The following is a 72,089-nucleotide window of genomic DNA, read 5'->3' on the forward strand; positions in this document are numbered from 1 at the left end:
AAAGCAAAAAAAAATGTAAGTAAATAAAATTTATTCACACACCACAAATGAACACAAAAGTTTTGTTATGTAAGTTTGGGAAATTCCACTAGTACAACCCTAATAGCTTTGAATTTTATAAGAAAGAGATTTTTGTACACAAGTTTTAAAAAACGGATATGCATGCTTGAAAAATGTTACAAATGCAAATGACCTATGGATCCAAACCTTTTAAAGAGAATAACATTAAATTCCCAAGTGAACGTCCGGTGGGATATTTACCCGAGTCAAACAAGCCATTATTTTGCCCATTTACAACAAGCTGACCTAACGATCATAGATGATTTTCAAGTTTTGATTTATCACCACTCAGTTAAAAATCCCCCACCTCCAACTTTTCCAAATGATTGCAGAACTGATATATAAAAATAAAAAGAGTTTACAATCCCTAAAAATTACAGACACTTTTTGGAATTATATCTCTCTACATTTGTGCATTGTGCATTTTCTTTTTACAAGTGTTGTGTTTTTTTAAATCAAAACTTGAGTTTTCCCTTTCCCTTCATCTCGTAAAAAAAAAAGAGATAAAAGGCAAATAGATCACAACAAAATGAAGATTTTAGATTTTATGTATGGATAGAATTTAAAGCAATAACAAATGTAAGTGAAGATAACTTATTCGCACACCACAAATGAACACAAAAATTTTGCTATCCAAGTTTGGGAAATTCCACTAGTTCAACCCTACTAGCTTGGAATTTTATAAGAAAGAGATTTTTATTCACATGTTTTAAAAGGTGGATATGCATGCTTGAAACATGTTAAAGATGCAAATGACCTATGGATCCAAACCTTTTAAAGAGAATAACATTAAATTCCCAAGTGAACATGCGGTGGGATATTTACCCAAGTCAAACAAGCCATTATTTTGCCCATTTAAAAAAAGCTGACCCAACGATCATAGATGAGTGTAAAGTGATTTATCATGCGTAAGGGCCTATATTTTTTTAAGGAATGACTTATTGACTGGGAGTCAACACAAAGTTAAAAACCCTCTGCCTTCCCATTTTCACGACGATTGAAGAACCTGATATATAAAAGCTCAAAAGAGTTTACAAACCCTAAAAATTACAGACACATTTTGGAATTATCTCTCTCTACATTTTTGCATTGTCCATTTCCATTTTAGATGTATACTTTTTTCTTAAATCAAAACTTGGGTTTTAACTTACCCTTCATCTCGTAAACAAAAAAAGAGATAAAAGGCTAATAGATCACAACAAAAAGAAAATTTTAGCGTTTACGTATGGAAAGAATTTAAAGCAATAAGAAATTTAAGTAAAGAATACTTATTCACACACCACAAATGAACACAAAAGTTTTGCTATCGAAGTTTGGGAAATTCCACTAGTTCAACCCTAATAGCTTGGAATTTTATAAGAAAGAAATTTTTCTACACATGTTTTAAAAAATGGATATGCATGCTTGAAACAAGTTAAAGATACAAATGACCTTTAGATCCAAACCATTTAAAGAGAATAGCGTTAAATTCCCAAGTGAACGTGTGGTGGGATATTTACCCGAGTCAAACAAGCCATTATTGTGCCCATTTAAAAAAAGCTGACCTAACGATCATAGATGAGTGTAAAGTGATTTATCATGCATAATAGGCTATATTTTTGAAAGGAATGACATATGGATTGGGAGTCAACACTTAGTTGAAAATCCCCAGCCTTCCTCTTTTCTCGACGATTGCAGAACCGGATATATAAAAACTAAAAAGTGTTTACAATCCCTAAATATTACAGACACTTTTTGGAATTATCTCTTTCTACATTGGTGCAGTGTACATTTCCGTTTTAGAAGTATACTTTCTTCTTTAATCAAAACTTGAGTTTTCACTTTCCCTTCATCTCGTAAACAAAAAAAGAGATAAAAGGCAAAAAGATCACAACAAAATGAATATTTTAGAGTTTATGTATGGAGATAATTTAAATCAATAACAAATGTATGTAAAGAAAATTTATTCACACACCACCAATGAACACAAAAGTTTAGTTATCCAAGTTTGGGAAATTCCGTTAGTTCAACCCTAATAGCTCGGAATTTAAAAAGAAAGAGACTTTTCTACACATATTTAAAAAATGGATATGCATGCTTGAAACATGTTAAAGATGCAAATGACCTAAGGATCCAAACCTTTTAAAAAGAAAAACGTTAAATTCCCAAGTGAACGTGCGGTGGGATATTTACCCCAGTCAAACAAGCCATTATTTTGCCCATTTACAAAAAGCTGACCTAACGATCATAGATGACTACAAAGTGATTTAATATGCGTAACCGACTATATTTTTGTAAGGAATGATTTATGGATTGGGAGTCAACATAGTAAAAAATCTCCCGCCGCTCCCTTTTCTCGACGAATGTAGAACATAATATAAAAAAACTAAAAAGAGTATACAATTCCTAAAAGTTACCGACACTTTTTGGAATTATCTCTCTCTGCATTTTTGCATTGTGCATTTCCATTTTCGATGTATACTTTTTTCTTAAATCAAACCTTGAGTTTTCAGTTTCCCTTCACCTCGTAAACAAAAAAAGAGATAAAAGGCAAATAGATCACAACAAAATCAAAATTTTAGAGTTTATGAGTGGAAAGAATTTAAAGAAAAATAAAAAATGTAAGTAAAGAAAATTTATTCATGCACCACAAATGAACAAAAAAAGGTTTGTTATCCAAGTCTGGGAAACTCCACTAGTTCAACCCTAATTGCTCGGAATTTTATCAATAAAAGATTTTTCTACTCTTGTTTTAAAAAATGGATATGCAAGCTTGAAACATGTTAAAGATGCAAATGACCTATGGATCCAAACCATTTAAAGAGAATAACATTAAATTCCCAAGTGAACGTGCGGTGGGATATTTACCTGAGTCAAACCAGCCATTATTTTGCCCATTTAAAAAAAGCTGACCTAATGATCATAGAGGAGTGTAAAGTGATTTATCATGCGTAATGGGCAATATTTTGGTCAGGAATGACTTATGGATAAGGAGTCAACCCTAAGTTAAAAATCCCCACCTCCGCCTTTTCCCGACGATTGCAGAACCTAATATATAAAAACTAAAAAGAGTTTACAATCCCTAAAAATTACATACACTTTTTGGAATTATCACTCTCTACATTTAGGCATTGTGCATTTCCTTTTTAGATGTATAGTTTTTTATTAAATCAAAACTTGAGTTTTCACTTGCCCTTCATCTAGTAAACAAAAAAAGAAATAAAAGGCAAATAGATCAAAACAAAATGAAAATTTTACAGTTTATGTATGGAAAGAATTTAAAACAATAACAAAAGTAAGTAAATAAAATTTATTCACACACCACAAATGAACACAAAAGTTTTGTTATCCAAGTTTGGTAAATTCCACTAGTTAAACACTAATAGCTCGGAATTCTAAAAGAAAGATATATTTATATACATGTTTTAAAAAATGGATATGCATGCTTGAAACATATTAAACATGCAAAAGACCAATGGATGCAAACCTTTTAAAGAGAATAACATTAAATTCCCTGGTGAACGTGCGGTGGGATATTTACCCGAGTAAAATAACCCATTATTTTGCCCATTTACAAAAAGCTGAGCTAACGTTCACAGATGATTGTAAAGTGATTTATCATGCGTAACGGACTATATTTTTTTAAGGAATGACATATGGATTTGGAGTCAACACTTAATTAAAAACTCCCCCCCCCCCCTCCCCCATTTCCCAACGATTGCTGAACCTGATATATAAAAACCAAAAAGAGTTAACAATCCCTAAAAATTACCGACCGTTTAGCGAATTATCTCTCTCTACATTTGTGCATTGTGCATTTCCATTTTAGATGTCTACTTTTTTCTTAAATCAAAACTTGAGTTTTCACTTTCCCTTCATCTCGTAAACAAAAAAAGAGATAAAAGGCAAATAGATCACAACAAAATGAAACTTTTATAGTTTATGTAAGGAAAGAATTTAAAGAAATAGTAAATTTAAGTAAAGAAAATTTATTCACACACCACAAATGAACACAAAAGTTTTGTTATCCAAGTATGGGAAATTTCTGTAGATCAATCCTAATAGCTTGAAATTTTATAAGAAACAGATTTTTCTACACATGTTTTAAAAAATGGAAACGCATGCTTGAAACATATTAAAGATGAAAATGACCTATAGATCTAAACATTTTAAGGAGATTAACATTAAATTCCCAAGGGAACGTGCTGTTGGATATTTACCCGAGTCAAACAAGCCATTATTTTGCCCATTCAAAAAAAGCTGACCTAACGAACATAGATGTTGTAAAGTGATTTATAATGTGTAAAAGGCTATATTTTTGGAAGGAATAACTTATGGATTGGGAGTCAATACTCAGTTAAAAATCCCCTGCCTCCCCCTTGTCCCGACGATTGCAGAACCTGATATATAAAAACTAAAAAGAGTTTACAATCCCTAAAAGTTACAAACACTTTTTGGAATTACTTCTCTATATAATTATGGATTGTGCATTTTCATTTTACATCTATACTTTTTTCTTAAATCAAAACTTGAGTTCTCACTTTCCCTTCATCTCGTAAACAAAAAATGAGATAAAAGGCAATAAGATCAAAACAACATTTTTTGATTTTATGTATGGAAAGAATTTAAAGAAATAACAAATGTAAGTAAAGAAAATTGATTCACACACCAGGAATAAACACAAAAGTTTTGCCATCCAAGTTTGGGAAATTCCACTAGTTCAATGCTAATAGCTCGGAATTAATAAGAAAGAGATTTTTCTTCACATGTTTAAAAAAATGGATATGCATGCTTGGAAAATTTTCAAGATGCAAATGTCCTATGGATCCAAACATTTTAAAGAGAATAACATTAAATTCCCAAGTGAACGTGCGGTGGGATATTTACCCGAGTAAAACAAGCCATTATTTTGCCCATTTACAAAAAGCTGATCTAACGATCATAGATGATTGTAAAGTGATTTATCATGCGTAAGGGCCTATCTTTTTTTAAGGAATGACATATGGATTTGGAGTCAACACTCAGTTAAAAATTCCCTGCCTCCCCCTTTTCCCGACAATTGTAGAACCTGATATATAAAAACCAAAAAGAGTTAACAATCCATAAAAATAACCGACCCCTTTTGGAATTATATCTCTCTACTTTTGTGCATTGTGCATATCCATTTTAGATGTGTACCTTTTTCTTAAATCAAAACTTGAGTTTTAAATTTTCCTTGATCTGGTAAAAAAAAAAAGATAAAAGACAAATAGATCACAACAAAATGAAAATTTTAGAGTTTATTTATGGAAAGAATTTAAAGCAATAAAAAATGTAATAAAATAAAATCTATTCACCCACCACAAAAGAACACAAAATTTTTGTCATCCAAATTTGGGAAATTACACTAGTTCAACCATGATAGCTCAGAATTTTATAAGAAAGAGATTTTTCTACACATGTTTTTAAAAATGGATATGCATGCTTGAAACAAGTTAAAGATGCAAATGACCAATGGATCCAAACCTTTTAAAGAGAATAACATTCAATTCCCAAGTGAACGTGCAGTGGGATATTTACCCGAGTCAAACAAGCCATTATTTTGTGCATTTACAAAAAGCTGACCTGACAACCATAGATGATTGAAAGTGATTTATCATGCATAATGGGCTATATTATTGTAAGGAATGGCTTATGGATTGGGAGTCGACACTCAGTTAAAAATCCCCCGCCTGCCCCCTTTCCCAATGATTGCAGAACTGATATATAAAAACTAAAAGTGTTTACAATCCTTAAAAATTACAGACACTTTTTGGAATTATCTCTCTCTACATTTGTGCATTCTGCATTTCCATTTTACAAGTATACTTTTTTCTTAAATCAAAACTTGAGTTTTCACTTTCCCTTCATCTCGTAAACAAACAAAGAGATAAAAGGCGAATACATCACAAAAAAAATGAAAATTTTAGACTTTATGTACGGAAATAAATTAAAGCAATAACAAATGTACGTAAATAAAATTTATTCACATACCACAAATAAACACAAAAGTTTTGTTATCCAAGTTTGGGAAATTTCACTAGTTCAACACTAATAGCTCGGAATTTTAGAAGAAAGAGATTTTTATATGCATGTTTTAAAAAATTGATATGCATGCTTGAAACATATTAAACATGCAAATGACCAATGGATCCAAACCATTTAAAGAGACTAACATTAAATTCCCAAGTGAACGTGCGGTGGGATATTTAACCAAGTAAAACAAGCCATTATTTTGCCCACTTACAAAAAGTTGACCTAACGATCATAGATGATTGTAAAGTGATTTAGCATGCGTAACGGGCTATATTTTTGTAAGGAATGACATATGGATTGGGAGTCGACACTCAGTTAAAAATTCCCTGCCACCCCCTTTTCCCGACAATAGCAGAACCTGATATATAAAAACAAAAAAGATTTTACAATCCCTAAAAATTACCGACCCTTTTCTGAATTATCTCTCTCTACATTTGTGCATTTTGCATTTCCATTTTTGATGTATAGTTTTTTCTTAAATCAAAACTTGAGTTTTCATTTTTCTCTTATCTCGTAAACAAAAAAAGAGATAAAAAGCAAATAGCTCACAACAAAATGAAAATTTTAGAGGTTATGTATAGAAAGAATTTAAAGCAATACCAATTGTAAGTAAATAAAATTTATGCGCACACCACAAATGAACACAAATGTTTTGTTATCCAACTACGGGAAATTCCACTAGTTCAACCCTAATAGCTCGGAATTCTATACAATAGAGGTTTTCTACACAAGTTTTAAAAATCGGATATGCTTGCTTGAAACATGTTAAAGTTACAAATGACCTATGGATCGAAGCCTTTTAAAGAGAATAACATTGAATTTCCAAGTGAACATGCTGTGAGATATTTACCCGAGTCAAACAAGCCATTATTTTGCCCATTTATAGAAAGCTGACCTAACGACCATAGATGATTGTAAAGTGATTTATCATGCATAACGGGTAATATTTCTGTAAGGAATGACTTATGGATTGGGTGTCAACACTCAGTTAAAAATTCCCCGCCTCCCCCTTTTTACCGATGATTGCAGAACCTAATATATTAAAACTGAAAAGAGTTTACAATCCCTAAAAATTCCAAACACTTTTTCAAATTATCTCTCTCTACATTTGTGCATTGTGCATTTCCATTTTAGATATATACTTTTTTCTTAAATCAAAACTTGAGTTTTCACTTTCCCTTCATCAAGTAAACAAAAAAAAGAGATAAAAGGCAAATAGATCACAACAAAATGAAAATTTTAGAGTTTATGTATGGAAAGAATTTAAAGCAATAACAAATATAAGTAAAGGAAATTTATTCACGCACTACAAATGCACACAATAGTTTTGTTATCAAAGTTTGGAAAATTCCACTAGTTTAAACCCTAATAGCTCGGAAAATTATAAGAAAGAGATTTTTCTACACATGTCTTAAAAAATTCATATGCACGCTTGAATCATGTTAAAGATTCAAATAACCTATGGATCCAAACCTTTTAAAGAGAATAACATAAATTCCCAAGTGAAAATGTGGTGGGATATTTACCCGATTCAAACAAGCCATTATTTTGCCCATTTACAAAAAGCTGACCTAACAATCATATATGATTGTAAAGTTATTTATCCTGTGTAATAGGCTATATTTTTATAAGGAATTACTTAAGGATTGGGAGTCAACATTCAGTTAAAAATCCCCCGCCTCCACATTTTCCCGACGATTGCAGAGCCTGATATATAAAAACTAAAAAGTGTTTACAATCCCTAAAAATTACTGACACCTTTTGGAATTATCTCTCTCTTTATTTGTGCATTGTGAATTTCCATTTCAGATATATACTTTTTACTTAAATCAAAACTTGAGTTTTCACTTTCCCTTCATCTCGTAAACAAAAAAAGAGATAAAAGGCAAATAGATCACAACAAAATGAAAATTTGAGACTTTATGTATGGAAAGAATTTAAAGCAATAACAATTGTAAGTAAAGAAAATTTATTCACACACCACAAATGAACACAAAAGTTTTTTTATCCAAGTTTGGGAAATTCCACTTGTTCAACCCTAATAGCTCAAAATTTTATAAGAAAGAGATTTTTGTACATATGTTTTAAAAAATGGATATGCATGCTTGAAACATGTTAAAGATGCAAATGACCTATGGGTCCAAACCTTTTGAAGAGAATAACATTAAATTCCCAAGTGAACGTGCAGTGGGATATTTACCAGAGTCAAACAAGCTATTAGTTTGCCCATTTTAAAAATCTGACCTAACATCATAGATGATTGTAAAGTGATTTATCATGTGTAACAGGCTATATTTTTGTAAGGAATGACATCTGGATTGGGAGTCAACACTCAGTTAAAAGTCCCCCACCTCCCCCTTTTTCCCGATGAGTGCAGAACCTGATATATGAAAACTTAAAAGAGTTTACAATCCCTAAAAATTCCAAATACTTTTTTGAATTATCTCTCTCTACATTTGTGCATTCTGCATTTCCATTTTAGATGTATATTTTTTTCTTAAATCAAATCTTGAGTGATATCTTTCCCTTCATCTCGTACACAAAAAAAGAGATAAAAGGCAATAAGACCAAAACAACATTAAAATTTTAGATTTTATGGATGGAAAGAATTTAAAGCAATAACAAATTTAAGTAAAGAAATTTTATTCACACACCACTAATGAACACAAAAGTTTTGTCATCCAAGTTTTGGAAATTCCACTAGTTCAACCCTAATAGCTCGGAATTTTTTAAGAAAGAGATTTTTCTACACATGTTTTAAAAAATGGATATGCATGCTTGAAACATGTTAAAGATGCGAATGAACATTGGATCCAAAAATTTTAAAGAGAATAACATTAAATTCCCAAGAGATGTGCGGTGGGATATTTACCCGAGTCAAACAAGCCATTATTTTGCCGATTTTAAAAAAGCTGACCAAAAAATCATAGATGATTGTAAAGTGATTTATCATGCGTAACGGGCTATATTTTTTTTAGGAATGACTTATGGATTGGGAGTCAACACACAGTTAAAAATCCCCTGACTCCCCCATTTACTGACGACTGCAGAACCTGATATAAAAAAAATAAAAACAATTTACAATCCCTAAAATTACAGACACTTTTTGGACTTATCTCTCTCTACATTTGTGCATTGTGCATTTCAATTTTAGATGGATACCTTTTTTTTAATCAAAACTTGAGTTTTTACTTTCCCTTTATCTCAAAAACAAAAAAAGAGATCGAAGGCAAATAGATCAGAAGAAAATGAAAATTTTAGAGTTTATGTATGGAAAGAATTAAAGTAAAAAAAAATGTAAGTAAAGAAAATTTATTCACACACCACAAATGAACACAAAAGTTTTGTTATCCAAGTTTGGGAAATTCCACTAGTTCAACCCTAATAGCTCGGAATTTTATAAGATAGTGATTTTTCTACAGAAGTTTTAAAAAATGGATATGCATGTTTAAAACATGTTAAATATGCAAATGACCTATGGATCCAAAATTTTTAAAGAGAATAATATTAAATTCTAAAGTGAATGTGCGGTGGGATATTTACCCGAGTCAAACAAGCCATTATTTTTCCCATTTAAAAAAAGCTGACCTAACAACCATAGATGATTGTAACGGCCTATATTTTTGTAAGGATTGACTTATGGATTGGGTGTCAACACTCAGTTTAAAATCCCTCGCCTCCCCCCTTCTCCGGACGATTGCAGAACCTAATATATAAAAACTAAAAAGAGTTTAATCCCTAAAAATTCCAAACACTTTTTCGAATTATCTCTCTCTACATTTTTGCATTGTGCATTTCCATTTTAGATGTATACTTTTTTCTTGAATCAAAACTTGAGTTTTCACTTGTCCTTCATTAAGTAAACAAAAAAAGAGATTAAAGGCAAATAGATCACAACAAAATGAAAATTTTAGAGTTTAAAGCAATTACAAATGTAAGTAAAGAAAATTTATTCACACACCACAAATGAACAGAAAAGTTTTGTCATCCTAGTCTGGGAAATTCCACTAGTTCAACCCTAATAGCTCGGAATTTTATAAAAACAGATTTCTCTACACATCTTTTTAAAAATGGATATGCATGCTTGAAACAAGTTAAAGATCTAAATGACCTATGGATCCAAACCTTTTAAGAAGAATAACATTAAATACCCAAGTGAACGTGCGGCGGGATATTTACCCACCCGAGTCAAACAAGCCATTATTTTGCCTATTTACAAAAAGCGGACTTAACGACCATAGATGATTGTAAAGTGATTTATCATGCGTAATTGGCTATATTTTTGTAAGGAATGACTTATAGATTGGGAGAAAACACTCAGTTAAAAATTCCCCGCGGCCCCCTTTCCCTAACGATTGCAGAACCATATATATAACAACTAAAAAGAATTTACAATCCCTAAAAATTATAGACACTTTTTGGAATTATCTCTCTCTACATTTGTCCATTGTGCATTTCCATTTTAGATGTATACTTTTTTCTTAAATAAAAACTTGATTTTTCACTTTCCCTTCATCTCATAAACAAAAAAAGAGATAAAAGGCAAATAAATCACAACAAAATGAAAATTTTAGAGTTTATGTATGGAAAGAATTTAAAGCAATAACAAATGTAAGTAAAGAAAATTTATTCACACACCAGAAATGAACACAAAAGTTTTGTTATCCAACTTTGCGAAATTCCAGTTGATCAACCCTAATAGATCGGAATTTTATAAGAAAGAGATTTTTTTACACATGCTTTCAAAAAATGGATATGCATGCTTGAAACATGTTAAAGATGCAAATGACCTATGGATCCAAACCTTTTTAAGGAGACTAACATTAAATTCCCAAGGGAACATTCGATGGGATCTTTACCCGGGTCAAACAAGCCATTATTTTGCCCATATAAAAAAGCTGACCTACCCATCACAGATGATTGTAAAATGATTTATAAAGCGTAATAGGGTATATTTTTGTAAGGAATGACTTATGGATTGGGAGTCAACACTTAGTTAAAAATCCCCCGACTCCCCCTTTTCCTGACGATTGCAGAACCTGATATATAAAAAACTAAAAAGAGTTTACAATCCCTAAAAATTACAGACACTTTTTGGATTTATCTCTCCTTACATTTGTGCATTGTGCATTTCCATTTTAGATTTATACTTTTTTCTTCAATTAAAACTTGAGTTTTCACTTTCCCTTCATCACGTAAACAAAAAAAAAAAAGATAAAAGGCAAATAGATTTCAACAAAATGAAAATTTTAGATTTTATGTATGGAAAGAATTAAAGCAGAAAAAAAATGTAAGTAAAGAAAATTTATTCACCCACCACAAATGAAAAATAAAGTTTTCTTATCCAAGTTTTGCAAATTCCACTAGTTCAACCCTAATAGCTCGAAATTTTATAAGATAGAGATTTTTCTACTCAACTTCTAAAAAACGGATATGCATGCTTGAAGCATGTTAAAGATGCAAATGACCTATGGATCGAAACCTTTTAAAGAGAAGAACATTAACTTCCCAAGTGAACGTGCGGTGGGATATTTACCCGAGTCAAACAAGCCATTATTTTGCCCATTAACAAAAAGATGACCTAACAACCATAGATGATTGTGAAGTGATTTATCATGCATAATGGGCTATATTTTTGTAAGGAATGACTTATGGATTGGGTGTCAAAACTCAATTAAAAATCCCCCGCCTCCCTCTTTTCCCGACAATTGCAAACCTGATGTATAAAAACTAAAAAGAGTTTACAATTCCTAAAAATGCAGACACTTTTGGAATTATGTCTCTCTATATTTTTGCATTGTGCATTTCCATTTAACATGTATAGTTTTTTTCTTAAATCAAAACTTGAGTTTTCACTTTCCCTTCATCTCGTAAACAAAAAAGAGATTAAAGGAAAACCAATTACAACAAAATAGAAATTTTAGAGTTTATGTATGGAAAGAATTTAAACCAATAACTAATGTAAGTAAATAAAATTTATTCACACACCACAAATTAACACAAAAGTTTTGCTATCCATGTTTGGGAAATTCCACTAGTTCAACCCTAATAGCTCGGAATTTTATAAGGAAGAGATTTTTCTTCACATGTTTTAAAAAATGGAATATGCATGCTTGAAACATGTTAAAGATGCAAATGACCTATGGATCCAAAATTTTTAAAGTGAATAACATTAAATTCCTTAGTGAACGTGCGGAGGGATATTTACCCGAGTCAAACTAGCCATTATTTGCACATTTTAAAAAAGCTGACCTAACGATCATAGATGAATGTAAAGCGATTTATCATGCATAACGGGTTATATTTTTGTAAGGAATGACTTATGGATTGGGTGTTAACACTGAATTAAAAATCCTCGCTTCACCCTTTTCCGGACGATTGCATAACTGATATATAAAAACTAAAAAGAGTTTACAAACCCTAAAAATTATTGACACTTTTTGGAAATATCTCTCTCTACATTTGTGCATAGTGCATTTCCATTTTACATGTATAGGTTTTTCTTAAATCAAAACTTGAGTTTTCAGTTTTTCCTTCAAATAGTAAATAAAAAAAGAGATAAATGGCAAATAGATCACAACAAAATGAAAATTTTAGCGTTTATGTGTGGAAAGAATTTAAAGCAATAACAAATATAAGTAAAGAAAATTTATTCACACACCACAAATGAACACAAAAGTTTTGCTGTCCAAGTTTGGGAAATTCCACTAGTTCAATCCTAATAGCTCGGAATTTTATAAGAAACAGATTTTTCTTCACATGTTTTAAAAAATGGATATCCATGCTTGAAACCCGGTAAAGATACAAATGTCCTATGGATCCAAACCTTTTAAAGTGAATAACATTAAATTCGCAAGTGAACGTGCGGAGGGATATTTACCGGTGTCAAACAAGCCATTATTTTTCCTATTTAAAAAAAGTTGACCTAATGATCATCGATGACTGTAAAGTGATTTATCATGCGTAACGGGCTATATTTTTTTAAGGAATGACTTATTTATTGGGAGTCAACACTCAATTAAAAATCTCCTCCCTCCCCCTTTTCCCGACGATTGCAGAACGTAATATATAAAAAAATAATAAATATTTTAAAATACCTAAAAATTACAGACACTTTTTGGAATTATCTCTCTCTACATTTGTGCATTGTGCATTTCCATTTTAGATGTATACTTTTTTCTCAAATCAAAACTACAGTTTTCACTGTCCCTTTATCTCGTAAACAAAAAAAGAGATAAAACGCAAATAGATCACGACAAAATGAAAATTTTAGAGTTTATGTATGGTAACAATTTAAATCAATAAAAAATGTGAGTAAAGAAAATTTATTCACCCGGCACAAATGAACACAAAATATTTTTTATCCATGTTTGGGAAATTCCACTAGTTCAACCCTAATTTCTCAAAATTTTAAAAGAAAGATATTTTTCTTCACATGTTTTAAAAAATGGATATGCATGCTTCAAACCTGTTAAAGATGTAAATGACCAATGGATCCAAACCTTTTAAAGAGAATAACATTAAATTCCCAAGTGAAAGTGAGGTGGGATATTTACCGGAGTCAAACAAGCCAATATTTGGCCCATTTGCAAAAAACTGACCTAACGATCATAGATGAGTGTAAAGTGATTTATCATCCGTAATGGGTGATATTTTTTTTAGGAATGTCTTATTTATTGGGAGTCAATACTCAGTTAAAAATCCTCTGCTTCCCCCTTTTATCGTCGATTGCTGAACCTGATCTATAAAAACAAAAAAGAGTTTACAATCCCTAAAAATTAAAGACACATTTTGGAATTATCTCTCTCTACATTTGTGCATTGTGCATTTCCATTTTAGATGTATACTTTTTTCTTAAATCAAAACTTGAGTTTTCACTTTCCCTTCATCTCGTAAACAAAAAAAGAGATAAAAGGCAAATAGATCACAACAAAATGACAATTTTACAGTTTATGTATGGAAAGAATTTAAAGCAATAACAAATGTAAGTAAAGAAAATTTATTTACACACCACAAATGAACACAAAAGTTTTGTTATCCAAATTTGGGAAATTCCACAAGTTCAACCCCAATAGCACAAAATTTTATAAGAAAGAGATTTTTCTACACATGTTTAAAAAAATGGATATGCATGCTTGAAACATGTTAAAGATGCAAATGACCTATGGATCGAAACATTTTAAGGGGAATAATATTAAAGTCCCATGTGAACGTGCGGTGGGATATTTACCCGAGTCAAACAGGCCATTATTTTGCCCATTTACAAAAAGCTGACCTAACGACCATAGATGATTGTAAAGTGATTTATCATGCGTAACGGGCTATATATTTTTAAGGAATGACTTATGGATTGGGAGTCAAAACTCAGTTAAAAATCCCCCGCCTCCTTTTCCCGACGAAAACCGAACCTGATATATAAAAACGAAAAAGAGTTTACAATCCCTAAAAGTTATAGACACTTTTTGGAATTATCTCTCTCTACAATTGTGCATTGTGCATTTCCATTTTAGATGTATACCTTTTTCTTAAATCAAAACTTGAGTTTTCACTTTCCCTTCATCTCGTAAACAAAAAAAGAGATAAGAGGCAATAAGATCAAAACAAAATGAAAATTTTAGATTTTAAGTATGGAAAGAATTTAAAGCAATAACATGTGTAAGCAAAGAATATTTATTCACTCACCACAAATGAACACAAAAGTTTCGTTATCCAAGTTTGGGAAATTCCTCTAGTTCAACCCTAATAGCTCGGAATTTTATAAGAAACAGATTTTTCTACATATATTTTGAAAAATAGATATGCATGTTTGAGACATGTTAAAGATGCAATTGACCTATGGATCTTAACATTTTAAAGAGAATAACAATAAATTCCCAAGTGATCATACGGTGGGATATTTACCCGAGTCAAACATGCCATCATATTGCCCATTTACAAAAAGCTGACCTAACGATCATAGATGATTGTAAAGTGATTTATCATGCGTAACGGTCTATATTTTTGTAAGGAATGACTTATTTATTGGGACTGAACACTTGATCAAAAATCCCCCGCCTCCCCCTTTTCCCGACGATTGTAGAACCGGATATATAAAAACAATAAACAGTTTACAAACCTTAAAAATTACAGACACTTTTTGGAATTATCTCTCTCTACATTTGTACATTTTGTACTTCCATTATAAATATATACTTTTTTCTTAAATCCAAACTTGAGTTTTCACTTTCCCTTCATCTCATAAACAAAAAAAGAGATAAAAGGCAAATACATCACAACAAAATGAAAATTTTAGAGTTTATGTATGGAAAGAATTTAAAGAAATAACAAATGTAAGTAAAGAAAATTTATTCACACACCACAAATGAACACAAAAGTTTTGTTATCCAAGTCAGGGAAATTCGACTAGTTCAACCCTAATAGCTCAGAATTTTATAAGAAAGAGATTTTTCTACACTTGTTTTAAAAAATGGATATGCAAGCTTGAAACATGTTAAAGATGCAAATAACCCATGGATCAAAAGCTTTTAAATAGAATAACAAACACTCATTAAAGTCTCATGTCAACGTGCAATGGGATATTTACCCGAGTGAAACAAGCCATTATTTTGCCCATTTACAACAAGCTGACCTAACCATCATAGATGAGTGTCAAGTGATTTATCATGCGTAAAGGGATACATTTTTGTAAGGAATGACTTATGGATTGGCAGTCAATACTCAATTAAAAATCCTCTACCTCCCCCTTTTCCCGACGATTGCAAAACCTTATATATAAAAACTAAAAAGAGTTTACAATCCCTAAAAATTACAGCCACATTTTGGAATTATCTCTTTCTACATTTGTGCATTTTGCATTTACATTTTAGATGTATACTTTTTTCTTAAATTAAAACATGAGTTTTCACTTTCCCATCATCTCGTAAACAAAAACAGAAACAAAAGGCAATAAGATCAAAACAACATGAAAATTTTAGATTTTATGTATGGAAAGAAATTAAAGCAATAACAAATGTAAGTAAAGAAAATTTATTTGCACACCAGGAATGAACACAAAATTTTAGTTATCCAAGTTTGGGAAATTCCACTAGTTCAACCATAATAGCTCGGAATTTATAAGAAAGAGATTTTTCTACTCATGTTTTAAAAAATGAATATTCATGTTTGAAACATGTTAGAGATGCAAATGACCTATGCATCCAAACCTTTTAAAGAGAATAACATTAAATTCCCAAGTGAACGTGCTGTGAGATATTTACCTGAGTCAAACAAGCCATTATTTTGCCCATTTACAAAAATGCTGACCTAAAGATCATAGATGATTGTAAAGTGATTTTTCATGCATAACAGGCTATATTTTTTTAAGGAATGACTTATGGATTGGGAGTCCACACTCAGTTAAAAATCCCCCGACTCCCCCTTTTCCCGACGATTGCAGAACCTGATATATGAAAATTAAAAAGAGTTTACAATCCCTAAAAATTATGGAAACTTTTTTGAATTATCTCTCTCCATATTTGTGTATTGTGCATTTCCATATTACAAGTATACTTTTTTCTTAAATTGAAACTTGAAATTTCACTTTCCCTTCTTCTCGTAAACAAAAAAAGAGATAAAAGGATAAGATCACAACAAAATGAAAATTTTAGAGTTTATGTATGGAAAGAATTTAAAGCAATAAGAAATGTAAGTAAATATAATTTATTCACACACCACAAATGAACACAAAAGTTTTATTATCCAAGTGTGGAAAATTCCACTAGTTCAACCCTTATAGCTCGGAATTTCATAAGAAAGAGATTTTTCTATACATGTTTTAAAAAATTGAAATGCATGCTTGAAACATATTAAACATGCAAATGACCTATGGATCCATTCCTTTTAAAGAGAATAACATTCAATTCCCAAGTGAACGTGCGTTGAGATATTTACCCAGGTCAAACAAGCCATTATTGTGCCCATTTACAAAAAGCTGACCTAACGATCATAGATGATTGAAAAGTGATTGATCATGCGTAACGGGCTATATTTTTGTAAGAAATGACATTTATTGCGAGTAAACACTCAGTTAAAAATCGCCCGCCTCCCCCTTTTCCCAACGACTGCAGAACCTAATATATAATAACCAAAAACGAGTTTACAATCCCTAAAAATTACAGACCCTTTGTAGAATTATCTCTCTCCACATATGTTCTTTGTGCATTTCCATTTTAGACGTATACTTTTTTCTTAAATCAAAACTTGACTTTTCACTTTTCCTTCATCTCGTAAATAAAAAAAGAGATAAAAAGCAAACAGATCACAACAAAATGAAAATTTTAGGTTATGTATGGAAAGAATTTAAAGCAATAACAAATGTGAATAAATAAAATTTATTCACACACCACAAGTGAACACAAAAGTTTTGTTATCCAAGTATGGGAAATTCCACTAGTTCAACCCTAATAGCTCGGCATTTTATAAGAAAGAGAATTTTCTACACTTGTTTAAAAAATGGATATACATGCTTGAAACATGTTAAAGAAGCAAATGACCAATGGATCCAAACCTTTTAAAGATAATAACATTAAATTCCTAAGTGTGCGTGTGGTGGGATATTTACCCGAGTCAAACAAGCCATTATTTTGCCTATTTACGAAAAGTTGAGTTAACGATCATAGATGATTGTAAAGTGATTGATCATGTGTAACGGGCTATGTTTTTGTAAGGAATGCCTTATGGATTGGGGGTCAACACTCAGTTAAAAATCCCTCGCCCCCCCCCCCCCCCCCCCCCCCCCTTTTCCTGGTGATTGAAGAACCTGATGTATAAAAATTAAAATGAGTTTACAATCCCTTAAAATTACAGACACTTTTTGGATTTGTCTCTCTCTAAATTTGTGCATTGTGCATTTCATTTTTAGGTGTATAATTTTTTGTTAAATCAAAACTTGAGTTTTCACATTCCCTTCATCTCGTAAACAAAAAAAGGGATAAAAGGCAAAAAGATGACAACAAAATGAAAATTTTAGATTTTAAGTATGGAAAGAATTTAAATCAATAACAAATGTAAGTAAAGAAAATTTATTCATAGGCCACAAATGAACACAAACGTTTTATTATCCAAGTTTGGGAAATTCCACAAGTTCAACCCTAATAGCTCGAAATTTAAGAAGAAGAGATTATTCTACAGATGATTTAAAAAATGGATACGCATACTTGAAACATGTTAAAGATGCAAATGACCTATGGATCCAAACCTTTTAAAGAGAATAACATTAAATTCCCAAGTGAACGTGCAAGTGGATATTTACCCCAGTCAAAGAAGTCATTATTTTGCCCATTTACAAAAAGTTGACCTAACGATCATAGATGACTATAAAGTGATTTTTCTTGTGTAATGGGCTATATTTTTTTAAGTAATGATTTATGGATTGGGAGTCAACACTTAGTTAAAAATCCATCGCCTCCCCCTTTTCCTGATGATTGAGAACCTGATCTATAAAAACTTTAAAGTGTTTACATTTTAGATGGATTCTTTTTGCTTAAATCAAAACTTGAGTTTTCACTTTCCCTTCATCTCATAATTTTAAAAAATAAGAATAAAAGGTAAATACATAATAACAAAATGAAAATTTTAGAGTTTATGTATGGAGAGAATTTAAACCAATAACAAATGTGAGTAAAGAAACTTTATTCATACACCACAAATGAACACAAAATTTTTGTTATCCAAGTTTCGGAAATTCCACTAGTTCAACCCATATAGCTAAGAATTTTATAAGAAATTGATTTTTTTACACATGTTTTAAAAAATGGATATGCATGCTTGAAACATGTTAAAGATGCAAATGACCTATGGATCCAAACCTTTTAAAAAGAATAACATTAAATTCCCAAGTGAACGTGCGGTGGGATATTTAATCGAGTCAAGCAACCCATTATTTTGCCCATTTACAAAAAGCTCACCTACCGATCATTAATGACTGTAAAGTGATTTATCATGCGTAATGGGCTAAATTTTCGTTAGGAATGACTTAAGGATTGGGAGTCAACACTCAGTAAAAAATCCCCCGCCTCCCCCTTTCTCGACGAATGCAGAACTTGATATATATAAAATAAAAAGAGTTTACAATCCCTAAAAATTACAGGCACTTTTTGGAATTATCTCTCTACATTTGTGCATTGTGCATTTCCATTTTAGATGCATACTTTTTTTATAAATAAAAACTTTGAGTTTTCACTTTCCCTTCATCTCGTAAAAAAAAAAAGAGAAAAAAGGCAAATCGATCACAACAAAATGAAAATTTGAGTGTATTTGTGGAAAGAATTTACAACAAAACAAATGCATGTAAAGAAAATTTATTCACGCGCCACCAATGAACACAAAAGTTTTATTATCGAAGTCTGGGATATTCCACTAGTTCAACCCTAATAGCTCGGAATTTTATAATTAAGAGATTTTTCTACATATGTTTTAAAAAATGGATATGCATGCTTCAAACATGTTAAAGATGCAAATGACTTATTGGATCCAAACCTTTTAAAGAGAATAACATCAAATTCCCTAGTGAACATGCGGTGGGATATTTACTCGAGTCAAACAAGCCATTATTTTACCCATTTACAAACAGTTGACCTAATGATCATAGATGATTGTAAAGTCATTTATCATGCGTAACGGGATATATTTTTGTAAGGAATGACTTATGGATTGGGAGTCACCACTAAGTTAAAAATCCCCCACCTCCCCCTTTTCCCGACGATTGCAGAACCTGATTTATAAAAACTAAAAAGTGTTTACAATCCCTAAAAATTACAGACACTTTTTGGAATTATCTCTCTCTAAATTTGTCCATTATGCATTTAAATTTGAGATCTATAATTTTTTCTTAAATAAAAACTTGAGTTTTCACTTTCTTTTCATCTCGTAAGCAAAAAAAGAGATAAAAGGCAAATGGATCACAACCAAATGAAAATTTTAGACTTTATGTATGAAAAGAATTTAAAGTAATAACAAATGTAAGAAAAGAAAATTTATTCACACACCACAAATGAACACAAAAGTTATGTTATCCAAGTTTCGGAAATTCCACAAGTTCAACCCTAATTACTTGGCATTTTATTAGAAAGAGATTTTTCTACGCATGTTTAAAAAAATGGATATGCATGCTTGAAACATTTTACAGATGCAAATGACCTTTTGATTCAATCCTTTTAAAAAGAATAACATTAAATTCCCAAGTGAACGTGCGGTGGGATATTTACTCGAGTCAAACAAGCCATTATTTTGCACATTTACAAAAAGCTGACCTAACGATCATAGATAATTGTAAAGTGATTTATCATGTGTAACGGGATATATTTTTGTAAGGAATGACTTATGGATTGGGAGTCAACACTCAGTTAAAAATCCCCCGCCTCCTTTTCTCGACGATTAGAGAACTCATATATTAAAACTAAAAAGTGTTTACATTCCCTAAAAATTACAGACACTTTTTGGAATTATCTCTCTCTACATTTGTTTATTGTGCATTTCCATTTTAAATGTATATTTTTTTCTTAAATCAAAACTTGAGTTTTCACTTTCCCTTCAAGTTGTAAGCAAAAAAAGAGATAAAAGGCAAAAAGATATAAACAAAATAAAAATTTATTTTTTATGTATGGACAGAATTTAAAGCAATAAAATAATGTAAGTAAAGAAAATTTATTCACACACCATAAATGAACACAATGTTTTGTTATCGAAGTTTGGGAAATTCCACTAGTTCAACCCTAATAGCTCGGAATTTTATAAGAAAAAGAATTTTCTTCACATGTTTTAAAAAATGGATTTGGACGCTTGAAACATGCTAAAGATGCAAATGACCTATGGATCCAAACCTTTTAAAGTGAATAACAGTAAATTCTCAAATGAACGTTTGGTGGGATATTTACCCGAGTCAAACAAGCCACTATTTTTCCCATATACAAAAAGCTGCCCTAACTATCGTAGATGATTGTAAAGTATTTATCATGCGTAATAGGCTATATTTTTTTAATGAATGACTTATGGATTGGGAGTCAACACTCAGTTAAAAATCACCCGCCTCCCCCTTTTCCCGACGATATCAATAGCTTATATATAAAAACATAAAAGAGTTTACAATACCTAAAACTTATAGACACTTTTTGGAGTTATCTCTCTCTCCATTTGTGCATTGTGCATTTCCATTTTAGATGTCTTCTTTTTTCTTAAATCAAAACTTGAGTTTTCACAAAAAAAGAGATAAAAGGCAAATAGATCACAACAAAATGAAAATTTTAGAGTTTACATATGGAAAGAATTTAAAGCAATAAAAAATGTAAGTAAAGAAAATTTATTCTCACACCACAGATGAACACAAAAGTTTTGTTATCCTAGTCAGAGAAATTCCACTAATTCAACCCTAATAGCTTAGAATTTTATAAGAATTTTTTTTCAACACATGTTTTAAAAATTGGATATACATGCTTGAAATATGTTAAAGATGCAAATGACCTATGGTTCCAAGCCTTTTAAAGAGAATAACATTAAATTCCCAAGTGAACGTGCGGTGGGATATTTACCCGAGTCAAACAAGCCATAACTTTGCCCATTTACAAAAAGCTGACCTAACGATCAATAATGACTATAAAGTGATTTATCATGCGTAACGGGCTATATTTTTGTAAGGAATGATTTAAGGATTGGGAGTCAACACTTAGTTAAAAATCCACCGCCTCCCCCTTTTCTCGACGATTGCCGAACCTGATATATAAAAACTAAAAAGAGTTTACAATCCCTAAAAAATTATAGACACTTTTTGGAATTATCTCTCTCTACATTTGTGCATTGTGCATTTCCATTTCTATGTATACTTTTTTCTTAAATCAAAACTTGAGCTTTCACGTTCCCTTCATCTCGTAAACAAAAAGAGAGACAAAAGGCAATTAGATCACAACAAAATGAAAATTTTAGAGTTTATGTGTGGAAAAAATTTAAAGCAATAAAAAATGTAAGTAATGAAAATTTATTCACACACCACAAATGAACACAAAAGTTTTGTTATCCTAGTTTGGGAAATTCCACCAGTTCAACCCTAATAGCTCAGAATTTTATAAGAAAGAGATTTTTCAACTCATGTTTTAAAAAATGGATATGTATGGTTGAAACATGTTAAATATCCAAATGACCTATGGATCTAAACCTTTTAAGGAAAATAAAATTAAATTCCCAAGTGAACGTGCAGAGGGAGATATGCCCGACTCAAACAAGCCATATTTTTGCCCATTTACAAAAAGCTGACCTAACGATCATAGATGAGTGTAAAGTGATTTACGATGCATAACGGGCTATATTTTTGTAAAGAATGACTTTGGGATTGGGATTCAACACTTAGTTAAAAATCCCCCGCCTCCCGCTTTTCCCGACGATTGCCAAACCTGACATTTAAAAACTAAAAAGAGTTTACAATCTAAAATAATTACAGTCACTTTTAGGAATTATCTCTCTCTACATTTGTGCATTGTGCATTTCCATTTTAGATGTACAATTTTTTCTTAAATCAAAACTTGAGTTTTCACTTTCCCTTCATCTCGTAAACAAAAAAAGAGATAAAAGGCAAATAGATCACAACAAAATGAAAATTTTAGAGTTTATGTATGGAAAGGATTTAAAGCAATAACAAAATTAAGTAAAGAAAATTTATTCACACACCACAAATCAACTGAAAAGTTTTGTTTTCGAAGTTTGGGAAATCCCACTAGTTCAACACTAATAGCTCAGAATTTTATAAGGAAGAGATTTCTCTACACATGTTTTAAAAAATTCATAAGCATGCTTGAAACATGTTAGAGTTACAAATGACTAATGGATCCAAACCTTTTAAAGAGAATAACATTAAATTCCCAAGTGAACATACGGTGGGATATTTATCTGAGTCAAACCAGCCATTATTTTGCCCATTTACAAAACTCTGAACTAACGATCATAGATGATTGTAAAATGATTGATCTTGCATGAAGGGCTATATTGTTGTAAGGAATGACTTATGGATTGGGAGTCAACACTTAGTTAGAAATCCATCGCCTCCCCCTTTTTCCCGACGATTACAGATCCTGATATATAAAAACTTAAAAGAGTTTACAATCCCTAAAAATTACAGACACGTTTTGGAATTATCTCTCTCTATATTTGTGGATTGTGCATTTCCATTTTAGATGTTTAATTTTTTCTTAAATCAAAATTTGAGTTTTCACTTTCCCTTCATCTCATAAAAAAAAAGAGATAAAAGCCAAATAGATCACAACAAAATGAAAAGTTAGACTTTATGTATGAAAAGAATTTAAAGCAATAAAAAATATAAGTAAAGAAAATTTATTCAAATCCTACAAATGAACACAAAACTTTTGTTATCTAAGTTTGTAAAATTTCACTAGTTCAACCCTAGTAGCTCAAAATTTTATAAGAAAGAGATTTTTTTACACAGGTTTTAAAAAATGGATATGCATGCTTGAAACCTGTTAAAGTTGCAAATGACCTTTGGATCCAAACCTTTTAAAGAGAATAACATTAAGTTCCCAAGTGAACGTGCAGGGGGATATTTTCCAGAGTCAAACAAGCCATTATTTTGCCCATTTACAAAAAAGCCGACCTAACGATATTAAATGACTGTAAAGGGATTTATCATGCATAATGGGATATATTTTTGTAAGGTATGACGTATAGATTGGGAGTCCACCGTCCCCCTTTACTCGACGATTGTAGAACCTGATATATAAAAACTAAAAAGAATTTACAATCCCTAAAAATTACAGACACTTTTTGGAATTATCTCTCTACATTTGTGCATTGTGCATTTCCATTTTAGATGTACACTTTTTTCGTAAATCAAAACTGTAGTTTTCACTTTCCCTTGATCTCGTAAACAAAAAAAGAGATAAAACCCTAATAGATCACAACCAAATAAAACTTGTAGAGTTTACGTATGGAAAGAATTTAAAGGTATAACAAATGTAAGTAAAGAAAATTTATTCATTCACCACAAATGAACTCAAAAGTTTTGTTATCCAGGTTTGGGAAATTCCACTAGTTCAACCCTAATAGCTCGGAATTTTATAAGAAAGAGATTTTTCTACACATGTTTTAAAAAATTGATATTCATGCTTGAAACATGTTAAAGATGCAAATGACCTATGAATCCAAATATTTTAAAGATAATAACATTATATTCCCAAGTGAACGTGCAATGGGATATTTACCCGAGTCAAACAAGCCAATATTTTGCCCATTTACAAAAAGCTGACCCGACGATCATAGATGATTGTAAAGTCATTTATCATGCATAACAGGCTATATTTGTTTTAGGAATGACTTATGGATTGGGAGTCAAGACTCAGTTAAAAATCCCCCGCCTCCCCCTTTTCCCGACGATTGCAGAACCTGATATATAAAAACTAAAAAGAGTTTACAATGCTTAAAAATTATTGACACTTTTTGGAATTATCTCTCTCTACATTTTTGCATTGTGAATTTCCATTTTAGATGGACACTTTTTTCTTAAATCAAAACTTGAGTTTTCACATTCCCTTCATCTTGTAAACAAAAGAAGAGATAAAAGACTAATAGATCACAACAAAATGAAAATTTTAGTGTTTATGTACGGAAAGAATTTAGAGCAATACAAATTTAAGTCAAGAAAATTTATTCACACACCACAAATGAACACAAAAGTTTCGTTATCCAAGTTTGGGAAAATCCAATAGTTCAACCCTAATAGCTCGGAATTTTATAAGAAAGAAATTTTTTTACACATGTTTTAAAAAATGGATATTCATGCTTAAAACATGTTAAAGATGCAAATGACCTATGGATCCAAACCTTTTAAATAGAATAACATTAAATTCCAATGTGGCGCGGTGGGATATTTACCCGAGTCAAATAAGCCATTATTTTGCCCATTTACAAAAAGCTGACCTAACGATCATAGGTGATTGTAAAGTAATTTATCATGCGTAACGGGCTATATTATTTTAAGGAATGACATATGGATTTGGAGTCAACACTCAGTTAAAAATTCCCCACCTCTCTTTTTGCCGACGATTGCAGAACTAGATATATAAAAACTTAAAAGAGATTAAAATCCCTAAAAGTTACAGACACTTTTTTGAATTATCTCTCTCTACATTTGTGCATTGTGCATTTATATTTTAGGTGAATACTTTTTTCTTAAATCAAAACTTGAGTTTCCACTTTTCCTTCATCTTGTAAATAGAAAAAGAGATAAAAGGCAAATCGATCACAACAAAATCAAAATTTTAGAGTTTATGTAAAGAAAGAATTTAAAGCAATAACAAATGTAAGTAAAGAAAATTTATTCACACACCACAAATGAACAAAAAAAAATTTTATCCAAGTTTGGGAAATTCCACTTGTTCAACCATTAGAGCACGGAATTTTATAAGAAAGAGATTTTTCTACACATGTTTTTAAAAATGGGTATGCATAATAGAAACAAGTTAAAGATGCAAATGACCTATGGATGAAAACAATTTAAAGAGAGTAACAATAAATTCTCAAGTGAACATGAGGTGGGATATTTAGCTGAGTCAAACAAGCCATTATTTTGCCCATTTACAAAAAGCTGACTTAATGATCATAGACGACTGTAAAGTGATTTATCATGCATAACGGGCTATATTTTTGTAAAGAATGACTTATGGATTGAGAGTCACAACAAAATGAAAATTTTATAGTTTATGTATGGAAAGAATTTAAAGCAATAAAAAAAGTAAATAAAGACAATTTATCCACACGCCACAAATGAACACAATTTTTGTTATCCAAGTTTGGGAAATTCCACTAGTTCAACACAAATAGCTCGGAATTTTATAAGAAAGAGATTTTTCTACATATGTTTTAAAAAATGGATATGCATGCTTGAAACAAGTTAAAGATGCAAATGACCTCTGGATCCAAACCTTTTAAAGAGAATAATATTAAATTCTCTAGTGAACGTGCAGTGGGATATTTACCCGAGTCAAACATTTGTGCATTGTGGATTTCCACTTTAGGTGTATACTTTTTTCCTAAATCAAAACTTGAAGTTTTGCTTTCTTTCATCTCACTAACTAAAAAAATAGATAGAAGGCAAATCTATAACAACAAAATGAAAATTTTAAAGTTTATTTATGGAAAGAATTTAAAGCAATAAACAAATGTAAGTATAGAAAATTTATACTCACACCACTATTAAACACAAAAGTTTTGTTATCCAAGTTTGGGTAATTCCACTAGTTCATCCCCAATAGCACGGAATTTTATAAGGAAGAGATTTTTCTACTTATGTTTTAAAAAATGGATATGCATGCTCGAAACATGTTAAAGATGCAAATGACCTATGGATCCAAACCTTTTAAAAAGAATAACAATAAATTCTCTAGTGAACGTGCGGTGGGATATTTACTCGAGTCAAACAAGGCAATATTTTTCCCATTTACAAATAGCTGACCTAATGATCATAGATGATTGTAGAGCGATTTTTCATGCGTAACCGGCTATATTTTAGAAATGAATGATTTTTGTATTTGGAGTCAACACTCAGTTAAAAATCCCCCACCTCCCCCTTTTCCCTACGATTGCATAATCTAATATATAATAACTAAAAAGAGTTTTCAATCCTTAAAAATTACAGAAATTTTTTGGAGTTATCTCTCTCTACATTTATGCATTGTGCATTTCCATTTTAGATGTATACTTTTTTCTTAAATCAAAACTTGTGTTTTCACTTTCCCTTCATCTTGCAAAAAAAAAAAGAGATAAATGGAAAATAGATCAAAAATAATTAAAAAAATTAGAGTTTATGTATGGAAAGAATTTACAGCAGTAAACAAATGTAAGTAAAGAAAATTTATTCACAAACCACAAATGAACACCAAAGTTTTTTTATCCAAGTTTGGGTGATTTCACTAGTTCAACCCTAATAGTGCGAAATTTTATAAGAAAGAGATTTTTCTACATATGTTTCAAAAAATGGATATGCATGCTTGAAACATGTTAAAGATGAAAATTACCTATGGATCCAAACCTTTTAAAGTGAATAACATTAAATTCTCAAGTGAACGTGCGGTGGGATATATACTCGAGTCAAACATGTCATTATTTTTCCTATTTACAAAAAGTTGACCTAATGATCATAGATGATTGTAAAGTGATTTATAAAAAATAACCGGGTATTGTTTTGAAAGGAATGACTTATGGATTGGGCGTCAACACTTAGTTAAAAATCCCCCGCCTCCCCCTTTTCCTGACGATTGCAGAACCTGATATATAACAACTAAAAAGAGTTTTCAATCCCTAAAAATTACAGAAACTTTTTGGAATTATCTCTCTCTACATTTGTGCATTATGCATTTCCATTTTAGATGTATACTTTTTTCTTAAATCAAAACTTGAGTTTGTACTTACCCTTCATCTCGCAAACAAAAAAAAGAGATAAAAGGCAAATACATCACAACAAAATGAAAATTTTAGAGTTTTTGTATGGAAATAATTTTACACAATAAACAAATTTAAGCAAAGAAAATTTATTCACACACCACAAATGAAGACAAAAGTTTTTTTATCCAAGTTTGGGTAATTCCACTAGTTCAACCCTAATAACTTGCAATTTAATAAGAAAGAGATTTTTCTACACATGTTTTTCAAAAAGGATATGCTTCCTTGAAACATGTTAAAGATGCAAATGACCTATGGATCCAAACCTTTTAAAGAGAATAACATTTAATTGTCAAGTGAACGTGCGGTGGGATATTTACCCAAGTGAAACAAGCCAATATTTTGCCCATTTCCTAAAAGCTAACCTAACGATCATAGATGATTGTAAAGTGATTTATCTTGCATAACGGGATATATTTTTGTAAGGAATGACTTATGGATTGCGAGTCAACACTCACTCAAAAATCCCCCGCCTCCCCCTTTTCCTGACGATTGTTGAACTTGATTTATAAAAACTAAAAAGAGTTTACATACCCTAAAAATTACAAACACTTTTTAAAATTATCTCTCTCTACATTTTTGCACTGTGCACTTCCATTTTAGATGTATGATTTTTTCTTAAATCAAAACTTGAGTTTTTACTTTCCCTTCATCTCGCAAACAAAAAAAAAGAGATAAAAGGCAAATGCATCACAAAAAAATGAAATTTTAGAGTTTATGTATGGAATGAATTTACAGGAATAAAATAATGTAGGTAAAGAAAATTTATTCTAACACAACAAATAAACACAAAAGATTTGTTATCCAAGTTTGGGTAATTGCACTATTTCATCCCTATTAGCGCGAAATTTTATAAGAAAGAGATTTTTCTACATATGTTTTAAAAAATGGATATGCATGCTTGAAACATGTTAAAGATGCAAATGACCTATGGATCCAAACCTTTTAAAGAGAATAACATTAAATTCTCTTGTGAAAGTGCGGTGGGATATTTACTCGAGTCAAACAAGCCATTATTTTGCACATTTACTAAAACATGACCTAAGGATCATAGATGATTGTAGAGTGATTTATCCTGAATAACCGGCCATATTTTTGAAAGGAATGACTTATGGATTGGGAGTCAACACTCAATTAAAAATCCCTCTCCTCTCCCTTTTCCCGACTATTGCAGAACCTGATAAATAATAACTAAAAATAGTTTTCAATCCCTAAAAATTACACACACTTTTTGGAATTATCTCTCTCTATATTTGTGCATTGTGCTTTTCCATTTTACTTGTATACTTTGTTCTTAAATCAAAACTAGAATTTTTACTTTCCCTTCATCTCGCAAACAAAAAAAAAGAGATAAAAGGCAAATAAATCACAACATAATGAATATTTTAGAGTTTATGTATGGAAAGTATTTAAGCAATAAACAAATGTAGGAAAATAAAATTTATTCACACACCACAAATGAACACAAAAGTTTTGATATCCAAGTTTGGGTAATTTCATTAGTTCAACCCTAGAAGCTCTGAATATTATATGAAAGAGATTTTTCTACACATGTTTTAAAAAATGCTTATGTATGCTTTAAACATGTTAAAGATTAAAATGACCTATGGATCCAAACCTTTTAAAGATAATAACATTAAGTTCTCAAGTGAACGTGCAGTGGGATATTTACCCGAGTCAAACAAGCCATTATTTTGCCCATTTTGAAAAAGCTGACTTAAGGATCATAGATGATTGTAAAGTGATTTATCATGTATAACGGGCAATATTTTTGTAAGGAATCTCTTATGGATTGGGAGTCAACACTAAGTTAAAAATACCCCGCCTCCCCCTTTGTCCCGACGATTGTAGAACCTGATATTTAAAAAATAAAAAGATTTTCCAATCCCTAAAAATTACATACACATTATGGAATTATCTCTCCGTACATTTTTCCATTGTGCAATGTGCATTTCCATTTTAAATTTATATTTTTTTCTTAAATCCGAACTTGAGTTTTCACTTTCCCTTCATCTCGCAAGCTAAAAAAATAGATAAAAGCCAAATAGATCACAACAAAATGAAATTTTTAGAGTTTACGTATGGAAAGATTTTAAAGCAATTAAAAAATGTAAGTATAGAAAATTTATTCACACACCACAAATGAACACAAAAGTTTTGTCATCCAAGTTTTGGTAATTCCCCTAGTTCACGCCTAATAGCACGGAATTTTATAACAAAAAGATTTTTCTACATATGTTTTAAAAAATTGATTTGCGTGCTTGAACCTTGATATATATGCTAATGACTTATGGATCCAAACCTTTTAAAGAGAATAACATTAAATTCTCAAGTGAACATGCGGTGGGATATTTACCCGAGTCAAACAAGTCACTATTTTGCCAATTTATAAAAAGTTGACCTAAAAATCATAGATGATTGTAAAGTGATTTATCATGCATAACGGGGTATATTTTTGTAAGGAATGACTTATGGATTCGGAGTCAACACTCAGTTTAAAATCCCCCGCCTCCGCCTTTTCCTGACGATTGCAGAACCTGATATATAAAAACTAAAAAGAGTTTACAATCCCTAACATTTACAGACACTTTTTGGAATTATCTCTCTCTACATTTGTGCATTGTGCATTTCCATTTTAGATGTATACATTTTTCTTTAATAAAAACTTGAGTTTTCACTTTCTCTTCATCTCGTAAACAAAAAAAGAGATCAAAGGCAAATAGATCACAACAAAATGAAAATTTTAGAGTTTATGTATTGAAAGTATTTAAAGCAATAAAAAAATGTAAGTAAAGAAAATTTATTCACACACCACAAATGAACACAAAAGTTTTGTTATCCAAGTTTGGGAAATTCCACTAGTTCAACCCTAATAGCTCGGAATTTTATAAGAAAGAGATTTTGCAACATATATTTTAAAAAATGGATATGCTTGCTTGAAACATGTGAAAGATTCAAATGACCTATGTATCCAAACCTTTTAAAGATAATAACATTAAATTCTCAAGTGAACATGAGGTGGGATATTTACCCGAGTCAAACAAGCCATTATATTTCCCATTTACAAAAGCTGACCTAGTAATGTGATTTATCATGGGTAACCGGCTATATTTTTGTAAGGAATGACTTATGGATTGGGATTCAAGACTCAGTTAAAAATCCCCCGCCTCCACCTTTTCCCGACGATTGTAAAACCTGATATATAAAAACTAAAAAGATTTTACAATCCCTAACAATTACTGCCACTTTTTGGAATTATCTCTCTCTATAATTTTGCATTGTGCATGTCCATTTTAGATGTATACTTTTTTCTTAAATCAAAACTTGAGTTTTCACTTCCTTTTCATCTTGAAAACAAAAAAAAGAGATAAACGGCAAAGAGATCACAACAAAATGAAAATATTGGAGCTTATGTATGGAAAGAATTTAAAACAATTATCAAATCTAAGTAAAGAAAATTTATTCACACAACACAAATGAACATAAAACTTTTGTTATCCAAGTTTGGTAAATTCCACTAGTTCAACCCTAAACCCTCAACCCTAAATTCTCAAGTGAACATGCGGTGGGATCTTTACCCGAGTCAAACAAACCATTATTTTGCTCATTTACAAAAAGGTGACCTACCGATCATAGATGATTGTGAAGTGATTTATCATGCGTAACGGGCTATATTTTTGTAGCGAATGAATTCTGGATAGGGAGTCAAGACTTAGTTAAAAATCCCCCACCTCCCCCTTTTCGCGACGATTGCTGAACAAGATATATAAAAACTAAAAAGAGTTTACAATCCCTAAAAATTACACTCATTTTTTGGAATTATCTCTCTCTACATTTGTGCATTGTAAATTTCTATTTTAGATGTATAATTTTTTATCAAAACTTCAGTTTTCACATTCCCTTCATCTCGCAAACAAAAAAAAGAGATAAATGGCAAATAGATCACAAAAAAATTAAAATTTTAGAGTTTATGTAAGGAAAAAATTTAAGGCAATAAAAAAATATAAGTAAATAAATTTATTCATTCACCACAAATGAACACAAAAGTTTAGTGATCCAAGTTTGGGTAATTCCACTAGTTCAACCCTAATAGCTCAGAATTTTTTAGGAAAGAGATTTTTGTACATATGTTTTAAAAAATGGATATGCATGCTTAAAAAATGTTAAAGATGCGAATGACCTATGGATCCAAACCTTTTAAAGAGAATAACATTAAATTCTCAAGTGACGTGCGATGTGATATTTACCTAAGTGAAACAAGCCATTATTTTTCCTATTTACAAAAAGCTGACCTAACGATCATAAATGATTATAATGTGATTTATCATGCGTAACCAGCTATATTTTTGTAAGGAATTACTTCTGATTAGGAGTCAACACTGAGTTAAACCCCACCCCCCCCCCCCCCCCCCCCCACCGTATCCCCCTTTTCCCGACTATTGCAGAACCTGATATATAAAAACTAAAAAGAGTTTACAATACCTAAAAATTACAGACACTTTTTCGAATTATCTCTCATTACATTTGAGCATTGTGTATTCAATTTAGATGTATACTTTTTTCATAAATAAAAACTTGCGTTTTGACTTTCTCTTCATCTCGTAAAAAAAAAAAAGAGATAAAAGGCAAATAGATCACAACAAAATGAAAATTTTAGAGTTTATGTATGGAAATAATTTAAAGCAATAAACAAATGTAAGAAAAGAAAATTTATTCACACACCAAAAATGAACACAAAACTTTTGTTATCAATGTTTGGGAAATTCCACTAGTCCAACCCTTATAGGTCGGAATTTTAAAAGAAAGAATTTTTTTACACAACTTTTAAAAAATGGCTATGCCTGCTTTAAATATGTTAAAGATGCAAATGACCTATGGATCCAAACCTTTTAAAGATAATAACATTAAATTCTAGAGTGAACATTGGGTGGGATATTTACCCGAGTCAAACAAGCCATTATTTTGCCCATTTACTAAAGGCTGACCTAACAATCATAGATAATTGTAAAGTAATTTATCATTTGTAACATGCTATCTTTTTTTAAGGAATGACTTATGGATTTGGAGTCAAGACTCAGTTAAAAATCCCCCGCCTCCACCTTTTCCCGACGATTGCAGAACCTGAAATATAAACACTAAAAAGAGTTTACAATCGCAAAAAATTACAAAAACTTTTCTTAATTATCGCTCTCTATATTTTTGCATTGTGCATTTCCATTTTATAAGTATACCATTTTCTTAAATCAAAACTTGATTTTTCACTTTCCCTTCATCTTGTAAACAAAAAAAAAAAAGAGATAAAAGGCATATAGCTCACAAAAAAATGAAAATTTTAGAGTTTATGTATGGAAAGAATTTAAAGCAATAAACAAATGTAAGTAAAGAAAATTTATTCACACACCACAATTGAACACAAAACTTTTGTTATCCAAGTTTTAGAAATTCCACTGGTTCAACCCTAATAGCTTAGAATTTTATAAGAAAGAGATTTTTCTACACATGTTTTAAAAAATGGATATGCAGGCCTGAAACATGATAAAGATGCAATTGACCTATGGATCCAAACCTTTTAAAGAGAATAACATTAAATTCTCAAGAGAACGTGCAGTGGAATCTTTACCCGAGTCAAACAAACCATTATTTTACCCATTTACAAAAAGCTGACCTAACGATCATAGATAATTGAAAAATGATTTATCATCCATAACGGGATATATTTTTTTAAAGAATGACTTATGGATTGGGAGTCAACACTCAGTATAAAATCCCCCACCTCCCCCTTTTCCCGACGATTGCAGAACCTGATATATAAAAACTAAAAAGAGTTTACAATCCCTAAAAATTACAGACACTTTTTGGAATTATCGTTCTCTACATTTTTGCAATGTGCATTTCATTTTAGATCTATACTTTTTTCTTAAATCAAAACTTGAGTTTTCACTTTCCCTTCATCTCGTAAACAAAAAAAAGAGATAAAAGGCAAATTTTAGAGTTTATGTATGGAAAGAATTTCCAGCTATAAACAAATGTAAGAAAATAAAATTTTTTCAAACACCACAAATGAACACAAAAGTTTTGTTGTCCAAGTTCAGGTAATTCCTCTAGTTCGACCCTAACAGCGCAAAATTTTATAAGAAAGGGATTTTTCTACATATGTTTTAAAAAATGGATATGCATACGTGAAACATGTTAAATATGCAAATGACCTATGGATCCAAACCTTTTAAAGAGAATAACATTAAATTTTCAAGTGAACATGAGGTAGGATATTTACTCGAATCAAACAATCCACTATTTTGCCCTTTTACAAAAAGCTGACCTAACGATCATAGATGATTGTAGAGTGATTTATCATGCGTAACCAGTTACATTTTTGAAAGGAATGACTTACGGATTGGGAGTCAACACACAGTTAAACATTCCCCCGCCTCCCCCTTTTCCCGACGATTGCAGAACCTGATATATAAAAACTAAAAAGAGTTTACAATCCCTAAAAATTACATACACATTTTGGAATTATCTCTCTCAACATTTGTGCATTGTGCATTTTCATTTTAGTTGTATACTTTTTTTTAATTAAAACTTGAGGTTTCACTTTCCCTTCATCTTGTAAAGAAAAAAACAAAGATAAAAGGCAAATAGAGTACAACAAAGTGAAAATTTTAGAGTTTATGTATGGAAATAATTTAATGCAATAAACAAATGTAAGTAAAGAAAATTTATTCACACACCACCAATGAACACAAAAGTTTAGTTATCCAATTTTGGGAAATTCCACTAGTTAAACCCTATTAGCTTGGAATTTTATAAGAAAGAGATATTTCTACATATGTTTCAAAAAATGGACATGCATGCTTGAAGCACGTTAATGATGCAAATGACCTATGGATCAGAATCTTTTAAAGAGAATAACATTAAATTCTCAAGTGAACACGCGGTGGGATATTTACCTGAGTCAAACAAGCCATTATTTTTCCCACAAAAAGCTGACCTAATGATCATAGATGATTATAATGTGATTTATCATGCGTAACGGGCGACATTTTTGTAAGGAATGACTTATGGATTGGGATTCAAGACCCAGTTTAAAATCCCCCGCCTCCCCCTTTTCTCGACGATTCCTGAACCTGATATATAAAAACTAAAAAGAGTTTACATTCCTTAAAAATTACAGACACTTTTGGAATTATCTCTCTCTACATTTGTGCATTGTGGATTTCCATTTTAGATGTATACTTTTTTCTTAAATCAAAACTTGAGTTTTCACTTTCTTTTCATCTTCTAAAGAAAATAATGAGATAAAAGGCAAAAAGATCATAACAAAATGAAAATTTTAGACTTTATGTATGGAAAGAATTTACAGCAATAAACAAATGTAAGTAAAGAAAATTTATCCACACACCACAAATAAACACAAAAGTTTTGTTATCCAAGTTTGGGTAATGCCACTAGATCAACCCTACTAGTGCAAAATTTTATAAGAAAGAGATTTTTCTACATATGTTTTAAAAAATGGATATGCATGCTTGAAACATGTTAAAGATGCAAATGACCTATGGAACCAAACCTTTTAAAGAGAATAACATTAAATTCTCAAGTGAACCTACGGTGGGATATTTACCCGAGTCAAACAAACCATTACTTTGCCCATTTACAAAAAGTTGACCTAACGATCATAGATGATTGTAAAGTGATTTATCATGCGTAACGGGCTATATTTTTGTAAGGAATGACTTATGGATTGGGATTCAAGACTCAGTTTAAAATCCGCTGCCTCCCCCTTTTTCGGACGATTGCAAAATGTGATATATAAAAACTAAAAAGAGTTTACAATCCCTAAAAATTACCGATGCTTTTTGGAATTACAATCTCTCTACATTTGTGCTTTGTGTATTTCCATCTTAGATGTATAATTTTTTCTTAAATCAAAACTTGAGTTTTCACTTTTCCTTCATCTTGTAAACAAAAAAAAGAGATAAAAGGCAAATAGATCACCACAAAATGAAAATTTTAGAGTTTATGTATGGAAAGAATTTACAGCTATAAACAAATGTGAGTAAATAAAATTTATTTACACACCACAAATGAACACAAAAGTTTTTTTGTCCAAGTTTGGGTAATTCCACTAGTTCAACCCTAATAGAGCGGAATTTTATACGAAAGAGATTTGTCTACATATGTTTTAAAAAATGGATATGCATGCTTGAAACATGTTAATGATGCAAATGACCTATGGATCCAAACCTTTTAAAGAGAATAACATTTAATTCTCAAGTGAACGTGCGGTGGGATATTTACTCAAGTCAAACAAGTCATTATTTTGCCCATTTAGAAAAAGCTGACCTAACGATCATAGATGATTGTTGCGTGATTTATCATGCATAACCGGTTATATTTTTGAAAGAAATTTCTTATGGATAGGGAGTAAACACTCAGTTAAAAATCCCCTGCCTCCCCGTATTCCCGACGATTGTAGAACCTGATTTATAATAACTAAACAGAGTTTTCAATCCATAAAAATTGCAGACACTTTTCGGAATTATCTCTCTCTACATTTTTTCATCGGGAAATTCCATTTTAGATGTATATTTTTTTTTAAATCAAAACTAGAGTTTTTACTTTCTCTTCACCTCGCAAACAAAAAAAAGAGATAAAAGGCAAATAGATCACAAAAAAATGAAAATTTTAGATTTTATGAATGGAATGAATTTAAAGCAATAAACAAATTTAAGAAAAGAAAATTAATTCGCACGCCACAAATGAACACAAAATTTTTGATTTCCAGATTTGGGAAATTCCACTAGTTCAACCCTAATAGCACGGAATTTACTAAGAAAGAGATTTTTCTACATATGTTTTAAATATGGATATCCATGCTTGAAACATGTTAAAGATGCAAATGACCTATGGTTCCAAAGTTTTAAAGAGAATAACATTAAATTCTCAAGTGAACATGCGGTGGGATATTTACCCGAGTCAAACAAGCCATTATTTTTCTCATATACAAAAAGCTGACCTAACGATCATAGATGATTGTAGAGTGATTTATCATGTGTAACCGGCTATAATTTTGAAAGGAATGACTTATGGATTGGGAGTCAACACTCACTCAAAAATCCTCCACCTCCCCTTTTTCCCCACGATTGTAGAACCTGACATATAAAAACTAAAAGGAGTTTACATTCCCTAAAAATTACATATACTTTTTGGAATTATCTCTCTACATTTGTGCATTGGGCATTGCCATTTTAGATGTATACTTTTTTCTTAAATCAAAACTTGATTTTTTACTTTCCCTTCATCTCGCAAACAAAAAAAAGAAAGGCAAATAGTTCACATCAAAATCAAAATTTTAGAGTTTATGTATGGAAATAATTTACAGAAATAGGCAAATGGAAGTAAAGAAAATTTATTCACACATCACAAATGAACACAAAAGTTTTTTTATCCAAGTTTGGGTAATTCCACTAGTTCAACCCTAATAGCGTGGAATTTTATAAGAAAGAGATTTTTCTACATATGTTTTAAAAAATGGATATGCATGGTTGAAACATGTTAAAGATGCAAATTACCTATGGATCCAAACCTTTTAAAGAGAATAACATTAAATTCTCAAGTGAACATGCGGTGGGATATTTGTTCGAATCGAACAAGCCATTACTTTGCCCATTGAAAAAAAGCTGACCTAACGATCATAGATGATTGTAGGGTGATTTATCATGCGTAACCAGCCATATTTTTGAAAGGAATGACTTATGGATTGGGAGTCAACACTCAGTTAAAAATCCCCTGCCTCCCCCTTTTCCCGACGATTGCAGAACCAGATATTTCATAACTGAAAAGAGTTTTCAATCCCTAAAAATTATAGACACTTTTTGTAATTATCTCTCTCTACATTTGTGCATTGTGAATTTCCATTTTAGAAGTATACTTTTTTTTTAAATCAAAACTTGAGTTGTAACTTTCCCTTCTTCTCGCGAACAAAAAAAAACAGATAAAAGTCATATAGTTCACAAACAAAATGAAAATTTTAGAGTTTATGTATGGAAAGAATTTAAAGTAGTAAACAAATGTTGGTGAAGAAACTTTATTCACACACGACAAAGGACCACAAAAGTGTTGTTATCCGAGTTTGGGTAATTCCACTTGTTCAACCCTAATATATCGGAATTTTATAAGAAAGAGATTTTCCTACATATGTTTTAAAAAATGGTGATGCATGCTTGAAACATGTTAAACATGCAAATGACCTATGGATCCAAACCTTTTAAAGAGAATAACATTAAATTCTCAAGTGAACCAGTGGTGGGATATTTACCCGAGTCAAACAAGCCATTATTTTGCCCATTTACAAAAAGTTGACCTAACGATCATAGATGAATGTAGAGTGATTTATCATTCTTAACCGGCTATAATTTTGAAAGGAATGACTTATGGATTGGGAGTCAATACTCACTCAAAAATCCCCCGCCTCCTCCTTTTCCCAACGATTGTAGAACCTGATATATAAAAACTAAAAAGAGTTTACATTCCCTAAAAATTACATAAAGTTTTTGGAATTATCTCTCTCTACATTTTTTCATTGAGCATTTCCATCTTAGATGTATACTTTTTTCTTGAATCAAAACTTGAGTTTTTACTTTCCCTTCATCTCGTAAACAAAAAAAAGAGATAAAAGGCAAATAGATCACAACAAAATGAAAATTTTAGAATATATGTATGGAAAGAATTTACAGAAATAAAGAAATCTAAGTAAATAAAATTTATTCACACATCAGAAATGAATACAAAAGTTTTGTTATCCAAGTTTGTGTAATTCCACTAGTTCAACCCTAATAGCGCAGAATTTTATAAGAAAGAGATTTTTCTACATATGTTTTAAAAAATTGATATGCATGCTTGAAACATGTTAAAGATGCAAATGACCAATGGATCCAAACCTTTTAAAGAAAACAACATTAAATTCTCAAGTGAACGTACGGTGGGATATTTGCTCGAGTCGAACAAGCCATTATTTTGCCCATTTACAAAAAGCTGACCTAACAATCATAGATGATTGTAGAGTGATTTATCATGCGTAACCGGTCATATTTATGAAAGGAATGACTTATGGATTGGGAGTCAAGATTGGGAGTCAAGACTCAGTTAAAAATCCCCTGCCTCTCCCTTTTCCCGACGATTGCAGAACCTGAGATATATAATAACTGAAAAGAGTTTTCAATCCCTAAATATGACAGACACTTTTTGGAATTATCACTCTCTACATTTGCGCATTGTGCATTTCCATTTTCGATGTATACTTTTTTCTTAAATCAAAACTTGAGTTGTTACTTTCCCTTCATCTCGCAAACAAAAAAAGAGATAAAAGGCAAATTGATCACAAACAAAATGAAAATTTTAGAGTTTATGTATGGAAAGAACTAATAGCAATAAACAAATGTCGGTAAAAAAATTTATTCACACACGACAAATGAACACAAAAGTTTTGTTATCCAAGTTTGGGTAATTCCACTTGTTCAACCCTAATAGCTCGAAATTTTACAAGAAAGAGATTTTTCTACATATGTTTTAAAAAATGGATATGCATGCTTGAAACATGTTAAAGATGCAAATGAACTATGGATCCAATCTTTTTAAAGAGAATAACATTCAATTCTCAATTGAACGTGCGGTGGGATATTTACCCGAGTCAAACAAGCCATTATTTTTTCCATTTACAAAAAGCTGACCTAACAATCATAGATGATTGTAATGTGATTTATCATGCGTAACAGGTTATATTTTTGTAAGGAATGACTTATGGATTGGGAGTCAACACACAGTTAAAAATCCCCCGCCTCCTCCTTTTCCCGACGATTGCAGAACCTGATATATAAAAACTAAAAAGAGTATAGATTCCCCAAAAATTATAGAAACTTTTTGGAATTATCTCTCTCTACATTTTTTCATTGTGCATTTCTATTTAAGGTGTATAATTTTTTCTTAAACCAAAACTCGAGTTTTTATTTCCACTTCATCTCACAAACAAAAAAAAGAGATAAAAGACAAATAGATCACAACAAAACGAAAAGTTTAGAGTTTATGTATGGAAATAATTTACAGCTATAAACAAATGTAAGTAAATAAAATTTATTCACACACCACAAATGAACACAAAAGTTTTGTTATCCAAGTTACGAAAATTCCACTAGTTAAACCCTAATAGCTCTGAATTTTATAAGAAAGAGATTTTTCTACATATGTTTTAAAAATGGATATGAATGCTTGAAGCATGTTAAAGATGCAAATGACCTATTGATCCAAACCTTTTAAAGAAAATAACAATAAATTCTCAAGTGAACGTGTGGTGGGATATTTACCCGAGTTAAACAAGCCATTATTTTGCCCATTTACTAAAAGCTGACACAAAAATCATAGATGATTGTAATGTGATTTATCATGTGTAATAGCTTATATTTTTGTAAGGAATGAGTTATGGACTCGGAATCAATACTCACACAAAAATCGCATGCCTCCCCCTTTTCCCGACTATTGCAGAACCTGATATATAACTACTAAAAATTACAGACACTTTTTGGAATTATTTTCTTCTATATTTTTGCATTGTGCATTTCCATTTTAGATGTATAATTTTTTCTTAATTCAAAACTTGAGTTTTCACTTTCCCTTCATCTCGTAAACAAAAAAAAGAGATAAAAGGCAAATAGATCACAACAAAATGAAAATTTTAGAGTTTACGTCTGGAAATAATTTAAAGGAATAAACAAATGTAATTAAAGAAAATTTATTCACACACCACAAATGAACACAAAACTATTGTTATCCAAGTTTGGGAAATTCCTCTTGTTCAACCCTTATAGCACAAACTTTTATAAGAAAGAGATTTTTTTACATAAGTTTTACAAAATGGATATTCATGCTTGAAACGTGTTAAATATGCAAATGACATATGGATCCAAAACTTTTAAAGAGACTAACATTAAATTCTCAAGTGAATGTGTGGTAGGATAGTTACTCGACTCAAACAAGCCATTATTTTGCCCATTTATTAAAATCTGACCTAACGATCATAGACGATTGTAAAGTTATTTATCATGCATAACTTGCTATATTTTTGTAAGGAATGACTTATGGAATGGGAATCAACACTCTGTTAAAAATTCTCCGCCTCCCCCTTTTCTCGACGATTGCAGAACCTTATATACAAAAACTAAATAGAGTTTACAATCCCTAAAAATTACAGACACTTTTTGGAATTATCCTCTGAATATTTTTGCATTGTGCATTTCTTTTTTAGATGTATACTTTTTTCTTAAATCAAAACTTGAGTTTTCACTTTCCCTTCATCTCGTAAACAAAGAAAAGAGATAAAAGGCAAATAGATAACAACAAAATGAAAATTTTAGAGTTTATGTATGGAAAGACTTTAAAGCAATAAACAAATGTAAGTAAAGAAAATTTATCCACACACCACAAAAGAACACAAAACTTTTGTTATCCAAGTTTGGGAAATTCCACTAGTTCAACCCTAACAGCTCGGAATTTTATACGAAAGATATTTTTCTACACTTGTTTTAAAAAATGGATATGCAAGATAGAAACATGTTAAAGATGCAAATGACCTATGGATCCAAACCTTTTAAAGAGAATAACATTAAATTCTCAAGTGAACTTGCGGTGGCATATTTACCCGAGTCAAACAAGCCATTATATTACCAATTTACATAAAGCTGACCCAACGATCATAGATGATTTTAAGGTGATTTATTATGTGTAACGGGCTTTATTTTTTTAAGGAATGACTTAAGGATTGGGAGTCAACACTTAGTTAAACATCCCCCACCTCCCCCTTTTCCCGACGATTGCAGAACCTTATATATAAAAACTAAAAAGAGTTTACAATCCCTAAAAATAACAGACACATTTTGGAATTATCTCTCTCTATATTTTTGAATTGAGCATTTCCATTTTAGATGTATACTTTTTTATTAAATCAAACTTGAGTTTTCGCTTTCCCTTCATCTCGTAAACAAAAAAAAAGAGATAAAAGGCAAATAGTTCACAACAAAATGAAAATTTTTAGAGCTTAGGTATGGAAAGTATTTAAAGCAATAAAAAAATATACGTAAAGAAAATTTATTCACACACCAAAAATTAACGCAAAAAATTTGTTATCCAAGTTTGGGAAATTCCACTAGTTCAACCCTATTAGCTCGGAATTTTATATGAAAGAGATTTTTCTACACATGTTTTCAAAAATGGATATGCATGATTGAAACATGTTAAAGATGCAAATGACCTATTTATCCAAACTTTTTAAATGGAATAACATTAAATTCTCAAGTGAACGTGCGGTGGGATATTTACCCAAGTCAAACAAGCCATTATTTTACCCATTTACAAAAATCTAACCTACCGATCATAGATAATTGTAAAGTGATTTATCATGTGTAACGGGCTATAATTTTGTAAGGAATGACTTATGGATTGGGAGTCAACACTCAGTTAAAAATCCCCCGCCTCCCCCTTTTCCCAGTGATTGTAGAACTTGATATATTAAAACTAAAAAGAGTTTAGAATCCCTACAAATTACAAACACTTTTTAGAATTATCTCTCTCTACATTTGTGCATTGTGCATTTCCATTTTTGATATATGCTTTTTTCTTAAATCGAAACTTGAGTTTTCAGTTTCCCTTCATCTCGTAAAGAAAAATGAAGAGATAAAAGGTAAATAGATCACAACAAAATGAAAATTTTAGAGTTTATGTATCGAAAGAATTTAAAGCAATACGCAAATGTAAGTAAAGAAAATTTATTCACTCACCACAAATGCACACAAAAGTTTTGTTATCAAGTTGGGGAAATTCCACTAGTTCAACCCTAATAGCTAGGAATTTTATAAGAAAGAGATTTTTCAACACATGATTTCAAAAATGGATGTACATGCTTGAAACATGTTAAAGATGCAAATGACCTATGGATCCAAACCTTTAAAAGAGAATGACATTAAATTCTCAAGTGAACGTGTGGTGGGATATTTACTTGAGTCAAACAAGCTATTATTTTGCCCATTTACAAAAAGCTGACCTAACGATCATAGATGATTGTAAAGTGATTTATCATGTATAACGGGCAATATTTTTGTAAGGAATGATTATTGGATTGGGAGTCAATACTCAGTTAAAAAATCCCTTGCCTCCCCCTTTTCCCCACAATTGCAGAACCTTATATATAAAAACTAAAAAGAGTTTACAAAACCTAAAAATTACAGATACTTTTTGGAATTATCTCTCTCTACATTTGTGCAATGTGCAATTCCATTTTAGATGTATACTTTTTTCTTAAATGAAAACTTGAGGTTTCACTTTTCCTTTATCTCGCAAACAAAAACAAAAATATAAAAGGCAAATAGATCACAACATAATAAAAATTTTAGAGTTTTTGTATGGAAAGAATTTAAAGCAATAAAAAAATGTAAGTAAGGAAAATTTATTCTCACACCACAAATGAACACAAGAGTTTTGATATCCAAGTTTGGGTAATTCCACTAGTTCAACCCTAGACGCTCGAAATTTTATAAGAAAAAGCTTTGCTACATGTTTTAAAAAATGGATATGCAAGATTTAAACATGTTAAAGATGCAAATGACCTATGGATCCAAACCTTTTAAAGAGAATAACATTAAATTCTCAAGTGAACATGCGGTGGGATATTTACCCGAGTCAAACAAGCCATTATTTTGGCCATTTACAAAATGCTGACCTAACGATTATAGATGATTGTAAAGTGATTTATCATGCGTAACGGGCTATATTTTTGTAAGGAATGACTTATGGATTCGGAGTCAACACTCAGTTAAAAATCCCCAGCCTCCCCCTTTTCCCGACGATTGTAGAACCAGATATATAAAAATTAAAAAGTATTTACAATCCGTAAAAATTACAGAGACATTTTGGAGTTATCTGTCATTAGATTTGTGCATTGTGCATTTCCTTTTTAGATGTATACTTTTTCTTTAAACCAAAACTCTAGTTTACACTTCCCCTATATGTCTTAAATAAATAAATAAAAAGATACAAGGCAAATAGATCACAATAAAATGAAAATTTTAGAGCTTATGCATGAAGAGAATTTAAAGCAATAAACAAACGTAAGTAAAGAAAATTTATTCACACACCACAAATGAACACAAAAGTTGTCTTATCGAATTTTCTGAAATTCCACTAGGTCAACCCTTATAGCTAGGAATTTTATAAGAAAAATATTTTTCTACACATGTTTTAAAAAATGGATATGCATGTTTTAAACATGTAAAAGATGTAAACGACCTATGGATCCAAACCTTTTAAAGAGAATTCTCAAGTGAACGTGCGATGGGATATTTACCTGAGTCAAACAAGCCATTTCGTAAATAGAGAATTCTCAAGCGAATGTGCATTTCCTTTTTAGATGTATACTTTTTTTCTTAAATCAAAACATGAGTTTTCACTTTCCCTGCATCTCGTAAAACAAGAAAATGAGATAAAAGGCAAATAGATCAAAACTCAATGAGAATTTTAGAGTTTATGTATGGATAGAATTTAGAGAAATAAAAAAACGTAAGTAAAGAAAATTTATTCACACACCACAAATGAACACAAAAGTTTTGTTATCCAAGTTTGGGGAATTCCACTATTTTAACCTAATAGCTCGGAATTTTATAAGACAGAGATTTTTCTACACGTGTTTTAAAAAATGGATATGCATGCTTGAAATATGTTAAAGATGAAAATGAACTATGGATCCAAACCTTTTAAAGAGTATAACATTAAATTCTCAAGTGAACATGCGGTGGGAAACTTACCCGAGTCAAACAAGCCATTATTTTGCCCATTTACAAAAAGCATACCTACCGATTATAGATGATTGTAAAGTGATTTATCATGTGTAACGGGCTATATTTTTTTAAGGAATGACTTATGGATTGGGAGTCAACATTAAGTTAAAAATCCCCCTCTTCTTCTTTTCCCGATGATTGCAAAACCTGATATAAAAAACTAAAAAGAGTTTACAATCCCTAAAAATTATAGTCAATTTTTGGAATTATCTCTCATTAAATTTGTGCATTGTGCATTTCCATTTTAGATGTATACTTTTTTCTTAAATCAAAACTTGAGTTTTCACTTTCCCTTCATCTCATAAACTAAAAAAAGAGATAAATGGCAAATAGATCACAACAAAATGAAAACTTTAGAGTTTATGTATGGAAAGAATTTAATTCAATAAAAAAATGAAAGTAAAGAAAATTTATTCACACACCACAAATGAACACTAAAGTTTTGTTATCCAATTTTGGGAAATTCCTCTAGTTCAACCCTAATAGCTAGGAATTTTATAAGAAAATGATTTTTCTACATGTTTTAAAAAATTGATGTGCATTCTTAAATCATGTAAAAGATGCAAATGACCTATGGATCCAAACCTTTAAAAGAGAATAACATTAAATTCTCAAGTGAACGTGCGGTGGGATATTTATCTGAGTCAAAGAAGCCATTATTTTGCCCATTTACAAAAAGCTGACCTAACGATCATAGATGATTGTAAAGTGATTTCTCATGAGTATTAGGCTATATTTTTGTAAGGAATGACTTATGGATTGGGAGTCAACACTCAGTTACAAATCCCCCGTCTCGTCCTTTTCTCGACGATTGCAGAACCTGATAAATAAAAACTAAAAAGAGTTTACAAACCCTAAAAATTATAGACACTTTTTGGAATTTTCTCTCTCTACATTTGTGCATTGTGCATTTCCATTTTAGATGTATACTTTTCTGTTAAATCAAAACTTGAGTTTTCACATTTCCTTCATCTCGCAAACTAAAAAAAAAAAAGATAAAAGGCAAATAGATCATAACAAAATGAAAGTTTTAGAGTTTATGTATGGAAAGAATTTAAAGCAATAAAAAAATGTAAGTAAAGAAAATTTATTCACACACCACAAATGAACACAAAAGTTTTGATATCTAAGTTTGGGTTATTCCACTAGTTCAACCCTAGAAGCTCGAAATTTTTTAAGAAAGATATTTTTCTTGATATGTTTTAAAAAATGGATATGCAAGCTTGAAAAATGTTAAAGATGCAAATGACCTATAGATCCAAACCTTTTAAAGTGAATAACATTAAATTCTCAAGTGAACATGCGGTGGGATATTTACCCGAGTCAAACATGCCATTATTTTGCCCATTTACAAAAAGCTGACCTAACGATAATATATGATTGTAAAGTGATTATCATGCATAACGGGCCATATTTTTGTAAGGAATGACTTATGGATTTGGAGTCAACACTCAGTTAAAAATCCTCCGCCTCCCCCTTTTCCCGACGATTGATGAACCTGATATATAAAAAACTAAAAAGTGTTTACTATCCCTAAAAATTACATACACATTTTGGAATTATCTGTCATTAAATTTGCTAATTGTGCATTTCCATTTTATATGGATATTTTTTTCTTAAATCAAAACTTGAGTTTTCACTTTCCCTTCATCACGTTAATAAAAAAAGAGATAAAAGGCAAATCGATCACAACAAAATGAAAATTTTAGAGTTTATGTATGGAAAGAATTTAAAGTAATAAATAAATGTAAGTAAAGAAAATTTATTCACACACCTCAAATGAACACAAAAGTTTTCTTATTGAATTTTTGGAAATTCCACTAGTTCAACCCTTTCTGCTCAGAATTTTATAACAAAGAGATTTTCCTACACATGTTTTAAAAAATGCATATGCATGCTTTAAACATGTTCAAGATGCAAATGACCTATGGATACAAACCTTTTAAAGAGAATAAAATTAAATTCTCAAGTGAACGTGCAATGGGATATTTAACCTAGTCAAACAAGCCATTATTTTGCCCATTTTCAAAGAGTTGAACTAAGGATCGTAGATGATTGTGAAGTGATTTATCTTGCATAACGGACTATATTTTTGTAAGGAATGACTTATCAATTGGGAGTCAACACTAAGTTAAAAATCCCCCGCCTCTTCCTTTTCCCGACGATTACAGAACCTGATATATAAAAAGCTAAAAAGAGTTTACAATCCCTAAAAATTTCAGACATATTTTGGAATTATCACTCCGTAAATTTGTGCATTTAGCATTGTGCATTACCATTTTAGATGTATTCTCTTTTTATTCAATCCAAACTTGAGTTTTCACTTTCCCATCATCTCGTAAACAAAAAAAAAGAGATAAAAGGCAAATAGATCACAACAAAATGAAAATTTAAGAGTTTATGTATGGAAAGAATTTAAAGCAATAAACAAATGTAAGAAAGAAAGTTTATTCACACACCACAAATGAACACAAAAGTTTTGTTATCCAAGTTTGGGAAATTCCACTAGTTCAACCCTAATAGCTCGGAATTTTATATGAAAGAGATTTTTCTTCACATATTTTAAAAAATGGATATGCATACCTGAAATATGTTAAAGATGCAAAAGCCCCAAGGAACCAAACCTTTTAAACAGAATAAAATTAAATTCTCAAGTGAATGTGTGGTGGGATATTTACCTGAGTCGAACAAGCCATTATTTTGTCCATGTAGAAAAAGCTAACCTAAGGATCATAGATGATTGTAAAGTGAATTATCATGCGTAATGGGCTATATTTTTGTAAGGAATGACTTATGGATTGGGAGTCAACACTCAATTAAAAATCCTGCGCCTCCCCCTTTTCCCGACTGTTGCAGAACTTGATATATAAAAACTAAAAAGAATTTACAACCCCTAAAAATTACAGACACTTTTTGGAATTATCTCTCTCTACATTTGTGCATTGTGCATTTCCTTTCTAAATGGATACTTTTTTTTTAAATCAAAACTTGAGTTTTGACTTTCTCTTCATGTCGTAAAACAAAAAAAAGAGATAAAAGGCAAATAAATCACAACAAAAAGAAAATTTTAGAGTTTATCTATGGAAAGAATTTAGAGCAATAAACAAACGTAAGTAAAGAAAATTTATTCACACACCACAAATGAACACAAATGTTTTGCTATCCATGTTTTGGAAATTCCACTAGTTCAACCCTAATAGTTCAAAATTTTATAACAAAGAGATTTTTCTACACATGTTTTAAAAAATGGATATGCATGCTTGAAACATGTTAAAGATGCAAATGACCTATGGATCCAAACCTTTTAAAGAGAATAACATTACATTCTCAAGTGAATGTGCGGTGGGATATTTACTCGAATCAAACAAGACATTATTTTGCCCATTTACAAAAAGCTCACCTAACGATCATAGATGATTGTAAAGTGATTTATCATGCAAAACAGGCTATATTTTTGTAAGGAATGACTGATGGATTGGGAGCCAACACTCAGTTAAAAATCCACCGCCTCCCATTTTCCCGACGATTGCAGAACCATGTATATAAAAACTAAAAAGAGTTTACAAACTATAAAAATTACAGAAACATTTTGGAATTATCTCTCTCTAAATTTGTGCATTGTGCATTTCCATTTTAGATGTATACTTTTTTCTTATATCAAAACTTGAGTTTTCACATTTCCGTCATCTCTTAAACCAAAAAAAGAAAGAAAAGCCAAATTGATCACAAAAAATGAAAATTTTAGAGTTTCAGTATGGAAAGAATTTTAAGCAATAAAAAAATGTAAGTAAAGAAAATTTATTCACACACCACAAATGAACACAAAAGTTTTGTTATCCAAGTTTGGGTAATTCCACTAGTTCAACCGTAATAGCTTGGAATTTATAAGAACGAGATTTTTCTACACATGTTTTAAAAAATGGTATGCATGCTTCAAACATGTTGAAGATTCAAATGACCTAGGGATCCAAACCTTCTAAAGAGAATAACATTAAATTCTCCAGTGAACATGCGGTGGGATATTTACCCGAGTCAAACACGCCATTATTTTGCCCATGTAGAAAAAGCTCACCTAAGGATCATAGATGATTGTAAAGTGATTTATCATGCATAACGGACTATATTTTTGTAAGGAATTACTTATGGATTGGGAGTCAACATTCAGTTAAAAATGACACGCTCCTCCTTTTCCCGACGATTGCAGAACCTAATATATAGAAACTAAAAAGTGTTTACAATCCCTAAAAATTAAAGACACTTTTTGGAGTTATCTCTCTCTAGATTTTTGCATTTTGCATTTCCATTTTAGATGTTTACTTTTTTCTTAAATGAAAACTTGAGTTTTTACTTTCCCTTCATCTCGCAAACAAACAAAAGAACAAAATGAAAATTTTAGAGTTTTAGCATGGAAAAAATTTAAAGCAATAAACAAATGTAAGTATAGAAAATTTATTCACATACCACAAATGAACACAAAAGTTTTGTTTTCCAATTTTGGGTAATACCACTAGTTCAACCCTAATAGCTCAAAATTTTATAAGAAAGAGATTTTCTACATATTTTTTTAAAAATGGATATGCATGCGTGAAACATGTTAAAGATGCAAATGACCTATGGATCCAAACCTTTTAACGAGAATAACATTAAATTCTCAAGTGAATGTGCGGTGGGATATTTACCCGAGTCAAACAAACCATTATTTTGCCCATTTACAAAAATCTGACCTAACGATCATAAATGACTGTAAAGTGATTTATCATGCGTAACGGGCTATATTTTTGTAAGGAATGACTTATGGATTGGGAGTCAACACACAGTTAAAAATCCCCCGCTTCCTCCTTTTCCCAATGATTGCTGAACCTGATATATAAAAACTAAAAAGAGTTTACAAGCCCTAAAGTTACATACACTTTTTGGAATTATATCTTTCTACAATTTTGTATTGTGCATTTCCTTTTTAGATGTCTACTTTTTTGTTAAATCAAAACTTGTGTTTTGACTTTTCCTTCATCTCGTGAACAAAAACAAAAGAGATAAAAGGCAAATAGATCACAACAAAATGAAAATTTTAGAGTTTATGTATGGAAAGAATTAAAAGCAAAAAACAAATGTAAGTAAAGAAAATTTATTCACATACCACAAATGAACACAAAAGATTTGTTATCCAAGTTTGGGTAATTCCACTAGTTCAACCATAATAGCTCGGAATTTAATAAGAAAGAGATTTTTGTACACATGTTTTAAAAAATTAATATGCATGCTCGAAACATGTTCCAGATTCAAATGACCTATGGATCCAATCCTTTTAAAGAGAATAACATTAAATTCTCAAGTGAACGTGTGGTAGGATATTTACCCGAGTCAACCAAGCCATTATTTTTCCCATGTAGAAAAGCTCACCTAAGGATCATAGATGATTGTAAAGTGATTTATCATGCGTAACGGGCTATATTTGTTTAAGGAATGAATTATGGATTGGAAGTCAACACTCAGTTAAAAATCCCCGCCTCCCCCTTTTCCCAACAATTGCAGGACCTGATATATAAAAACTAAAAAGAGTTCAAAATCCCTAAAAATTACACACTTGTCTGAATCATCTCTCTCTACATTTGTGCATTGTGCATTTACTTTTTAGATGCACAATTTTTTCTTAAATCAAAACTTGAGTTTTTATTGTCCCTTCATCTCGCAAGAAAAAAAAAGAGATCAAAGGCCAATAGATCACAACAAAATGAAAATTTTAGTGTTTATGTATGGAAAAAATTTAAAGCAATAAACAAATGTTAGTAAAGAAAATTTATTCACATGCCACAAATGAACACAAAAGTTTTGTTATCCAAGTTTGGGTGATTCCACTAGTTCAACCCTAACAGCTCAGAATTTTTGAGAAAGCGACTTTTCTACATCTGTTTTAAAAAATGGATATGCATGCTTCAAACATATTAAAGATGCAAATGACCTATGGATCCAAACCTTTTAAAGAGGATAAAATTAAATTCTCAAGTGAACGTGCGGTGGGATATTTACCCGAGTCAAACAAGCCATTATTTTGCCCATTTTCTAAGAGTTGACCTAAGGATCGTAGATGATTGTGAAGTGATTTATCTTGCATAACGGGCTATATTTTTGTAAGGAATGACTTATCAATTGGGAGTCAACACTAAGTTAAAAATCCCCCACCTCTTCCTTTTCCCGACGACTATAGAACCTGATATATAAAAAGCTAAAAAGGGTTACAATCCCTAAAAATTATAGACATATTTTGGAATTATCACTCCATACTTTTGTGCATTGTGCATTGTGCATTACCATTTTAGATGTATTATTTTTTTATTCAATCCATTCTTGAGTTTTCACTTTCCCATCATCTTGTAAACAAAAAAAAGAGATAAAAGGCAAATAGATCACAACAAAATAAAAATTTTAGAGTTTATGTATGGAAAGAATTTAAAGCAATAAACAAATGTAAGAAAAAAAATTAATTCACACACCACGAATGAACACAAAAGTTTTGTTATCCTAGTTTGGGAAATTCCACTAGTTCAATCCTAATAGCTCGGAATTTTATATGAAAGAGATTTTTCTTCACATGTTTTAAAAAATGGATATGCATACCTGAAACATGTTAAAGATGCAAATGACCTAACGAACCAAACCTTTTAAACATAATAACATTAAATTCTCAAGGGAATGTGTGGTGGGATATTTACCTGAGTCAAACAAGCATTTATTTTTTCCAGCTAGAAAATCCTGACCTAAGGATCATAGATGATTGTAAAGTGATTTATCATGCGTAACGGGCTATAATATTGTAAGGAATGACTTATGGATTGGGAGTCAACACTCAAAATAAAAATCCAGCGCCTTCCCCTTTTCCCGACTTTTGCAGATCCTGATATATAAAAACTAAAAAGAGTTTACAATCCCTAAAATTATAGACACTTTTTGGAATTATCTCTCTCTACATTTTTGCATTGTGCATTTCCTTTTTAAATGAATAATTTTTTTCTGAAATCAAAACTTGAGTTTTGACTTTCCCTTCATCTCGTAAAACAAAAAAATGGAGATAAAAAGCAAATAGATCACAACAAAATGAAAATTTTAGAGTTTATGTATGGAAAGAATTTAGAGCAATAAACAAACTTAAGCAAAGAAAATTTATTCACACACCACATATGAAGAAGACAAATGTTATGTTATCCATGTTCTGGAAATTCGACTAGTTCAACTCTAATAGTTCGGAATTTATAACAAAGAGATTTTTCTACACATGTTTTAAAAAATGGTTAAGCATTCTTGAAACATGTTAAAGATGCAAATGACCTATGAATTCAAACCTTTTAAAGAGAATAACATTAAATTCTCAAGTGAACGTGCGGTGGGATATTTACACGAGTTAAACAAGATACTATTTTGCGCATTTACAAAAAACTCACCTAACGATCATAGATAATTGTAAAGTTATTTGTCATGCGTAGCATGCTATATTTTTTTAAGGAATGACTGATGGATTGGGAGTCAACACTCAGTTAAAGATCCCCCGCCTCCCATTTTCCCGACGATTGCAGAACCTTGTATGTAAAAACTAAAAAGAGCTTATAAACTATAAAAATTACGGACACTTTTTGGAATTATCTCTCTCTACATTTGTGCATTGTGCATTTACATTTTAGATGTATACTTTTTTCTTATATCAAAACTTGAGTTTTCACATTTCCTTCATCTCATAAACCCGAAAAAGAAAGAAAAGGCAAATTGATCACAACAAAAAGAAAATTTTAGAGTTTCGATATGGAAAGAATTTAAAGTAATAAAAAAATGTAAGTAAAGAAAATTTAATCACACAACACAAATGAACACAAAAGTTTTGCTATCCAAGTTTGGGTAATTCCACTAGTTCAACCATAATAGCTTGAAATTTTATTCGAACGAGATTTTTCTACACATGTTTTAAAAAATGGTATGCATGCTTCAAACATGTTGAAGATTCAAATGACCTATGGATCCAAACCTTTTAAAAAGAATAACATTAAATTCTCCAGTGAACATGCAGTGGAATCTTTACCCGAGTCAAACAAGCCATTATTCTGCCCATCTAGAAAAAGTAGACCTAAGGATCATAGATGATTGTAAAGTGATTTATCATGCGTAACGGACTATATTTTTGGAAGGAATTACTTATAAATTGGCAGTCAACACTCAGTTGAAAATCCCCGCCTCCCCCTTTTCCTGTCGATTGCAGACCTGATATATAAAAACTAAAAAGTGTTTACAATCCCTAAAAATTATAGACACTTTTTGGAATTATCTCTCTCTACATTTGTGCATTGTGCATTTCTATTTTAGATGTTTACTTTTTTCTTAAATAAAAACTTGAGTTTTCACTTTCCCTTCATCTTCTAAAGAAAAAAATGAGATAAAAGGCAAATAGATCATAACAAAATGAAAATTTTAGAGTTTATGTATGGAAAGAATTTAACGCAATAAACAAATGTAAGTGAAGAATTTTTTTTTCACACACCACATATCAACACAAAAATTTCATTATCCAAGTTTGGGAAATTCCACTAGTCCCTATTAGCTTGGAATTTTATAAGAAAAAGATTTTTCTACAAATGTTTTAAAAAATGGATATGAATGCTTGAAACATGTTAAGGATGCAATTGAGCTATGGTTCCAAACCTTCAACAAGAATAACACTAAATTCTCAAGTGAACATGCAGTGGGATATTTACCCGCGTCAAACAAGCCATCATTTTGCCCATTTACAAAAGCTGATCTAACGATCATAGATGATTTTAAAGTGATTCATCATGCGCAACTGGCTATATTTTTTTGAGAAATGACTTATGGATAGGGATTCAACACTCAGTTAAAAATCCCCCGCCTCCCCCTTTTCCCGATGATTGCAGAACCACTTATAAAAAGAGTTTACAATCCCTAAAAATTATGGGGACTTTTTGGAATTATCTCTCTCTACATTTGTGCATTGTGCATTTCTGTTTTAGATGTATACTTTTTTCTTAAATCAAAACTTGAGTTTTCACTTACCCTTCATCTCGTAAACCAAAAAAAAGAGATAAAAGGAAAATAGAAAACAACAAAATGAAAATGTTAAAGCTTATGTATGGAAAGAATTTAAAGCAATAAACAAATGTAAGAAAGAAAATATATTCACACACAACAAATGAACAAAAAAGTTTTGTTATCCAAGTTTGGGAAATTCCACTAGTTCAACCCTAATAGCTAGGAATTTTATATGAAAGAGATTTTTATTCACATGTTTTAAAAATTGGATATGCATGCCAGAAAAATGTTAAAGATGCAAATGACCAAAGTATCCAAACCTTTTAAAGAGAATAACATTAAATTCTCAAGTGAACGTGCGGTGGGATATTTACTCGAGTCAAAAAAGCCATTATTTTACCCTTTTAAAAAAAGTTGACCTAACGATCATAGATGATTGTAAATTTTGTTAATGAGTTATGGATTTGGAGTCAACATTTAGTTAAAAATCCTCTGCCTCCCCCTTTTCCAGACGATTGTAGAACCTGATATATAAAAACTAAAAAGCTTTTACAATCCCTAAAAATTACAAACACTTTTTTGAAATATCTCTCTCTACATTTTTTCATTGTGCATTCCCATTTTAGATGTATACTTTTTTCTTAAAACAAAACTTGAGTTTTCACTTTCCCTTCATCTCATCAACAAAAAAAAGACATAAAGGGCAAAAAGATTTAAACAAAATGAAAATTTTATAGTTTATGCATGGAAAGAATTTAAAGTAATGAACAAATGTAAGAAAAGAAAATTTATTCACACACCACTAATGAACACAAAAGTTTTGTTATCCAAGTTTCAATAATTCCACTAGTTCAACCCTAATAGCTCGGAATTTTATAAGAAAGAGATTTTTCTACACATGTTTTAAAAAATAGATATGCATGCTTGAAACATGTTAAAGATGAAATGACCTATGGATCCAAAACTTTTAAAGAGAATAAAATTAAATTATCAAGTGACCGTGCGGTGGGATATTTACCCGAGTCAAACAAGCCATAATTTTTCCCATTTATAAAAAGCTGACCTAACGATCATAGATAATTTTAAAGTGATTTATCATACATTATAGACTATAATTTTTTAGGAAATGACTTATGGATTGGGAGTCAACACTCGGTTAAAAATCCCCCGCTTCCTCCATTTCCCGACGATTGCAGAACCTGATATATAAAAACTAAAAAGAGATTACTATCCCTAAAAATTACAGACTCTTTTTGGAATTATCTCTCATTTCTTTTGTACATTGTGGTTTTCTTTTTTCGATGTATACTTTTTTCTTAAATCAAAACTTGAGTTTTCACTTTCCCTTCATCTCATAAACGAAAAAAAGAGATAAATGGCAAATAGATCACAAAAAACTGAAAATTTTATAGTTTATGTATGGAAAGAATTTAAAACAATATAAAAATATATGAAAAGAAAATTTATTCGCACACCACAAATGAACACAAAAGTTTTGTTATCAAAGTTTGGGTAATTCCACTAGTTCAACCCTAGTAGCTCAGAATTTATAAGAAAGAGATTTTTCTACACATGTTTTAAAAAATGGATATGCAAGCTTGAAACATGTAAAAAATTCTAAAGACCAATTGAACCAAACCTTTTAAAGAGGATAACATTAAATTCTCAAGTTCATGTACGGTGGGATATTTACCCGAGTCAAGCAGGCCATTATTTTTCTCATTTACAAAAAACTGACCTAACAATCATAGATGATTGTAAAGTGATTTATCATGCGTAACGGGCTATATTTGTGTAAGGAATGACTTATGGATTGGGAGTCAACACTCAGTTAAAAATACCCTGCCTCCGCCTTTTCCCGACGATTGCAGAACCTGATATATAAAAACTAAAAATAGTTTACAATCCCTAAAAATTACAGACACTTTATGTAATTATCTCTCTCTACATTTGTGCATTTTGTATTGCCATGTTAGATGTATACTTTATTCTTAAATCAAAACTGGATTTTGCACTTTCCCTTCATCTTGTAAACAAAAAAAAAAACATATAAAAGGCAAATAGATCACAACAAAAAGAAAATTTTAGAGTGTATGTATGGAAAAAATTTAAACCAATAAACAAATTTAAGTAAAGAAATATTATTCACACACCACAAATGAACACAAAAGTTTTTGTTATTCAAGTTTGTGAAATTCCACTAGTTCAACCCTAAAAGCTCGGAATTTCATAAGAAAGAGATTTTTCTACATATGTTTAAAAAAAAGGATATGCACGTTTGTAACATGTTAAAGATGCAAATGACCTATGGATCCAAACCTTATAAAATTAATAACATTAAATTCTCAAGTGAACGTGCGGTGAGATATTTACCCGAGTCAAACAAGCCATTATTTTGCCCACTTAAAAAAAGCTGAACTATGGACCATAGATGATTGTAAAGTGATTTATCATGCGTAACGGGGTATATTTTTTTAAGGAATGACTTATGGACTGGGAGTCAACACTCAGTTAAAATTCCCCCGCCTCCCCCTTTTCCAGACAACTGCAAAACCAGAAATATAAAAACTAAAAAGTATTTACAATCCCTAAAACTTACAAAAACTTTTTCGAATTATCTCTCTGTAAATTTTTGCATTGTCCATTTACATTTTAGTGTATACTTTTTTCTTAAATCAAAACATGAGTTTTCTCTTTCCCTTCATCTCGTAAACAAAAAAAAGAGATAAAAGGCATATAGATCACATCAAACTGAAAAATTTTAGAGTTTATGTAAGAAAATAATTTAAAGCAATATACAACTGAAAGTAAAGAAAATATATTCACACACCATAAAAGAACACAAAATTTTTGTTACCCAATTTCGGGAAATTCCACTAGTTCAACCCTAATAGCTCTGAATTTTATAAGAAAGAGATTTTTTCACACATGTTTTAAAAAATGGATATGCATGCTTGAAACATGTTAAAGATGCAAATGACCTATGGATCCAAACCATTAAAAGAGAATAACATTAAATTCTCAAGTGAACGTGCGGTGGGTTATTTACCCGAGTTAAACAAGCCATTGTTTTGCCCATTTACAAAAAGCTGACCTAACGATCATAAATGATTGTAAAGTGATTTATCATGTGTCACTGACTATATTTTTGTAATGAATGACTTATGGATTGGAAGTCAACACTCATTTAAAAATCCCCCGCCTCCCCTTTTCCCGACAATTGCGGAACCTGATATATAAAAACTAAAAAGAGTTTACAATCCCTAAATATTACAAACACTTTTTGGAATTATCCCTCTCCACATTTTTGCATTGTGCATTTACATTTTAGATGTTTACTTTTTTCTTAAATCAAAACTTGAGTTTCCATTTTCCCTTCATCTCGAAAACAAAAAAAAGAGATAAAAGACAAATAGATCACAAAAAAAAAAAAAATTGAGAGTTTATGTATGGAGAGAATTTAAAGAAATCAACAAATGTAAGTAAAGAAAAGATATTAACACACCACAATTGAACACAAAATTTTTCTTATCCAAGTATGGGAAATTCCACTAGTTCAACCCTAATAGCTCGAAGTTTTATAAGAAAGTGATTTTTCTACACTTGTTTTAAAAAATTGATATGCATTCTTGAAACATGTTAAAGATGTAAATGACCCCTTGATCCAAACCTTTTAAAGAGAATAACATTAAATTCTCAAGCGAACGTGCGGTGGGATATTTACCCGAGTCAAATCCCCTGCCTCCCCCTTTTCTCAAAGATTGCAATACCTCATATATAAAAACTAAATAGAGTTTCCAATCCCTAAAAATTACAAACACTTTTTGGAATTACATCTCTCTACATTTGTGCATTGTGCATTTCTAGTTTAAATGTCTAATTTTTTTCTTAAATCAAAACATGAGTTTTCACTTTCCCTTGATCTTGTAAACTTAAAAAAAGAGATCAGAGGCAAATAGATCACAACAAACTGAAAATTTTAGAGTTTATGTATGGAAAGAATTTAAAGTAATAAAAAAATGTAAGTAAAGAAAATTTATTCACACACCACAAATGAACTCAAAAGTTTTGTTATCCAAGTTTGAGAAATTCCACTAGTTCAACCCTAATAGCTCGAAAATTGATAAGATAGAGATTTTTCTACACATGTTTTACAAAATGGATATACAAGCTTGAAACATGTTAAAGATGCAAATGACCTATCGATCAAAATTTTTTAAAGAGTAACATTAAATTCTCAGGTGAACGTACGATGGGATATTTTCCCGAGTCAAACAGGCGATTATTTTTCCCATTTACAAAAAGCTGACCATACGATCATAGATTATTGTCAAGTGATTGATCATGCGTAATGGGCTATATTTTTTTCAGGAATGATTTATGGATTGGGAGTCAACACTCAGTTAAAAATCCCCTGCCTCCCCATTTTCCCGACATTTACAGAACCAGATATATAAAAACTAAAAAGACTTTACAATCCTTAAAAATTATAGGTACTTTTTGGAATAATCTCTCTCTACATCCGTGCATTGTGTATTTCCATTTTAGTTGTATACTTTTTTCTTAAGTCAAAACTTGAGTTTTCACTTTTCCTTGATCTCGTAAACAAAAAAAGAGATATAAGGAAAATATATCACAACAAAATGAAAAATTTTTAGTCTATGTATGGAAAGAACTTAAAGCAATAAACAAATGTAAGTAAAGAAAATTTATGCACACACCTCAAACGAACACAAAAGTTTTGTTATCCAACTTTGGGAAATTCCACTAGTCCAATCCTAATATCTCGGAATTTCTTAAGAAAAAGATTTTTCAACATATGTTTTAAAAAAAGGATATGCATGCTTGAAACATGTTAAATATTCAAATGACATATGGATCCAAACCTTTTAAAAATAAGAACATTAAATTCTCCAATGAAGGTGCGGTGAGATATTTACCCGACTCAAAAAGCCATTATTTTGCATGTAAAAAAAGCTGAACTAAGGATCATAGATGATTGTAAAGTGATTTATTATGCATAACAAGCTATATTTTTGTAAGGAATGACTTCTTGATTGGGAGTCAACACTTACTTAAAAAATCCCCCGCCTCCTCCTTTTCCCGACGATTGCAAAACCTGATATATCAAAACTAAAATAAGTTTACAATCCGTCAAAATTACAAACACTTTTTGGAATTATCTCTCTCTATATTTGTGCATTGTGCATTTCCATTTTAGATGTATACTTTTTTCTTAAATCAAAACTTGAGTTTTCACTTTCCTTTCATCTCGAAAAAAAAAAGAGAAAAAAAGGAAAATAGATAACAACAAAAAGAAAATTTTAGAGTTTATGTATGGAAAGAATTTAAAGAAATAAACTAATATAAATAATGAAAATTTATTCACACTCCACAAATGAACAGGATACCTTTGTTATCCAAGTTTGGGAAATTCCACTAGTTCAACCCTAATAGCTCGGAATTTTATAAGAAAGAGATTTTTCTACACGTGTTAAAAAATGGATATGCATTCTTGCAACATGTTAAAGATGCAAATGACCTATGGATCCAAACCTTTTAATGAGAATAACATTAAATTCTCAAGTGAACGTGCTGTGGGATATTTACCCGAGTCGAACAAGCCATTATTTTGCCCATTTACAAAAAGCTGACCTAACGATCATAGATGATTGTAAAGTGATTTATCATACGTAAAGGGATATATTTGTTTAAGGAATGACTTATGGATTGGGAGTCAACACTTAATTAAAAATCCCTCGCCTCCCCCTTTTCCCGAAGATTGCAGAACCCGATATATAAAAACTACAAAGAGTTTACAATCCCTAAAAATTACAAAAAAAAATTTGAACTATCTCTCTCCACATTTTTGCATTGTGCATTTCCGTTTTAGAGGTATACTTTTTTTCTTAAACACAAACTTGAGTTTTCACTTTCCATCTCGTAAATGAAAAAAAGAGATAAATGGCAAATAGATCACAACAAACTGAAAATTTTAGAGTTTATGTATGGAAAAAATTTAAAGCAATAAACAAATGTAAGTAAAGAAAATTTATTCACACAACAAAAATGAACACAAAAGTTTTGTTATCCAAGATTGGGAAATTCCACTAGTTCAACCCTAATAGCTCGGAGTTTTATAAGAAAGTGATTTTTCTACACATGTTTTAAAAAATTGATATGCATTCTTGAAACATGTTAAAGATGTAAATGACCCCTTGATCCAAACCTTTTAAAGAGAATAACATTAAATTCTCAAGCGAACGTGCGGTGGGATATTTACCCGAGTCAAACAAGCCATTATTTTGCCCATTTACAAAAAGATGACTTAATGATCATAGATGATTGTAAAGTGATTTATCATCTATAATGGGCTATATTTTTGTAAGGAATGACTTAGGAAATGGGAGTCAACACTCAATTAAAAATCCCCCACCTCCCCCTTTTCCTGACGATTTCAGAACCGGATATTTAAAAACTAAAAAGAGTTTATAATCCCTAAAAATTACAAACACTTTTTTGAATTATCTCTCTATACATCTGTTTATTAATCATTCCCATTTTAGATGTATACTTTTGTCTTAAACCAAAAATTAAGTTTTCACTTTCCCTTCATCTCGTAAACAAAAAAAGAGATAAAAGGCAAATAGATCACAAAAAAATGAAAATTTAGGGTTTATGTTTGGAAAGAATTTAAAGCAATGAACAAATGTAAGAAAAAAAAACTTTCTTCACACAACACAAATGAACACAAAAGTTTTATTATCCAAGTTTGAGTAATTTTCCTAGTTCAACCCTAATAGCTCAGAATTTTATAAAAAAGAGATTTTTCTACACATGTTTTTAAAAAAAGAAATGCATGCTTGAAACATGTTATAGATGCAAATGGCCTATGGATTCAAACCTTTTAAAGAGAATAACATTAAATTCTCTAGTGAACGTGTGGTGGGATATTTACCCGAGTCAAACAAGCCATTATTTTGCCCATTTACAAAAAGTTGACCTTACGATCATTGATGATTGTGAAGTGATTTATCATCCATAACAGGCTATATTTTTGTATGGAATGACTTATGGATCGCAGTCAACACTCAGTTAAAAACCCCCTGCCTCCCCCTTTTCTCAAAGATTGCAATACCTCATATATAAAAACTAAATTGACTTTCCAATCCCTAAAAATTACAAACACTTTTTGGAATTACATCTATCTACATTTGTGCATTGTGCATTTCTATTTTAAATGTCTAATTTTTTTCTTAAATCAAAACATGAGTTTTCACTTTCCCTTGTTCTTGTAAACTTAAAAGAAGAGATCAGAGGCAAATAGATCACAACAAACTGAAAATTTTAGAGTTTATGTATGGAAAGAATTTAAAGTAATAAAAAAATGTAAGTAAAGAAAATTTATTCACACACCACAAATGAACACAAATTTTTGTTATCCAAGTTTGAGAAATTCCACTGGTTCAACCCTAATAGTTCGAAAATTGATAAGATAGAGATTTTTCTACACATGTTTTACAAAATGGATATACAAGCTTGAAACATGTTAAAGATGCAAATGACCTATCGATCAAAAACTTTTAAAGAGTAACATTAAATTCTCAGGTGAATGTACGATGGGATATTTACCCGAGTCAAACAGGCCATTATTTTTGCCATTTACAAAAAGCTGACCATACGATCATAGATGATTGTCAAGTGATTGATCATGCGTAATGGGCTATATTTTTGTAAGGAATGATTTATGGATTGGGAGTCAACACTCAGTTAAAAATCCCCTGCCTCCCCATTTTCCCGACAATTACAGAACCTGATATATAAAAACTAAAAAGACTTTACAATCCCTAAAAATTATAGGTACTTTTTGGAATAATCTCTCTCTACATCCGTGCATTGTGTATTTCCATTTTAGTTGTATACTTTTTTCTTATGTCAAAACTTGAGTTTTCACTTTTCCTTGATCTCGTAAACAAAAAAAGAGATATATGGAAAATATATCACAACAAAATGAAAAATTTTTAGTCTATGTATGGAAAGAACTTAAAGCAATAAACAAATGTAAGTAAAGAAAATTTATGCACACACCTCAAACGAACACAAAAGTTTTGTTATCCAACTTTGGGAAATTCCACTAGTCCAACCCTAATATCTCAGAATTTCTTAAGAAAAAGATTTTTCAACATATGTTTTAAAAAAAGGATATGCATGCTTGAAACATGTTAAATATTCAAATGACATATGGATCCAAACCTTTTAAAAATAAGAACATTAACTTCTCCAATGAAGGTGCGGTGAGATATTTACCCGACTCAAAAAGCCATTATTTTGCATGTACAAAAAGCTGAACTAAGGATCATAGATGATTGTAAAGTGATTTATTATGCGTAACAGGCTATATTTTTGTATGGAATGACTTCTTGATTGGGAGTCAACACTTAGTTAAAAAATCCCTCGCCTCCTCCTTTTCCCGACGATTGCAAAACCTGATATATCAAAACTAAAATAAGTTTACAATCCGTCAAAATTACAAACACTTTTTGGAATTATCTCTCTCTATATTTGTGCATTGTGCATTTCCATTTTAGATTTATACTTTTTTCTTAAATCAAAACTTGAGTTTTCACTTTCCTTTCATCTCGAAAAAAAAAAGAGAAAAAAGGAAAATAGATCACAGCAAAAAGAAAATTTTAGAGTTTATGTATGGAAAGAATTTAAAGAAATAAACTAATATAAATAATGAAAATTTATTCACTCCACAAATGAACAGAATACCTTTGTTATCCAAGTTTGGGAAACTCCACTAGTTCAACCCTAATAGCTCGGAATTTTATAAGAAAGAGATTTTTCTACACGTGTTAAAAAATGGATATGCATTCTTGAAACATGTTAAAGATGCAAATGACCTATGGATCCAAACCTTTTAATGAGAATAACATTAAATTCTCAAGTGAACGTGCTGTGGGATATTTACCCGAGTCGAACAAGCCACTATTTTGCCCATTTACAAAAAGCTGACCTAACGATCATAGATGATTGTAAAGTGATTTATCATACGTAAAGGGATATATTTGTTTAAGGAATGACTTATGGATTGGGAGTCAACACTTAGTTAAAAATCCCTCGCCTCCCCCTTTTCCCGAAGATTGCAGAACCTGATATATAAAAACTACAAAGAGTTTACAATCCCTAAAAATTAAAAAAAAAATTTTGAACTATCTCTCTCCACATTTTTCCATTGTGCATTTCTGTTTTAGAGGTATACTTTTTTTCTTAAACACAAATTTGAGTTTTCACTTTCCATCTCGTAAATGAAAAAAAGAGATAAATGGCAAATAGATCACAACAAACTTATAATTTTAGAGTTTATGTATGGAAAGAATTTAAAGCAATAAATAAATGTAAGTAAAGAAAATTTATTCACACACCACAAATGAACACAAAAGTTTTGTTATCCAAGATTGGGAAATTCCACTAGTTCAACCCTAATAGCTCGGAGTTTGATAAGAAAGTGATTTTTCTACACATGTTTTAAAAAATTGATATGCATTCTTGAAACATGTTAAAGATGTAAATGACCCCTTGATCCAAACCTTTTAAAGAGAATAACATTAAATTCTCAAGTGAACGTGCGGTGGGATATTTACCCGAGTCAAACAAGCCATTATTTTGCCCATTTACAAAAAGATGACTTAATGATCATAGATGATTGTAAAGTGTTTTATCATCCATAGTGGGCTATATTTTTGTAAGGAATGACTTAGGAAATGGGAGTCAACACTCAGTTAAAAATCCCCCACCTCCCCCTTTTCCTGACGACTTCAGAACCGGATATTTAAAAACTAAAAAGAGTTTATAATCCCTAAAAATTACAAACACTTTTTTGAATTATCTCTCTCTACATCTGTTCATTGTGCATTCCCATTTTAGATGTACACTTTTTTCTTAAACAAAAACTTAAGTTCTCACTTTCCCTTCATCTCGTAAACAAAAAAAGAGATAAAAGGCAAATAGATCACAAAAAAATGAAAATTTAGGGTTTATGTTTGGAAAGAATTTAAAGCAATGAACAAATGTAAGAAAAAAAAACTTTCTTCACACAACACAAATGAACACAAAAGTTTTATTATCCAAGTTTGAGTAATTCCCCTAGTTCAACCCTAATAGCTCAGAATTTTATAAGAAAGAGATTTTTCTACAGATGTTTTTAAAAAAGATATGCATGCTTGAAACATGTTATTGATGCAAATGGCCTATGGATTCAAACCTTTTAAAGAGAATAACATTAAATTCTCTAGTGAACGTGTGGTGGGATATTTACCTGAGTCAAACAAGCCATTATTTTGCCCATTTACAAAAAGTTGACCTTAAGATCATTGATGATTGTGAAGTGATTTATCATCCGTAACAGGCTATATTTTTGTATGGAATGACTTATGGATCGCAGTCAACACTCAGTTAAAAATCCCCTTCCTCCCCCTTTTCTCAAAGATTGCAATACCTCATATATAAAAACTAAATAGAGTTTCCAATCCCTAAAAATTACAAACACTTTTTGGAATTACATCTCTCTACATTTGTGCGGTGTGCATTTCTATTTTAAATGTCTTTTTTTTTCTTAAATCAAAACATGAGTTTTCACTTTCCCTTGATCTTGTAAACTTAAAAAAAGAGATCAGAGGCAAATAGATCACAACAAACTAAAAATTTTAGAGTTTATGTATGGAAAGAATTTAAAGTAATAAAAAAATGTAAGGAAAGAAAATTTATTCGCACACCACAAATGAACACAAAAGTTTTGTTATCCAAGTTTGAGAAATTCCACTAGATCAACCCTAATAGCTCAAAAATTGATAAGATAGAGATTTTTCTACACATGTTTTACAAAATGGATATACAAGCTTGAAACATGTTAAAGATGCAAATGACCTATCGATCAAAAACTTTTAAAGAGTAACATTAAATTCTCAGGTGAACGTACGATGGGATATTTACCCGAGTCAAACAGGCCATTATTTTTCCCATTTACAAAAAGTTGACCATACGATCATAGATGATTGTCAAGTGATTGATCATGCGTAATGGGCTATATTTTTGTAAGGAATGATTTATGGATTGGGAGTCAACACTTAGTTAAAAATCCCCTGCCTCCCCATTTTCCCGACAATTACAGAACCTGATATATAAAAACTAAAAAGACTTTACAATCCCTAAAAATTATAGGTACTTTTTGGAATAATCTCTTTCTACATCCGTGCATTGTGTATTTCCATTTTAGTTGTATACTTTTTTCTTAAGTCAAAACTTGAGTTTTCACTTTTCCTTGATCTCGTAAAATAAAAAAGAGATATAAGTAAAATATATCACAACAAAATAAAAAAATTTTATTCTATGTATGGAAAGAACTTAAAGCAATAAACAAATGTAAGTAAAGAAAATTTATGCATACACCTCAAACGAACACAAAATTTTGTTATCCAAGTTTGGGAAATTCCACTAGTCCAACCCTAATATCGCGGAATTTCTTAAGAAAAAGATTTTACTACATATGTTTTAAAAAAAGGATATGCATGCTTGAAACATGTTAAATAATCAAATGACATATGGATCCCAACCTTTTAAAAATAATAACATTAAATTCTCCAATGAAGGTGCTGTGAGATATTTACCCGACTCAAAAAGCCATTATTTTGCATATACAAAAAGCTGAACTATGGATCATAGATGATTGTAAAGTGATTTATTATGCATAACAGGCTATATTTTTTTAAGGAATGACTTCTTGATTGGGAGTCAACACTTAGTTAAAAAATCCCCCGCCTCCTCCTTTTCCCGACGATTGCAAAACCTGATATATCAAAACTAAAATAAGTTTACAATCCGTCAAAATTACAAACACTTTTTGGAATTATCTCTCTCTATATTTGTGCATTGTGCATTTCCATTTTAGGTGTATACTTTTTTCTTAAATCAAAACTTGAGTTTTCACTTTCCTTTCATGTCGAAAAAAAAAAGAAAAAAGGAAAATAGATCACAACAAAATGAAAATTTTAGAGTTTATGTATGGAAAGAATTTAAAGAAATAAAATAATATAAATAATGAAAATTTATTCACACTCCACAAATGAACAGAATACCTTTGTTATCCAAGTTTGGGAAATTCCACTAGTTCAACCCTAATAGCTCGGAATTTTATAAGAAAGAGATTTTTCTACACATGTATTAAAAAATGGATATGCTTTCTTGCAACATGTTAAAGATGCAAATGACCTATGGATCCAAACCTTTTAATGAGAATAACATTAAATTCTCAAGTGAACGTGCTGTGGGATATTTACTGAGTCAAACAAGCCATTATTTTGCCCATTTACAAAAAGCTGACCTAACGATCATAGATGATTGTAAAGTGATTTATCATACGTAAAGGGATATATTTGTTTAAGGAATGACTTATGGATTGGGAGTCAACACTTAGTTAAAAATCCCTCGCCTCCCCCTTTTCCCAAAGATTGCAGAACCTGATATATAAAAACTACAAAGAGTTTACAATCCCTAAAAATTACAAACAATTTTTTGAACTATCTCTCTCCACATTTTTGCATTGTGAATTTCCGTTTTAGAGGTATACTTTTTTTCTTAAACACAAACTTGAGTTTTCACTTTCCATCTCGTAAATGAAAAAAAGAGATAAATGGCAAATAGATCACAACAAACTGAAAATTTTAGACTTTATGTATGGAAAGAATTTAAAGCAATAAACAAATGTAAGTGAAGAAAATTTATTCACACACCACAAATGAACACAAAAGTTTTGTTATCCAAGATTGGGAAATTCCACTAGTTCAACCCTAATTGCTCGGAGTTTTATAAGAAAGAGATTTTTCTACACATGTTTCAAAAAATGGATATGCATGCTTGAAACATGTTAAAGATTCAAATGACCTATGGATCCAAACCTTTAAAAAGAATATAATTAAATTCTCAAGTGAACGTGCGGGGGGATATTTATCTGAGTCTAAGAAGCCATTATTTTGCCCTTTTACAAAAAGTTGACCTAACATTCATAGATGATTGTAAACTGATTTATCATGCGTAATGAGCTATATTTTTCGAAGGAATGACTTATTGATTAGGAGTGAACACTCAGTTAAAAATCCCCTGCCTCCCCATTTTCACGACGATTGCAGAACCTGATATATAAAAACTAAAAAGAGTTTAAAATCCCTAAAAATTACAAATAGTTTTTAGAATTATCTCTCTCTAAATTTGTGCATTGTGCATTTCCATTTTAGATGTATACTTTTTTCTTAAATCAAAACTTGAGTTTTCACTTTCCCTTCATCTCTTAAACAAAAAAAAAGAGATAAAATTCAAATAGATCACAACAAAATGAAAATTTTAGATTTTATGTATGGAAAGAATTTAAATCAATAAACAAATGTAAGTAAAGAAAATTGATTCACATACCACAAATGAACACAAAAGTTTTGTTATCCATGTTTGGAAAATTCCACTAGTTGAACCCTAATAGCTCGGAATTTTATAAGATAGAGATTTTTTGACACATGTTTGAAAAAATATATATGCAACTTTGAAACAAGGTAAAGATGCAAATGAGCTATGAATCCAAACCTTTTAAAGAGAATTACATTAAATTCTCAAGTGAACATACGGTGGGATATTTACTCGAGTCAATTAGGCCAATATTTTTCCCATTTACAAAAACTTGATCTAATGATCATAGATGATTGTAAAGTGAATTATCATGCGTAATGGGTTATATTTTTTTAAGGAATGACTTATGGATTGGGAATCAACACTCAGTTAAAAATCCCCCACCTCTCCCTTTTCCTGACGATTGCAGAACATGATATATAAAAATTAAAGGGAGTTTATAGTCCCTAAAAATTACAGGCACTTTTTGAAATTATTTCTCTCAACATTTGTGCATTGTTCATTTGCATTTTTTTATGTATACTTTTTTCTTCAATAAAAACTTGAGTTTTCACTTTCCCTTCATCTCGTCAACAAAAAAAAGAGAAAAAAGTCCAATAGATCACAACAAATTGAAAATTTTAGAGTTTATGTATGGAAAGAATTTAAAGTAATAAACAAATGTAAGTAAATAAAAATTATTCTCACACCACAAAAGAACACAAAAGTTTTGTGATCCAAGTTTGGTAAATTCCACTAGTTCAACCCTATTAGCTCGGAATTTTAAAAGAAAAAGATTTTTCTACACATGTTTTAAAAAATGGATATGGATGCTTGAAATAAGTTAAAGATGCAAATGACCTAGGGATCCAAACCATTTAAAGAGAATAACATTAAATTCTCAAGTGAACATGCAGTGTGATATTTACCCGAATCCAACAAGCATTATTTTGCCTATTTACAAAAAGCTGACCTAACAATCATAGATGACTGTAAACTGATTTATCATGCGTAATGGGCTATGTTTTTGTAAGGAATGACTTATCGATTGGGAGTCAACAATCAGTTAAAAATCCTCCGCCTCCCCCTTTTCTCGATGATTGCAGAACCTGATATATAAAAACTCAAAAGAGTTTACAATCCACAACAATTACAAGTGCTTTTTGGAATTATCTCGCTCTACATTTGAGCATTGTACATTTCCATTTTAAACATATACTTTTTTCTTAAATCAAAACTTGAGTTTTCACTTTTCCTTCATCTCGTAAAAAAAAAAAAGAGATAAAAGGAAAATAGATCACAACAAAATGAAAATTTTAGAGTTTAAGTATGGAAAGAATTTAAAGCAATAAACAAATGTAAGTAAAGAAAATTTATTCACACACCACAAATGAAAACAAAAGTTTTGTTATCCATGTTTGGGAAATTCTACTAGTTCAACCCTATTAGGTCAGAATTTTATAAGAAAGAGATTGTTCTACACATGTTTTAAAAAATTGATATGCATGCTTGAAACAAGTTAAAGATACAAATGACCTATGGATCCAAACCTTTTAAAGAGAATAAAATTAAATTCTTAAGTGAACGTGCGGTGGGATATTTACCAGAGTCAAAACAGCCATTATTTTTCCCATTGACAAAAAGCTGACCTAAAGATCATAGATGATTGTAAAGTGATTTATCATGCGTAATGGGCTATATTTTTGTAAGGAATGACTTATGGATATGGCGTCAACACTCAGTTAAAAATCCCCCACCTGCCCCTTTTGCCGACGATTGCAGAACCTGAGATATCAAACCTAAAAAGAGTTTACAATCCGTAAAAATTAGAAACACTCTTTGAAATGATCTCCCTCTACATTTTCGCATTGTGCATTTCCATTTAAAATGTATACTTTTTTCTTAAATTAAAACTTGAGTTTTCACTTTCTCATCATCTCGTAAACAAAAAAAAAAGATAAAAGGCTAATAGATCACGACAAAATAAAAATTTTAGAGTTTAGGTATGGAAAGAATTTAAAGCAATAAACATATGTAAGCAAAGAAAATTTATTCACACACCACAAATGAACACAAAAGTTTTGTTATCCTAGTTTGGGAAATTCCACTAGTTCAACCGTAATAGCTCAGAATTTTATAAGAAAGAGATTTTTCTACATATGTTTTTAAAAAAACATATGCATGCTTGAAAGATGTTAAAGATGGAAATGGCCTATGGATCCAAACCTTTTAAAGAGAATAACATTAAATTCTCAAGTGAATGTGCGGTGGATATTTACCAGAGTCAAACAATCCATTATTTTGCCCATTTAAAAAAAGCTGACCTTACGATCATAGACGATTGTAAAGAGATTAATCATGCGTAACGGGCTTAATTTTTGTACGGAATGACTTATGGATTGGGAGTCAACACTCAGTTAAAAATCCCTCGCCTCCCCCTTTTCCCGACGATTGTTGAACCTGATATATAAAAACTAAAAAGAGTTTACGGTCCTTAAAAATTACAAACACTTTTGGAATTATCTCTCTCTATATTTTTGCATTGTGCATTTTCATTTTAGATGTAAACTTTTTTCTTAAATCAAAAGTTGAGTATTCACTTCCCTTCATCTCGTAAACAAAAAAAAAGAGATAAAAGCCAAATAGATCACAACAAAATGAAAATTTTAGAGTTTATATACGGAAAGGATTTAAAGCAATAAAAAAATGTAAGTAATTAAAATTTATACACACTCCACAAATGAACACAAAACTTTTGTTATCCAAGTTTGGGAAATTCCACAAGTTCAACCCTTATAGCTCGGAATTTATAAGAAAGAGATTTTTCTACACGTGTATTAAAAAATGGATATGCATGCTTGAAACATGTTAAAGATGTAAATGACCTATGGATCCAAACCTTTTAATGCGAATAACATTAAATTTTTAAGTGAACGTGTTGTGGGATATTTACCCGAGTCAAACAAGCCATTATTTTTCCCATTTACAAAAAGCTGCCCTAGCGATCATAGAAGATGTAAAGTGATTTATCATGTGTAAAGGGCTATATTTTTTTAAACAATGACTTATGGATTAGGGGTCAACACTCAGTTAAAAATCTTCCGCCTCTCCCTTTTCCCGAAGATTGCAGAACCTGATATATAGAAACTACAATGAGTTTACAATCCCTAAAAATTACAAACACTTTTCTGAATTATCTCTCTCTATATTTGTGCATTGTGCATTTCCATTTTATATGTATACTTTTTTCTTAAATACAAACTTGAGTTTTCACTTTCCCTTCATCTCGTAAACGAAAAAAAGAGATAAAAGGCGAATAGATCACGACAAACTAAAAATTTTAGAGTTTATGTATGGAAATAATTTAAAGATATAAACAATTGTAAGTAAATAAAATTTATTCACACACCACAAATGAACACAAAAGTTTTGTTATCCAAGTTTGGGAAATTCCAATTGTTCAACCTTAGTAGCTCGGAATTTTATAAGAAAGAGTTTTTCAACACATGTTTTAAAAAATGGATATGCAAGCTTGAAACATGTTAAAAATACAAATTACCTATGGATCCAAACCTTTTAAAAAGAATAACATTAAATTCTCAAGTGAACGTACGGTGTGATATTTACCCGAGTCAAACAGGCCATTATTTTTCCCATTTACAAAAAGCTGACCTAACGATCATAGATGACTGTAAAGTGATTTATCATGCATAACGGGCTATATTTTTGTAAGGAATGACTAATGGATTGGGAGTCAACACTCAGTTAAAAATCTCCCGCCTCCCCCTTTTCCCGACGATTGTTGAACCTGATATATAAAAGCTAAAAAGAGTTTACAGTCCCTAAAAATTACAAACACTTTTGGAATTATCTCTCTCTATATTTTTGCATTGTGCATTTGCATTTAAGATGTAAACTTTTTTCTTAAATCAAAAGTTGAGTTTTCACTTCCCTTCATCTTGTTAACAAAAAAAAGAGATAAAAGACAAAATAGATAACATCAAAATGAAAATTTTAGAGTTTATATATGGAAAGGATTTAAAGCAATAAAAAAATTTAAATAATGAAAATTTATACACACTCCACAAATGAACACAAAACTTTTGTCATCCAAGTTTGGGAAATTCCACAAGTTCAACACTAATAGCTCGGAATTTATAAGAAAGAGATTTTTCTACACATGTATTAAAAAATAGATATGCATGCTTGAAACATGTTAGAGATGCAAATGACCAATGAATCCAAACCTTTTAATCAGAATAACATTAAATTCTTAAGTGAACGTGTTGTGGGATATTTACCCGAGTCAAACAAGCCATTATTTTGCCCGTTTATAAAAAGCTGACCTAACGATCATAGATGATTGTAAAGTGCTTTACCATGTGTAAAGGGCTATATTTTTTTTAAAGAATGACTTATGGATTAGGAGTCAACACTCAGTTAAAAATCCCCTGCCTCCCCCTTTTCCCGAAGATTGCAGAACCTGATATATAGAAACTACAATGAGTTTATAATCCCTATCAATTAAAAAAACTTTTCTGAATTATATCTCTCTACATTTGTGCATTGTGCATTTATATTTTTTATGTATACTTTTTTCTTAAATACAAACTTGCGTTTTCACTTTCCCTTCATCTCTAAATGAAAAAAAGAGATAAAAGGCAAATAGATCACAACAAACTAAACATTTTAGAGTTTATGTATGGAAAGAATTTAAAGCAATAAAAAAATGTAAGTAAAGAAAATTTATTCACACGCCAAAAATGAACACAAAATTTTTGTTCTCCAAGTTTGGGAAATTCCACTAGTTCAACCCTATTAGCTCGGAATTTTATAAGAAAGAGATTTTTCTACACATGTTTTAAAAAATGGATATGCAAGCTTGAAACATGTTAAAGATGCAAGTGACCTATGGATCTAAACCTTTTAAAGAGGATAACATTAAATTCTCAAGTGAACGTACGGTAGGATAATTACCCGAGTCAAACTGGCCATTATTTTTCCCATTTACAAAAAGCTGACCTAACGATCATAGATGACTGTAAAGTTATTTATCATGCGTAATGGGCTATATTTGTGTAAGGAATGGCTTATGGATTGGGAGTCAACATTCAGTTTAAAATCCCCCGCCTCCCCCTTTTCCCGACGATTGGAGAACCTAATATATAAAAACTATAAAGATTTTAC

This window comes from Aristolochia californica, unplaced genomic scaffold, assembly GCF_029961685.1.
Source record: "Aristolochia californica isolate CCGP_79_NKW_82.1479 unplaced genomic scaffold, dmAriCali1.0.hap1 SCAF_1, whole genome shotgun sequence".
Taxonomy (NCBI): domain Eukaryota; kingdom Viridiplantae; phylum Streptophyta; class Magnoliopsida; order Piperales; family Aristolochiaceae; genus Aristolochia; species Aristolochia californica.